The sequence below is a fragment of the Lactuca serriola genome, chromosome 7 (genome assembly GCF_051521515.1).
Source record: "Lactuca serriola cultivar US96UC23 chromosome 7, Lser_US96UC23_V15, whole genome shotgun sequence".
Taxonomy (NCBI): Eukaryota; Viridiplantae; Streptophyta; class Magnoliopsida; order Asterales; family Asteraceae; genus Lactuca; species Lactuca serriola.
In genome coordinates this window covers 159,479,303-159,551,391 of record NC_136414.1, presented here as the reverse complement: position 1 = coordinate 159,551,391, position 72,089 = coordinate 159,479,303, and the positions used below count along the sequence as shown (strand labels likewise).

Sequence of the window (72,089 nt, the reverse complement as noted above, 5' to 3'; positions counted from 1 at the left end):
GGATTATTAATGAATATTATTCGAAAATTCGACTGAAACCCTATTGATCGAAGGGTAGCATATGTTTCAAGAATCATCCTTCGCAAAAATTGAGATCGGTTCCTTCTCATGTTAGACTAAAACTAGATGGGAACTGGAGTACTAAGACAAAGAATTCGAATTGCTTCCTATTTGGCAATAATTTACAGAAACAAAGGGATTACAATTGAGAGGTATAATGAAAAGTAGGAGCCGTTTTAAGAAACAAAAACGTAGATGAACAGAAAGAAAACGCACCTTGTTAAGAAATACAGAATTGGGGAAATCAACCGTAGGGATTACAGAAATTGATCGATGGAGATGAGTATATGACGATGGAATTGGCTCGGAACACCAGAAATTTTGAGCGACGTAGAAGTTTGAATGCTTTGTTGCCTGGTTCTACTACACCTAGGTCATTCAATCGGACCGAAGGAACTCCGAACTCCACCCACGATAAAACGGGTCCTGTTTCGGATAAATGCCGGAAATAGTTTTGTTAAAAGGAATATTGTTGTCATAAAAAGATTAATTTTTTAGAAAAATACGATTTTATTTTTTTTGGGTATGTTAAAATCAGAATTTTATAAGTTTTTTTATTATTATTATTATTGTTATTTGTTATCATAGGCTTTATCCTAATATTATTTTTGGGTATGTTAAAATAGAATTTAATAAGTTTTTTTTATCATTGTTATTTGTTATGATAGGTTTTCAGATTAACATAAAATAAAATTCGTTAAAAACCTTTAATTTTATAAACCTCTTATGTTTTACTTTAAGTATATTGTCGAATACATCATTTAAACACATCATTTCTGTTAATTAAATTTTAATCAATATATATTTTATCTGTTTTTTTTAAATAATATTGGAAACTTATAACAAAATAAAATGTTCACAATGAATTTGAATTAATTATTAATTTATTAAAAAAATAAGATTATATTTATAAGTATTATACATGCATTTTCTAGAAATATTATTCATGCATGTGAAAAAAGTACTAAATATTTATATGTTCGAATAAAATTTTCATAAATGATCAACTAACGTATTTCGTATGCTGAAGTGAACTTCTTTATTTCTAATATGTTTATATCGACCTAGAAATTATTGAAATTGACGGTCTTAATTCGTCACCGTTTCGACCTCTATCGGTGACACTTCATTTGACACTTCAATTGGTGCATCTGATAGGTTTTATAGGTTACAAAAACTATGGGGGTGTTTGACTTAGCTTTTCACAGCCAAAAGTCATTTTTGTAAAAGAAAAAAAACAAAAAGATGTTTGGCAAACTAGTAACTTTTGGAGTTTTAATATAAGGAAAAGCAACTTTTTGGAAAAGTCAGGAAATCCTGACTTTTTGTAACTTTTTGGAAAAGAACTTTTGAGCTTTTAAAAGCTAAGCCAAACACGCCCTATGTGTTTGCGGAATTTAACTTAACACTAAAAGGCACATGCAACCTAAAGGATCTATGTCTTAATAGTTTGAATGTAACATACAATGAACAAAAAAATTATCATGAACCTTAATTGAAACCCTAGTATAATCAAAATACAAGAATTAGAGTTACATACATTTGATTTGTTGTGGTAAGCAAACTTCAATCCCTTGTGATTATTGATCTTGGAAAGCTAGCACCAATAGGATGATGTCTTTAATGGCTCACTTCCAAAACCAAAAACCATAGAATGAGGAGGGGAGAGGATATATGAGGGAAATTTCTTTCATAAGCATATAGGTAATCTTATAAACGAAATTTGCAAGTCAAAAGGTTCTATTTATAGTTTAGGTAACTTGCAAGCAAAACAAGATTTAAATTGATTAGATAATAGATTTAATCATAATTCAAATCATTTCTTTTTATGCAACTAAGAGGCTTCCAGAAACCTAAAAGAGCTCCCAAAAGCGTCCATGCTTGGATGGTTCTAGAATTGTTTTTTTTTTCAACTATTGAACAATTACAATTCACCCCTCGTTCCATTAATTAATTTCAATTAACCCCGAATTCATTTCAGATTAATTCTAATTAAAAATTAATCAATTCTAACTGATTTCATATTAATTTATTAATCATATAAATTAACAAATCACTTATTTAACAATTGGTCTTACATTAATTTATTAATCACAAATAAATCAACAAATCAGTTGTCTATTTCCAATTAATATATTAATCACATAATATATTAACAAATTATTTATTACAATTTATTAATCATATAATAAACTAATAAATTTATCCTCTCTCTACAAATGTCATTCTAACCAAGTTCTAGTTATAAAGGCAACCCAAAAAGGACTTTGCTTCTAATTAGAAGTTTATACCAATTTAGTTATAATCTTAGACACCTTAATCCAATAGTCTCCCACTTGGATAAGTCTATAATTATAATTGCAAGTATAAACTTGAACTAAACAGCAAAGAGTGCCTTTCGAAGCTATTTCCGAACTCTTATTCAAATAAAATGTTGGCCATAAGATAAGTGATCAACTATTCCTTATTTCTACAAGATATCATATGAACAGAGTCATGGATTAAATGATTGACCTCGTGTTCTGTTTCCAAATTTCCCGATTTGTGATCAAATTCAGACTACAAAATTAAACACATCAATTCAGTTTGGACTAGGCATTGTTCTTAAAGATCAACTCAAATCATCGAGGGGCCCAAAAATATTTGTTTTTTCTGTTAAGACAAAAGGAACGAATAAACTTTGACTATATAATCATACATTTTATTCACCAAATCATGCACAGAATTACACTTTATAACACCCAGTTACGAGATGCCTTGGAGTAAACAGATGCACAACTGATTTGCAAAATATGACTTATATCTCTATTTGAAGAATAAAAGATATTATCATCTTAGAATTACCTTTGATAAAATCCATGAAGTAATCTCAAAGCGTGAGTTTATCCAATCCTTAAAGTCCCTATTTTCAAAGTACTCATAAATATTGTAGCAATCTCATGCAATGTTCAATCCTTATGGAAAATCTACAATCGATACATAAGAGTCTTAATTCACTACTTACTTCAAAGAGTATGAACGACTGTGAAATTTTGAATAATAATTAAATTACTCAGGAAATTAAACATGCAAAGTGAAACACAATGATAAATTAATTAACTATGGTTTCATAAATAAAAATAAATCTTTATTATTTAATTACCATAACAGTTACGAATTTATTTATTGTATACTTTTTCAAGTAATCAACTAACCACTTAATTTAAATAAAATCAGTCATGTCATGTTATAAACATTCATACCATGCCTCTTGACGGTCCATCCTTTGCGAACAGATCGACTGGACACTACACTAACGATGCTCTAGGGTCGGTGATGAGGGTGTGCCAGATGGGCACATGAATAGGGTCCATCTTCTTTAGGGGCCCGATTTTTTTAACACAATATTTAGTTTTGGCCCAAAGTCAATGAAAAATAGTTTAGAATCTTATTCTGTCACGTACGGGAGAAGGGCACAATGGAGAATCGTAGCAGAAGGAGAAGGCAACGTTTAAGGCCTCGTAGAGATCAGTCGATCACATTGAATGCAACTCAACGAAAATGACAGCCACTCCTGCTAATCTAATAGTAATCATGTAAATGATTCTAAATTAGTTTTACAACTTATCATTACCAGTTTTAATAGTTTTATCGGATTGAGTTTTATCAGTTTTATCATTAATTATCCGTTTTATTTGAAATCTTGAATGTTGAATGAATGTTGTCATGTAATCATGTTGAACGAATCTTTATCAGTTTTAGTGTTTTATAGTTTACCACTAGTTCAGTATTTCAGGTTATTAGATTAATATAATAGTTAATGAGTTTTGAGTTAATGAGTTATGACATAAACCCTATAAATGATATACTTAATTTGAAGAAGAAGATACACAGACATACCTTCAAGTAGATATCAATGGCTCTACGCATTCCATCATCTATATCTTAGCTTGTTCAGGAATATGTTTAGCGAAATTCATAAATTTTGAGTAATAAATTCCTATCAAAAGATATTTCGACAAGATAACTTTGCATAAAGTGTCCAGCTTTTTCCATGTCATTTTGTTGATTATATTTGGTTTCTAATTCGTATTCAAGGTAGGAGGCTTACTATTTCTTCTAGAACTATCATTTTTTCTTGTTCTTTCTGTGTAATAAATTCCTATCAAAAGTTATCAAAAGTTGACCGACATTATGTTTCTTTCTCTTGGTAGGAACCTAGGAGGCTTACTATTGTTTCTAGAACTATCCTCTTTTCTTGTATTCTTGTTTTGAGACAAAAAAAAAATTCTTGTTTTCTTTTTTTGAGATAATTTTTTTCTTGTTCTTTCCATGTGTCTCCTGTTTGATGTTAAATTCTACATATGAATAAATGAAAATTTATATTATTCTTATGGGATTTCTATTGCAAAATTCCCATTCAAGAATGAAGTGATTCATGTAGAAAGGGTATTGGAACTTCGGTTAAAAATAATGAATTTGGTAACAAGTAATGAGCTTTAGGGTTAAGTGCAGGGAAAAGCAACGCTTTAATTTATTACTATAAAGTTTATTGTCGTTTTAAAAAAAAATAGTTTATGTAATTTAATTCGTTACACCTTAAAGATTAAGGGCCTTTTTGTTCCGAATCGTCCCGAGTATTTAAATCCTCAGGACCGACTCTGCGATGCTCATTCCAAATTCTTATCGTTATCTAAGATGTAGTAGAATTTCATATTTACATGCATTCACCTTTCGTGATGTCGAGGTTCTAAAGTCATAGAGACTAAGCCTTCAATATTACTAAATGTTCTACTGGAACTTGTTACACGAAACAATTCCATGGTTATGAATTCTCAAATTCAAAGTACGCTCCTTGAACACTTTTCTTGTATTAAAGTTTCCAAATCACGTGTGGATTATACAAACATCTCCTATTATGGAAACATTACCATATTCTCATATGATTATCAATTCTGACTAAGATTCATCTCAATCCAAAGAATATGGTCCATCCTAACAATATCATACTCACAACTGTTGACGTACCCCACTGGGAATCTGTCAAATCCAACGGAGCCGTCAGTCTGACAAACGAATTCGAAGGACGACCAGATAACGCCAGGTCCTCACGCTCGCTCCAGACCTCGTGTTCTCGTGCTAATTCCTTAGCGCCCAAGCATCAAGGCCAGAGTCGAGACAAAACAGTACCAAACTACTTGTAGGGTGACAAGTGTGGTCCCTAGAACATCACACCTGGTGAACCTACGCCAATGGTAGGAAACCACTTGCGGAACACGGTTCACCAATCAGAGTTCACCTGGCTCTGGTGGAACCTAAAAATGCAGAAAGTATTGTCGGGGATCTGTCCCCCTTTGCCACAAGTATAAAAGGCACCCTTCTCCCCCAAAAGGAGAGGCGAAGATAAAAACCCTTTAACACTCTCTTTACTCTTTTTACCTTCTCTCTCAAACCCACACTGACTTTATTATCGGAGCCTCATTCCGGGGTAACCTCCCGAACGACAACTGGCGGTCTTTTCTTCTTTGTTATGACCCTCGGGTTCTTCACTTCCACCAGAGACGGAGTTAAGCCGATGACATGTCACACCCCGGACACTGGCGGAAACACCGGGTGGTGTAACGTCATTCTTCATATCACAGTTATCTAATGTACATTGAACAGTACTAGAGAAAATACAAACCTTTATTGATGATTGAAAGTTACATTATTGTTTTCCTAGTACTTATTACATAATATCCGACTATGGCATACTTCTTAATGAACAGAAAGGGTAATAGTAAAACTTCTTCTGTTCGAATAACATAACAATTTTATCAAGTTCCTGAAAACACATGCATTTTAAAATACAACATAAAGTTGGTGAGTCCACGGGTTTTGACTCCATTAATGACTTATAAAGAAATGGTGTGCGTTCTCATGGATTAGCATACAATTCATACTTTTCCTAAAGTAACTAGAGTGTGATTTTGAAAGAATGTTCTAGTACTTTATAGATTATACTTCTAATATTTTATGTCCTATTGAACCCATTCGGCCAATAACCCTCCACCACACAAAGGAGCGGTGGGTGAAAATGACACCCATTTAACAATCATTATATAGGCCAATTTCCTTATACCCCTCTTGTAACATGGTTTCGTGAATGAGGCATATTATTGATTCGACTTACTTTTCTTATGCATATAGTATTAAACGTTTTAATATATATATATATATATATATATATATATATATATATATATATATATATATATATATATAAGGATGTATTTTAAAACCTTTTTAAACACAAAGGTTAAATATTACTTATCTAAATTAATCATATAATTAACTACTCAATTTAAATGTATCATGAATTTATAATTATCTTTTAATTAGACTTATAATTAAATTAATATCAAAGGGCTTCTAGCACAGTGGTATCTGATGTTGTCTTCCCTCCTTGAGGTTGAGGGTTCAAGTCCCGTCATAGACATAAGTGAATTTAAGGAGTAGTTTAGGAGTAGGTTAAATTTGTTGTTTAAAAAAATTAAATTAAACTAAATTAATTATTAAATCCATAAGGATGAATCAATTTAACTAATCTCATAATTAAATATTATCGATTCAAAATTGTCTCATAATATTTAGGGTTTTATTTTTAATTATCTAAGATATGAAAAATTCGGATTTTAGCCAAATTCAAATTACATAATTACCAAAACTTAACCATACAAATCAAATTAGGTAGAAAATCTCGAATTTCCAGTTTTGAGTTGAGGTCGTGTTATGACAGAGACTCTGTCACGTCGTGAGAACATGTTTTGAAAAAAAATCAATTTAATTTATGTACAAACAAAATTAGACACACAAAGACTCTGATACCATTGATGAGTTTTATATGTTACAAAAACTATGTGCTTACGAAATTTCACTTAACACTTAAGGTCACATGCAACCTAAATGATCTATGCCTTAACACTTTGAATGTAACATACAGTGAACAAAAAACTATCATGAGCCCTAATTGAAACCCTAGTATAATCAAAATATAAAAATTAAGGTTACATACATTTGATTTGTTGTAGTAAAAAAATCACTTCAATCCCTTGTGATTGTTGGTCTCGGAAAGCTAACACCAAAAGGATGATGCCTCTAATGGCTCACACCCAAGACCAGATACCCTAGAATGAGGAAGAGAGAGGAGATATGAGGGAGACTTCTTTTATATGCTTATAGCTAATCTCATGAACGAAAGGTTGCAAGCCGAGGGGTCCTTTTTATAGTTTAGATAACTTGCAGGCAAAACAAGATTTGAATTGATTCAATAACAAATTTAATTCTCATTCAAATCCTTTCCTTTTATGTGACAAGAAGGCTTCCAAAAACAGTAAAAGAGCTCCCAAAACTTTCTATGCTTGGATGGTTCTAGAATTGCCTCTTTTGTTCAACTATTGAACAATTACATTTCACCCCTTGCACCTTTAATTAAATCAAATTAATCCCGATTTAATTCCCGATTAATTATGTTTATAACTAATCAATTATAATTGATTTGACATTAATTTATTTGTCATATAAATTAACATATCAATTATTTAACAATTAATCTCACTTTAATTTATTAATCATATAATAAATCCACAAATCAATTATCTGTTTTCAATTAATATATTAATCGCATAACATATTAACAAATCATTTATTATACTTTATTAATCATGTAATAAACTAATAAATTTATCATTTCTCTATAAATGTCATTCTAACCAAGTTCTGGTTATGATGACAACCCAAAAACAATTTTACTTATAATTACAAGTTTATATCAATTTAGTTATGAGCTTAGACACATTAATCTAGTAGCAGCAAGATCGTGTTCATCCTAGATTATCATATTATGTAAAATAATTCATGTAGTACTATATGTTTTATTAGAACATGTTATCGTGTTTAGAAGATATATTTCAAATATAAGCTTTTATAAAGCATGTTAAAGTGTTTTAGTTTTTAGTATTTATTAATTTTTATATGAATCTGATACATAAATATTAAACTTTACATTTATGGTTACTTAATATAATTTAATGTATAACATGATATTAAAAATATTAAATAATACATTTAAATTGTAGTTAGTAGATAAAACCAAAATAGAAATGCATAAAAAAAGACTAAAATCGACTACTGAAACTTTAACTCTATATTTGGAGAAATAAATAGTGTTACTCCATATTTAGAATAAAGTTATTCATATATCAAGAAATGAGAATATAAATGGAGTATGGTTGGAGGAGAAAGGGTAAAATGAGGAAAAAAAGATTTGTGGTGAATTGAAGATGCTCTTAGAAGTATAGATACATCATTAAAAGTGTATATATATATATATATATATATATATATATATATATATATATATATATATAAGTATAAATAGTTAAATACATGTTTTAGAAGTATTAATATGTTTTATTGAAATATAAATACATATTTACATTATTAGAAAAATAGATACATTATTACAAGCAAAAACATGTGTTCTTATTTTTATTTTTTATTTTTTTGAAAGTATACCTATGTATTTTTATGTTTTTGAAGTATGAATATATTTTTAGAAGTATGAATATATATATATATATATATATATATATATATATATATATATATATATATATATAAGTATGATTATATTATTAGAAGTATAAATATATTTGTTAGAAGTATATATACATATTTTTATATATTTTTCTAGAAAGAATACATTACATGGATAACTATATACATTTAAAGCAAGACTTGTTATAAAAGTATTTTCACATACTCAAGTCATTCACTATGGTCCTCATCATACTCATGACATTGACTATGATCAAACATTTTTCACAAGTAGCTACGATTAGATCAACAAAGATATCATTTACTATAAATCATATTCTTAATATGAGATATAGCAAATAAATTTCAAGAAAGACCATCTTTCTTAATAGACATATACTTCAAGATATCTACATAGATTAGCCTAGAGGTTTTCTAAATCCATGTTATCCTAGCAAAATGTGTAAAGCTTGAGATCCACTTTTGATATAGAGAAAGCATCTTAAGGTTGCATTTATCATTTTAATATAAAATCACAAGGCATGCTTTTATATCAAAATGAATCGAACATGTGTGTTTACTAAAAAATAGTGGGATCATAGTGACATTCCTAATCTGGCATGAATGAGACATACTTAATCATAAGAAATTACATTCTGACCATACTAGTCTTTTCACCTTGACTTGGAATGTATTTCTAAGATGAAAGACTTAGGAAGGATAAGATACATTTTTAGAACGTAAAATCTATATAGATAGATAAAATGAATGTTAAAAGTTTTATATCCTTATGCATATATTGACGATATATATTGTGACATCCCGGATATTAGGTAAAAGACCGTGAACGGTCAAGTTCATAGTAAATCTCTTTGAAATTTGATTCATTGAGTTTTAGTGCATCTAATGTAAAATAAAGGATTTCATTTCAACTATTATAAAATACTAGATGGTATCTTACTTTCAATTATGGAAAATCTCAAATGATCAATCAACTCGAACTGCAACCTTAGTTAATGTGTCTAAAAAATTGAAATTATGTATTAAGCAATTGTGAGCAAAACAAACTTCTAGTCTCGTAGTACATGTCCCCTTTGTGTTAAGAAAATATAAAGAACATTCAAAACAGAGTTCATATACAAATGATACGACCATTTTAACAAACCACACCAGCATAATACTGATTTTCTTAAAACCGCTAAAAGCGTTTCTATCCATTGAGGGACTTGCACACCTCAAATGGAAATTTTGAGAGTGTGTTTGGAAATCAGGCTATAGTCTAGTATTTAATTTCACACTTAAAGTATTTTAGTAAAAATATTTATAAAAGTTAAAAAAAACAAAATAAGACGTTTTGGAATCAGTTAATCGCGAAACCTTAAACTATTGATTTCGACATTTAAAAGCCTTAACCCTAACCACCCACTCTAATCTCACCACCCAAATTCGAGATACTCAACTGGAAGCACTCAAACCCGAAAATATTGTGGAAGAAAACCTATGAGGAATGGACAAACTGTTTGACCTCAAGGAAGACGGAACACGATATTTCATGAACCAGATTTGGACCCCAAAGATTGGTGAAGTCAAGATTCTAGTCTTAAATGAAGCTCATAAGTTGATATGTCGATACATCTCGGATCGGATAAGATGTATCTCAATCTTAAGAAGCTTTATTGGTGGCCCAACATAAAGGCATAGATTGCCACCCACATTAGTAAATGCTTGACTTGGTCCAACGTTAAAGTAGAGTACCAGAAGCCATCATGTAACATTCATAAAAATCATGAAAATTTTGAACATTTAAAAAACCAACCCAGAGTCACAAATTGTTTACAACATAGTTTTCAAAACATGTTCTATACCATAGGTTCCCAAAATCGTAAGTCTAAGACATGAGGATGTGTATGGTCACGTCTTCGCCTTCCCGCGATCCTCTAAAGTACCTGAAACATAACCCAAAACTATAAGCCAACGCTTAGTGAGTTTCCTCTAAAGTACCAACACAACACATAATCATAATAACAACAACAAACAACACGCATACGCCTTCATTTTGACTGGAATGCCCCACCATCCTACAATCTATCTGGTACGCTCAAAGAACCTTTAGCATGACTGGTACGCCTCACCGAGCGTTCAACCTATCCAGAACGTTCTTCGGGCCTTCGGCCTGACTAGTACGCCTCTCGGGTCTGCATTCTATCCGGGACACCCTGGGTCTCTCGGCCTTCGACACAAAGCAGGACAATCTCAACCCAACATACCATCACATATCAATATATACCATATCAAACCCTAGCTAGCATATATACAGACAGTCATACAGACCTAACATATCACTAACCATAGCATTCCTATATACTAGGAGTCTAGGATAACAATCCAAAGGGACGGCCTTGGTGCCTTCGACCCGAAAGTACAGTGAGGAAAACTCACCTCACAAACTGAACAAAACTGATAACTTACGACTCCGAATATCATCTCTCTAACCGATACCTATTTCCACCAAGTGACCAATTCCATCAAAATCCCAAAATACCCTCAAGGTCAAACATGGTCAAAGTCAACTAAGTCAACCCAGTCGAGTCAACTCAACAAGGCTGACCCAGTACGAGTACATGGGGCGTACTACGGAGGTATGCATGGAGTACACGAAGCCTTGCAGTTGACCATCAATCGAGGTGGTTAACCGAGTACGCGGGGCGTACTCCCTATGTACGTGGGGCATATCCTCGCAGCCTCCAAACTCCATTAAGTTCTTAATGGCTTAAGCACTTACGTCCATGTTTCAGATCTAAGGTCCAAATACACTCTAGAGTCATAAAGTTTCTAACTTTATGGCTTTACAAGTCCAAAAAGTGCATAACACAAGGTCTTAATCCATTAAGACCTTCTACAAGATGCATGAAGCAAATCTAACAAATGTGACCACATTTTTATGGCTTAGGACCCTTCCTAGGGTCTAAAAGGACAGCTCAAATCGAGAAGAACAAACCATGCACAAGATGAGACTTTTGGGACCAAAAAGTAACATAAAACACCCAAAAATGCGATCTTTCAAACAAGTCATCAAGGTATGAACTTTATACCTTCTAATGATGGACAAGAATGCATAACTCCTAGATCCAGGAGTTCTTCAAGCTTTCAAGCTTCACCACCACCTCCCTCTTCCTTTGGAACAAACAAAAACTCACACTAAACCTTCCAAGAGCTCAAATAAGGCTAGGGTTTGTAAGAGAACACGAATATGTTGATGGAGGCTGAAAATGAGGAGAGACATGAGACTTAATGTTGCTTAAATACCACCCAAACCCTAAAAATTAGGGTTTCCTTCTTTAGCTAGTATGCCCCATGTATATAAGTGTACGCCCAACGTACTAGGGCGCGTACTAGTATGCGTAACGTACACACATATATGCATGGCGTACTTCTCCTGCCAGAATTATGAAACTACCACTAGGGCTTCAAGGCACTTTCTCTTGGGACTTAGGGACCAAAATGTCATAAATAAATTATATGGATGAATTTAGAAGTACATTAACATTAGGATGTTACAATTCTCCCCCACTTGAACTAGACTTCATCCTCGAAGTCCGCTGCGGTGAAAAACTCAGGATAATGCTCTTGCATCTCAGCCTCCAGCTCCCAGATCTACTCGGAGCCTCTCCAATGTTTCCATTGTACCATTACCAAAGGTATCTCCTTGTTGCGCAAGACCTTCATTTTCCTTTCCAGAATAGCTACCGACTGCTCAACATAGTTCAGGCGCTCATCGACCTAAATATCATCCAAGGAAACCACTGCATCCTCATCTAATATGCACTTTCACAGCTGTGAAAACATGGAAAGTGTTGTGAACCTGACTAAGCTCCTTAGGTAGCTCTAACATGTAAGCAACGTTGCCAACCCTGGAAATCACCCGAAAAGGCCTAATATACCGGGGACCCAACTTTCCCCTATTCTTGAAGCGTATCACACATTTCCAAGGTGAGACCTTCAATAATACCATATCACTGATTTGAAAGTCCAACTCGGATCGGTGTCGGTTGCCATAGCTCTTCTGTTGGATTAGTGTCTAAGTCCGTAACTATATTTGGTATGTACTTGACCCGGTTGTGCATGGTCCTTTTGGGTTGCCTTCACCAAAGCAACTTGAAAATGTTATTTAAGAAAGTGAGAGGATATTATGGTTTATTGATATATTATAAGAATAATATATTAAATGATAAATCATATTTATTTAATTAGTATTAGTCATAAATTAATTAGGAATTAATTTAGTGACTAGAAGAGATTAATTAAATAAAGGGGCATAAACTGTCAAATTTGTGATAGTTGATTTTTGGACTAGGAAACCTAATGGACTAAGGAGGAACGAAATTATGATGAAGGATCATCATATTTTCGTCCAAGGGCCTTATTTTAGAAGGTTCCTTGGGCTGCTTGGTGGCTAAGTTGTCAATTAGGGTTTAGACTGAAACCCTAGCTGCCTACACTATAAATAGAGGCCCTTGGATGCAATTTTTGGATACTTGCTTCTAAGAAAACCCTAGGGCCGATTTTTAGTGTTCTTCCTCCTCTCTCTTAATAGCCTTCTTTCTTGGGGTGTTTGTGAACCATTAGAGGATTTACAATTGTGACTTTAAGCTCAAGATCAAGAAGATTCAAAGGGTTCCAAGCAAATTGAAAGAGGTAAACACTTAGATCTGTTCTTATGATGTTAATTTCAAATTATACATGTTAGATTTAGGGTTGCAAGTCTTGGATTCATTGCATGTACAATAGAGAAACCTAGATCCAAGCATTAGGGATTGTATGAGCACATAGGATTGTTCTTATGCATAAAACCCATCATCTTCTGCCGACTCTGAGCGGTCTGCAGTCTTTGCCTGATCTACTGAATGAGCTATGTGGTCTGAAGGACTACTTCAGTCCGTCCCATAAGCATGTGAGCAGCCTCGCCCCAACAAATCGGGGTATGACATCTCTGATGGGTTTTGAGCATTATAACAATCCTATGTTGTACATGCAACCCTAGAAACCTTGAATCTATGTTTGACTAAGATACATGAAAATAATTATTTTTCCAAGGTTCTTATCCTATCTAGCATGGCATGGGGAACTTGAATCAAATAAAGCTAGTAGAATTACTTACCTTGTAGTTGTAGTTGATTGCTTGGAGTTTTAGAGCCTAGCACCAATAGTGTGGATGCCTCAAATGGAAATCACAAATCACCACAAACTTTGGAACCTTGAGAGAATAGTCACAACTATCTTGAAATCGGCCCTCTTACTTTACTCACCACAACTAGTGTGATTTCAAGAACCAAAGCCTCCTTTATATAGTGTGGTGGATTAGGGTTACATCCATATAAACCCTAATACCCATGTCTCTTCATTTCCATGAGATCCATGGGTTAAAGCTCCATGGAGTATCCATGGACTTTCCAAGCAAGCCTATCCCATTCCAAATAAGCATTAGCCACACACTATATAAATATAAGAGCCCATATTTAATTAGTAATACTTTTGTTCTCTAAATTAATCCTAGATTCATTATAGATCAATACTAATTAAATAATATGATTTTATATTAATATATTAGAACTTATAATATATTAATAAATCTTAACTTATACTATTCTCAAAAGATTATCCATAAAATTTTCGGGTGAAGTGCAACCCAAATGGACCATGCCGGGTTGGGTCAAGTACATACCAAATATAGTTATGGACTTAGACACTATATCCAACAGTCTCCCACTTGGATAAGTCTAATAAATATAGTTGCAAGTATAACTTCAGGAGCCGATCAGCAATCGTAGCTCTTTAAACTCTATTGAACTAGAACGCGCCATTTTAGATAAGTGATCATATAATCCTCTGTTCTAGATATCAGCTGGACAAATACATGGAACATGGTCTTGCTTATTGTCCAGCATTTGTTTCCCGATTTCCAATTTGTTTGACATAGAACTTAACTGAACACATCAATTTAGTTCTGACCGGGCTCGGTACATGGGTCAAAACAAAATCATCGAGGGGCCCAGATATCGCTTCTAATCCTAGAAGGAACAGATAAACTTTGACTCATATGTTTGCTCTACTACTTGTTGAATTACACACAAAGGTACGTTTTATAACATCGAGTTACCAATGCGTTTTCGTACAATCAATGCATAACCAACTCATAGGTAACAAATCATATCTCTAGGTTTGAAGACATATATGATATTACCGTCTCACAATCACTCGAGATAAATTCCATGAAGTGATTCCAGTGAGCGTGAGTTGAGTCCAATGCTTAGAACTTATGAGCACTCATGATTGTTGTAGCCATGTCCAACATCTTAGACCTCTGCAACCAATCATGACAGTCTTGATTCATACCTACTTCCGACATATGACCGAATGTGGAGGTTCGAATAATATGATATACCAAACATAATTATTCTGGAAGTCAAAACATGCAAAAGAAATATAGTAAACGATTGACAAGTGATAGCAACACTTTACTCATAAATAACAGCTTTTGTTTATCATCAAATGTCAATTACATTTTACAAATTTCAAGATTATCTAACTACTAAAACTAATATCATCCTTTAGCCCTATGCTCCGAGCATGCTGGAGATGCTTAGCCCGAGTCAGTCCCTTCGTGAGGGGATCTGCTGGGTTCTCATCCGATGATACCCTCTTTGCCACGAGGATTCCTTCTTCTATTTGATGTCTGATGAAGTGATATTTTCTGTCAATGTGTCTGGATCTCACATGATCTATTGGTTCCTTGGGTAAGGCAACCGCACTATTGCTGTCACAGAAAATCTCCATTGGCTCCTTTATAGCTGGTACAACTCCAAGGTCTCTGATGAAGTTCTTTAGCCATATAGCCTCCTTTGATGCCTCGCTTGCTGCTATATACTTTGATTCACAAGTGGAAATTAGCCACTGTCTCCTGCTTGGAACTTTTCCAAGTAATTTCCCCTCCGTTTAGGGTAAAGACCTAGCCCAACTGAGAGAGGAAATTATCCATGTCAGTCTGAAAGCTAGCATCACTGTACCCTATAACTCTCAAGTCATTACTCCCACCAAGGGTAAGGACCCAGTACTTAGTCCTTCGCATGTACTTGAGGATATTCTTTACCGCAGTCCGATGTGCCTTGCCAGGGTTCCCCTGATACCTGCTAACCATGCTTAAAGCAAAGGCTACATCAGGTCGAGTACAAGTCATAGCATACATGATCGATCCTACAGCTGAAGCATAAGGTATTCGACTCATTTCTGCTATCTCAGCCTCTATACTAGGGCTTTGTGTCTTACTCAATCTGGCGTTACTCTGAATGGGTAACTCACCTTTCTTGGAGTTATGCATGTTGAATATTTTCAACACTTTGTCCACATAGGTTCTTTGACTAAGTCCAATTAGTCTTTTACTCCTGTTTCTCAAAATCCTTATCCCTAGGATATAGGCAGCTTCACCAAGGTCCTTCATAGCGAAACACTTCCCAAGCCAGGACTTTACTTCCTGCAGGGTTGGGATGTCATTTCCTATGAGTAGTATGTCATCCACACACAGTACCAAAAAGCTGACTATGCTCCCACTAGCCTTGATATAGACACAAGATTCATCTTCACTCCTCAAAAAGCCAAATTCTTTGACTTTCTCATAAAAGCAAAGATTCCATCTGCGAGGTGCCTGTTTCAATCCATAAATGGATTTCTCGAGTTTACACACTCTATTAGGGTACTCTGAACTGACAAAACCCTCTGGCTGAACCATGTAAACATCTTCAGCCAACTTTCCATTAAGGAAAGCAGTTTTGACATCCATTTGCCATATTTCATAGTCATGGAATGCAGCAATGGCTAACAAAACCCTAATAGACTTAATCTTGACTACTGGTGAAAAGGTCTCATCAGAATCAACTCCCGGAGTTTGAGAATAACCCTTTGCAACCAGTCGTGCCTTATAAGTGTGTACATTACCGTCCATGTCGGTCTTCTTCTTGAAGATCCATTTGCACCTAACTATCTTACGATCAGGTACATTGTCAACCAAGTTCCAAACTTGATTGTCAAACATGGACTGTATCTCGCTATCCATAGCCTCTTTCCATTTAGCAGCCTCAGGACCTGCCATGGCTTCCGTGTAGCTATTAGGCTCATCCAGATTTACCAGTGTGTTATCACTGATAAGTGTCTCACCTTCTGCAGTAATATGAAAACCATAATAATGCTCAGGTGCATTCCTAACTCTGGTGGAACGCCTCAGAGGTATAGATTCTTCAGTTGGCTCAACAATAGTTTCCTCCTCAAGTTGAGGGCTAGGGTTTGAGGTTCCTTCACCACTTGACTCTTGAATTTCCTCAAGGTCAATTTGCCTCCCACTGTCTCCTTGGCTCATGAATTCTCTCTCTCTCGGAAGAATCCTCTTCTTGCTACAAAGACCGCATTATCACTGGGTCTGTAGAAGATGTAGCCAAAGGATTTCTGTGGATAGCCGATGAAAATACACCTTTCGCTTTGGGTTTCGAGCTTATCGTGAGTCTCGCGTCTCACGAAAGCCTCGCAACCCCAAATCTTGATGTGGTCTAGATCGGGAAATTTTTCCGTCCACATCTCGTGAGGTGTTTTGGCAACCTTCTTTGTAGGGACTAGATTAAGTATATGGGCGGCAGTCTCCAAGTCATACTGTAACGCCCGCAGATCCGGGCTAGTCAATTTAGAGGCAATAGGGGTCGAAAATGACTTTTTGACAAAAAGATTATTTAGAGTAAATAATCTTAACCAAGTTGTAGAATATGTCACAAGGTTTCCGTACATATAAAGAACGCCGAAATCCGAGTTATAACGAAGAAGTTATGACCCGTCGAAGTTTCGCGTCGAAACCGGCACGACATCGGGAAGAGTAAATAGTAAATTTATGATAGAGCGAGATTTAGCCTTAGCGCTCTAAACGAAAGTCGTAGAATATGTTAAACTAAGAACATCGATAAAAAGAACGCCCAAATCTGACTTCGTAAAAAGAAGTTATGATTTTTCGAAGTTTCGGATTAGCGGTGTACAGCCCGAAATTTGAATTTTAGATCGATTGATTTTTAGCCGACACAACCTAAACGAGAATCGAAGATCTCGTTATTAGTAGCGTAACGATAAAAAGACAGACAAAAATGGACATCGGATGAAGAAGCTATGAGATTTTAACGGACGAATCCTGTCCCGGCCTGTTAAAAATATAACTTTAAAAATAAATTCAAAATTAGCTGACGGAGTCTAAATGAAAGTTGTAGGGTACGTTCCCGCCTACGCGTGGATATAAAGAACGTCAAAAACGGAGTTCGTATGAACGAGTTATAAAATATAATAGCATATTTACGTATTAAAATAAAGTATAAATCATGTATACGTACACACACACACACATATATATATATATATATATACATATGTATATATCATTAGAAAGGTATCGACAATGCGGTCATTATAAGACTAATGTTGAGTTCTTTCGACATTAGTTTAGTACAAATATCATTAAATCCATTTAAAATAGTATTATAGAGGGGTATTTAGTTGTTTATATAACTAAAATGTCATTAAGTAATTATGGAGGGTAGTTTTTGAAAATTCAATTAGTATAAATAAGAGCCTTGGGCTCTCATATTTCTTACACCATTCTCTTGATTCAAGAGTCTTTCTCTCCTTATCCCCCGAGCATTTCGGTCTCTCGTGATTCGACTTCTCTTTCTGTAGTTTAGTATAGTAAGGTGAGCGCTGAAGCGCTGCACGAATCTTTCTTAGAAAGATTCAGCGACGAAGTTCTGCCCCTGCAGAGCCCGACTCCTAGCTAAAACCCCCTTGTAAGTAAGTTATGCTTACCTTATTTTAATATAGCTTATATTTAAAATTAGTATTGTTATTATGAACTTATAATAAATATTTGAGCTATTATTATAACTTATATAAGTGTCGTTATAATATTTTTTTTAACTACCCGCGGTATGGGGAATCTGGTTTAAAGGGCCGCATAGGGTTGTTGGATTTCAGAAGTGCTATATGCCAAAATGGTCCTGTCCTCCGGTGTTTTATGTCTGGCCCCTGTCTGTACATAGTGGTTGGAAAATATTGTTTAACGCTTATATAATAATAATAATACTAAGACTAATAGTTGGTCACGGTAAATATTAGACTAAAATTTAGCGATAATAATGCTAGGTTTCGTCGAAGGAAAATAGAATCGTTCGAAGCAAGTGCTGCCCGACTTTGGAATCATCACTTTAACAAGTGAGTGCATAGTTACTTTCAGCTTACACATAGATATGAAGTATTTTATATAAATTACGTGCTATGTGTGCATATTATCTGAATACTTGCTATCTATGCTGGATGAACGTTTTATACATGTTTTCAATGATTTAAAATGTATATGTATTTTATATCTACAAAATGTGTTAGGTAAAACATGGGTAGATGTAATAGTTGCTGTGTGACAAGATAAAACGATGAGAGGCCTCGTTATAGATGTTATTGATGATCCAGTCATCTAGCAGAGTATAGATGACGACCACGAACTATTCTAGACAGTCCAGTGGAACACTAGCAGGCTCGCAACCTGTAGGTGTTTATTCGAACTGTGTGTTTATTTGAACTGTGTGCTCACCAGATGTACTCCATCCCCCACATGGTTGCCTTAAGGACATTTATTGCTAAGGAATCCCCTTAGCAGTAGTGTCCGTCCTGATGATAATCCTTAGGATAGGTCCCTTATGATAGATGCTTAGGGACGTAATGTGAGGATAACGTGAACGGGTAATCGGGTTTGTTTAATTTAATGAAGTTAATAAACTTATTTATTGTGGGTTGAAAACCCTATGTGCTCACCAGGCTCCCAAGCCTGACCCACTCAGTTTTATGTATTATAGGTAGTGGCGCTTGAGCATAGTTATGATATTTGGACGAGGGATTACGGATATAGGCTTATAGATATGAAATAATGTAGTAAGGCTTATATTGTACTGTTTATGCTTTTGATCTGTACGAACATGACATCCCAAGTCTTTTAATGAAATACATTTCTATGGAAATGCTTTTGATAAATCTTTATCATATTTTCTTTTGGGACAAATTCCGCAACACTTTTATTTAAAATGTTACTCTGATTTTTAAACAAAGCATAAACAAACCGGTCTTTTCTGGCCGTGATTTTGGGGATGTCACACATACCCCCAAAATGAGATTGGTAGCAAAGCTCGACTCATCATGGAATGAACCATGTCCAACAAGGTCCGATTGCGCCTCTCAGCTACACCATTCAACTGTGGTGTCCTAGGAGGTGTCAATTGTGAGATAATCCCACATTCCTTAAGATAGTCAAGGAACTCAGTACTAAGATACTCGCCACCACGATCAGATCGAAGCATCTTAATGTTCCTGCCCAACTGATTCTCCACTTCTTGCTTAAACTCTTTGAATTTCTCAAAGGTTTCTGACTTATGCTTGATTAGGTAGACATATTCATATCTACTAAAATCATCTGTAAAAGTCACATAGAAGCGATTAGCATCTCTTGTGGCGGTTCTGAAGGGTCCACACACATCCGTGTGTATGAGATCCAACAAACCTTCACCCTTAGCACAAGTGCCAGTAAAAGGTGACTTTGTCATTTTACCAAGAAAACAAGATTCACAACTATCATCTGACTTTAGGTCAAATGACTCCAAGACTCCATCCTTTTGGAGTTGGCCTATGCGTTTCTTGCTTACATGTCCAAGACGACAATGCCATAAAGATGCTTTATCTAAGCTAGTGGAAGAGTCAAGATACAATACATTATTTCATAGATTATCTACAACAGATACAGTTTCATACACGCCATCACAAGGTAATGCTTTAAAATAAAAAACATTATTAAAGAAAGCATCAGTACGACCATTATTATTATCAAAATAAAAGGTAAAACCTTGTTTATACAATGCATGAAAGGAAATAACATTTCTTGCCATTTCTGGCGAATAATAACATTTATTCAAATCTAATGTAAACCCACTATTTAGAACTAAGGAATAAACTTCTATCTTGGTGACAGGTGAAGCTTTCCTATTTCCCATGATCAAGTTTATCTTTCCTTGCTCCACATTCTCACTTTTTCTTAGTCCCTGCAAATCAGAACATATGTGAATACCACAACTTGTATCAAGGACCCAAGACTTAGAATGAGGTGAGTTATTAGACAATATAGTGTATATACCTGCATGGTTGGGTTATACTTTTCCATCCTTCTAATCTTGTTGGTACTTTGGACAGTTTCGCTTCCATTGCGACTTTTCATGGCAATAGAAGCATTCAGCCTCATTAGGGTTAGTAGAAGGAGTGACATAACCTTTCTTGGTTTTGCTTGAAGAGGAGCCTTCAAGGGTCTTACCCTTTGTACCCTTAGAAGGGTTCTTTCTCTTCTTCCTTTTTTCATGCCCGATTGCTAAGACATTGGCCGCAGTTGGAATAGGAGTAGGAGTAGTAACAACCGACTTACCCTTTAGACCACTTTCGGCGGTCTTGAAGAGTCCTTGAAGTTTGCTTAGGGTGACTTCTTCCTTGTTCATGTGATATGTCATGTGGAATTGATCATAACACGATGGTAAGGAGTGCAAAAGGATGTTTATTGCTAACTCCTCTGGGAAGTTCACATTCAGCTTCAGTAAACGGTCCACATACCTTTGCATTTTCTGCATGTGGCCCATGATGGGTTCATTATCCTTCATTCGGGTTGTTATCATGGAGGAGATTATTTCATATCGCTCTTGAAGAGCACTTTGATGGTAGCGGTCCATCAAGTCCTAGTGCATCTCAAAAGGATAATATTCCTCATAGGACTTTTGGAGCTTGGCTGTCATGGTGGCCATCATGATGCATGCCACTTTTGTAGCATCTCTTTCATGTACCTCATATTCAGCAAGCTCTTCAGGAGTAGCAGTTGGCTCGGGTACCTTTAGCTCCTTGTCGAGAACATATTCTTTGTTCTCATACCGAATGACCATCCTGATGTTTCTGATCCAATCAGTAAAGTTGGATCCATCAAAGATGACTCTCCCACAAAGATTCGTGAGAGAGAAAGAGCTAGTAGGGTTAGAGCCAGAAGCATTGTTATTGGAAGACATCTGAAAAGAAAAGGGAATATATTAGATTAGATTTAGAGATAGTCCTTAATAAAACACCCAAATGTAGTATTAAGGCTAGGACCCAACACAATATTTTATAACTTAGAAGAGGGATGCCGTAATCTAAGCTATAAGATATTTGAAGGTAGGTGAATGACGATTCACCAATTTCCACCATTAAAAACGAAATTTTTAATTAGGTTTTAATTGGTTTAGAAACTCCTATATTCTTTGAGATTCATTGAACTTTCTTCAATGGCATGTTTCAATCTCGAGTGTGCCCTTCAAGTTTTGTGACTGGGATGTCGAGGATCACCAAACAAGGTGTGAAGTAACCATGCAAATTACTTGGTACCCTCAATGTATTACCCCTCAATCGATGTGCCGGTTAACCACACACGCTCCATAGATACTATGATAAACATTAAGTCACCCTTTACCTACCTTGTTAAGTTCAAGTTAGTGTGCCGATTAACCACACACGCTCCACTAACGACTTAAACAAAGTGTAAAGTGTAATTTCATGGATTAGCACCTTATTCACATTTTCCTAAAATAACTAAGATTGGGAATTCAATAAAGTTTAGTTACTTTAGTATTATCATTATACTTTTAATGAGAATTTATAAGTCCTTGTCCTACCCGTTCGGCTAACGACCCTCCACCGATCAAGGAAGCGGTTGGTAAGAGTGGACACCCATTAAGTTGCCATTTTATAGGCAACAACCTTATACCCCCCTTATAGACCGACTTCGTGAATGAGGCGTACTAGCGGTAAGACGACTTGATCTTATATATATATATATATATATATATATATATATATATAATTATTAACTTATAATATTATAAAGTATAAGGGTTGAATTTTAATTTTTAAAATTCTAAGGGTTGGAACTAAAGTTTTAATCATGACTTTACTTGTTCCAAAACTTGAGGGCAAGTTTAGTAAACTTTCAAAAAAATTCATTTCTTATAACTTATGAAGTTAATTGAGTATTAAAATGAAGACTTTTCATTTTTCTAACTCTTGTGTTCTTTTAATGGTTTTAATTCAAGTGTGACTCTTGGTTTTCCATAACTTGAGGACAGTTATGGACTCCATTAAAACACATTATGATTAAGAATAAAACTACCAAGTAGGTTACAAACAATTCCTATGATCATCTAATCTTCATAAGTTCAAGAACATGAATATGGACATTTCAAGAATCATAAATTACTCATAAAACTTGTAATTTTTTATTATAGCCATTGTAAACGGATTAGCATAAACATTACACCATCTAAAACAGTTTTATAACACCAAAACAGTTTAGGGTAATGTTTCTAGTCCATTTCCAGCAACAAAAGTCGAAAATCTGCATTCTGAGGCTCCTACTCGTCGAGTGCACGAACCTACTCGGCGAGTAGGATGAAGTTACACATGAACTCGGCGAGTCCCCCCATGGACTCGGCGAGTTTAGCAGGAAGACAGCAAAAAATCGACTTTTTCCAATATTTTGCATCAAGTATCAAAACAAACAAACCTGGCTCTGATACCACTGATGGGTTTTGAGCATTATAACACTCTTATGGTGTACATGCAACCCTAGAAACCTTGGATCTATGTTTGACTAAGATACATGCAAATAATTATTTTTCCAAGGTTCTTATCCTATCTAGCATGGCATGGGGAACTTGAATAAAATAAGCTAGTAGAATTACTTACCTTGTAGTTGTAATTGATTGCTTGGAGTTTTAGAGCCTAGCACCAATAATGTGGATGCCTCAAATGGAAATCACAAATCACTACAAACTTTGGTACGCTCATAGAACCTACAGCATGACATGTATGCCACCTCGGGCCTTCAGCCTATCTGGAACGTTCTCCGAGCCTTTGGCCTGACTGGTATGCCCCACTAGCCTTTAGTCTATATGGGACGCCCTGGGTGTGTTGGCCTTCAGCACAAAGCAGGACCGCCTCAACCCAACCACACATAGCATGTTGACATATACATTACATATAATCATATAACCAGGCAGCAGAAAAGCTGGCAGATGTTACAGATCACTAAGCATAACAACATTCTATCTACTAGGATACCAATCTAACAGATCATAACAACATAGCAACATCCTATCTACCAGGATACCGATCTAACAGATAATAACATCATGGCAACATCCTATCTACTAGGATACTGATCTAACAGTTCACAATAATACTCGGCCATGAAATAATCAGGATAACAATCCAAAAGGGTCGGCCTTGGTGCCTTCGACCCAACAAGTACAGTAAGGAACACTCACCTCTCAAGTAGTGCGGAACTGAGAAGCTCTGACTCCGAATCTCAGCTCCCGACTGAAATGCCTACAACCACCATGTGGCCGATTCCATCAAAACCCAATATATACCCAAAATGCCCTTAGAAGTCAAACCTGGTCAAAGTCAAAGTCAACGATCAAGGTCAACAGTCCATGTTGACCCAACTCGTCGAGTGCACCAATAAACTCTTCGAGTTCCTACTGTAATCAGAAGTTCGGGAAAATCCCATCTAGCACGCCGAGTTGGCTTGCAAACTCACCGAATTTGCCCGAGCTTAATACATTTAGCTGATCCTATGATTCCAGGGACTCCAAGACTCAGATCTAACCTCAAATGCTATTAAAAAGGATAAAGTTTCCAACTTTATCCTTTAGGGCTACTCCAAGTGCTCAAAAACCCATCCACAAGGCTTGAAGATTCAAGGGCTTAACTAATAAGCACAAAATCCTTGAAATCTGGACCCCAACCTTTTTATAAGAGATTCTAGCCTGAAAATCGACCCACAGTTTGATGCTTTATAGAAATGCATGTCTAATGCATGGCTTGAACCCAAATGGGCCAAAAAGGGGAAAGTATGACCTAAACCCCATGCATGGCATCAAAACTTGTCTAAAGACCAGTTCCAAACCAATACAAGGTCACCTTGGCTTAGAGATTCATAAAGTTGCAAACTTTATGAGATCCACCCATTGCAACATCCAAGTATAAGGAGAAAAAGGGACAAAACTCAAGATCTAACAACATAGAGGAATAAAAATCAGATCTTGGACACTTACAAAGGTCCAGAAGAGTGCCAAGCTGAAGATGAGACCTTTGCTTGCTAGATCCTTGCTTCTTTCTTCCAACTTTCTTCTTCTTTTGCTCCAAAATACCACACTAGATCACAATATGAGAAGGAAGGTTGTTTAGGGTTCACAAGGGTCGATATGAGGGTTTGGAGGCTGATAAAAGATAAGCCCTATGGACTTAAGGGGATTATATAAGGTATAAAACCTTAAAATTTAGGGTTTCTCATCCAGCTACCAACACGTCGAGTTCCCCCTCCCCAACTTGCCTTGTTGGTCCATGAAAATACACGTCCCAAATGTCCTTCAACACCTCGTGTTGAGGCTTCCAACTCGTCGTGTTCTAATGGAAAAACATGCTTAAAGAATTAAATCTCATACATGGGAATCAGGATGTTACAACTCTCCCCCACTTGGACTAGATTTCGTCCTCAAAATAATTCCTTACCATTCCTATGATCGCCAGACAGCATGAACAACACACAACCACAATATCGTTCAAACAACGGCCTTCCCAAGGTTATCGAACCCAACTATAACAAACTCTCCAAAACCAAAGAAGACGATTCCCTAATCTCTTGCAAACAATTAACTCTACATTACCTGAAACCTAAAGTCTCAAATTCTCAAATGGGTCTGACTCCCTGACAGACCGCCCATACTGAATCATTACCATATCGAATCCTTATTGAATACCATGATAAACCTAAACAATTCCAATCCTGATTATTTTATGCCTCCAAAGAGAGCAAAATCACTTACCATAAACAGCTGCAGAACACTTATACTTGACAGAAGGCTCAAATAATCCTTCGAGTAGAAGATTCATCCCTGCAATGGTTAGACTCAGACGAGAGCTGCGCAACAGGGTCAAATCAATCATTCTTAGATTATTTAATCCACTATAAGCGACTTAACAAATGCCCTGAATAACAAGCGACCCCACTCACGAATCCCCAAATCATTGAAACCAATCGGACTCATCTCGCGGACCTCTAGCTGCTTTCAAAAGTAGTTGGGACCTCGATGGTACCAATTTGTCTGACAACTACCTGAAACACTGGACTCCTGCCCGATTGTTACGTCAAAGGACGCACATATACAGTCGCCCCACGCGACTCCAGAGAGAAAATTTATCTGGAAAAAATATTGCCTAAGCCACCTTGCCATCAAATCCAATGCTAAAAGAATGTTGCTTGACCAATCGCAGTCTCATATCATACCAAATCCCCAACGACCTACCAATTTCTGATGCTAACATGTTGTGGCCCTATCATAAGCTTACGAACTGACCCACCCAGGTCTAAACCATTTGAAGAAATATGTGGCCAATGGAGTAATAGATCTAGATTGCCACTGAGCCCACAACATGAGTCTGGAATGCCCCCACTATCACGCCGATCTTGTCGATATACATATTCCACCTGGCACTCCCGACCCACATCACGGGCCACATGCTTTCAACCTCTTTCCACTACCTTGCAGGGACCTAAACATCGTCCTCTTCAACGCTAACCTATCATAACAATGCCATACTATACCACACCCAATTCCTCCAGAGAACAAGTTGCTACCAATGCAAAACCCAATGCAATCATGGTCATCCACGACCCGGGAATAGGATAACGGTTGCACCATTGATCCAAATCAAAGGCTATCATCCAAAAGAACCATGAGAATAATTCGATCTAAGCCCCAAGGCTATCCTGCCCAACCCTTATACACAAAATGAATCACCACCATGAACAGTGTGACAACCCGATATTTCGAGACAATGTAATGTAAAACCAATCAAATTTAGGTCAAAATATAACTTTCCTAAAATCTTATTTGGGTTAAATAAAGTAGTAGGAATCGTATCAAGGTTTTCGTACATATAAAGAACCCTAGAATCCGAGTTATAACGAAGAAGTTATGACCAACCAAAGATTCTCGGCAAAACCGGCAACACCGATTAAACGAAAAACGCGAAGTTTCAATACAATATTTAAAAGCCTTAAGTATCTAAATAAAAGTTATAGATAACATCAAACCGTGAGCGTACATAAAAAGAACGTCCAAATCTGACTTCGAATGAAGAAGTTATGATTTTTCCAAGGTTCGGGTATAGCAGTAGACAGCTAAAAACTCGAAATAGAGCTTGAGATACTTTTGACCAAAACAACCTAAATGAGAATCGAAGGTCTCAACATTAGTAGCGCAACGGCGAAAAGTCTGACGAAAACGGACATCGGATGAAGAAGTTATGGAATTTTAACGGACTTTTCGTGTCCCGGCCCGTTAAAAATAAATAATTAAAAATAAAGTCAAAATTTGCCGATGAAGTCTAAACGAGAGTTGTAGATCATATTTTTAGCTACGCGTGCATATAAAGAACGTCGAAAATGGAGCTCGTATGCGAAAGTTATGGATTTTACAAGTTCGGGGTCCAAAATCCGATGCTGTCAGAGACCACGACGTGGCAAGCAGTGCCACAACGTGGCAAATCTCCTGACACCTCCGGGAGGCCCCCAGATGCAACTTGGGATGACGCATGCAGTGACGACCAAGCCCACGACGTGGAAAAAGGTTGCCACGACGTGGCACACCCCAAAAATGCCCCTATAAATAGATTTCAAGGGCTCCGAGTTCCATTGCTCAGTTCCCTTCTTTCTCGCGCCGAAACTCTGCGTTTAAGCCCCCGAGACCCTCCCAAAGCCCCGGTTTTCACCTTCAAGTCCCGAAGGAAGGTTTTGTGTTCTCGAGATTCCCGAGATTTTCCCGCGTTTTCAACTCTTCCTATCGAAGTTCTGCTCGATTCTTCTCTAGACTATTTCAAATCAACCACTTCAATCAAGTGAGTTCATACCCCTTAAATAATGTTTTAAACTACTTTTAAATGCTTTATGGGGGGGGATACAAGTAGAATCATGCTAGTATTACATTAATCACATGTGATTAATATACAACATTCAAAAGATTTGGCTACTCATTAGCCGTTTTACCAAACAGTTTCCTTCAAATGATTTTTATAAACATTTTATATGTTTTAAACTCCTTATTACACTGTACCTCTTACTCTATTTATCATATTTCAAACTCATTTACAACTGTGTTTCAAACAAATGTTCCTTATACTTATATTGTTTTATCAAACTTATGCCTTCAAATTGTTTTATAGATTGACATCAAGTCGATCTTTCCTTAAACTAATATTTATATTTCAAATGTTTTACCAAACTTATTTATGCTTTTATATTATAAATTGCATGCCTCTATATGTATAGTTATATAAGAAATGTTTAAAAGACTTAGGAAGGCTATCCACCCTATTTCCTTTTCGCGCCTTGAGATGTGGTCTGGTGGGATATTGGATACTCGTCCGAAGGTCGTTTAAATATTAGTTATATATCATGTGTACATATAAAGTCATAAAAGGTCCTTCCAGTTCATCCTATGCCCTTGGGTAACACGGGTATACATCCACGTCCATACATACCACTTAGATTACTAGTAAGCTACCATATGGGTAGTTCAGGAAGATACCAGAACCATTACTAGAATGCGATATCATAAAATGAGTCAGTTCATTCATGAGTCAATACTTTCTAAAACATCACTATACATTACATGTACAAACTATACTAGGACGAGAACATATACATCTATACTAGAACGTTTATATTACTATACTTGCTAGATAGAGAGAACACACATTACAGCTAGCAGCACGTAGAACCTTACCGTACTACTATAATATTTACATTACTATACTTATAGGAGTACTTGTCCATAGATACATCAGTAGGAGTCCTATTACATTTTATATGTATCGACTCCGTTATTAAATCCGTGTTCTTACCTTTTCCTTGTGATAAGATCACATAATCGACGAGATAGAATAGGTTATTATCCTAGTACCAGAGGATGCGAGTTGGGGATTGACCATTCCTAGAATCTCTGTTAGCTACAGAGGTAAAAGTACATCTACGGATGTCAAACGGTTGGTACCTTTTCAGGTGCACGATTAAGGGATTAACTATTCCTATACCCAGCTGTTAGCAACAGAGGTAAAGAGTACGTCTACGGATGGCTTAAAGTTAACGTTTACAGTACCAAAGGGTATCATTCCGGTTAGTTATATTATTACCCATAATTGTGACTCATTCACATAACCAATGAGGTAAAATTATATTTAGGTATCCTTGTACCAAAGGATAAAATTTCTTATAATGATAATAATAGTAACACAATTAGGTCTTGGTAGAAGACTACAAAGAGCACAGTTAAGTCTTGGTAGAAGACTCCTTTTGTTACTAATAGGAATCATAGGGATTCTAGGGCTTCAAACATTTACAGCTGATCTACAAACCTTTTCATACTTTTATGAGCTTTCTTTCAAAACAATGTCAAGTCTTAAAAGATTATAAGTTTTTACAAATTAAGACACATTAAAACTTATGATCTCACCAGCTTTATAGCTGATACTCGCTTTCAAAATTACTTGTATCCTCAGGTCATCTTAGATAGGTACCGATGCAAGAAGAAAGGAAGATGGAGCTTATTCAAGACTTATCTTTCATTTTGATTTATGCTTTAGTGTTTATCAAAATTTGACAGAATACAATTGTATAATAATTATTTTATTAATGCAATGGATGATGTTGTTTCTTGTTTACTACTTTACATTGTTGTTGATATTATACATGACGTCCTCCGCCCCCAAACGTTTCCGCCGTTCTGGTTTGGGGGTGTGACAAACAGTCTTAAGGAACCCATAACCTCATTTAGAAAAGTAGAAATGCCAAAGTTTTATCGAACGACGAACCTCAATCATTAACGAAATACATTCTCATGACCAATTAGAAGCAAGATCCCATACTTGCTTGAGATTGAATAGATTCCTCCAATTTCCAGACAACTCGAGAAGACTTCTAAAGTGATCCTGAATGTCACCAAACCCAAGCCTGATATGAACTAAAACTCCACACCATCCTTGAGGGAAAGCCTACCTAGAGACCAAAGGAACATAAAACATGCTAAATTAGACGATAAGCTGACACATCCATGGAACTTCAACTGTCACACAAAATCCTTCAAATCCTTTGTTGCACGACAAAATGATGCGACCAACAATCGTGAACACATGAGCTTAAGTCACCAAAACACTTTTTGATGAGAGAAAACCCAGGAATCTCCTGACCCATACATCTGATTGCCACATACTATATTCCCTTACCTTAACCGAATCCAAAACCGAGATTCCATATATTCGTACTGCAAATCCCTATGATTCATCCTTCCAGTACCACAAACTCGAATAGATTGATGATCTTCCAAACATAATACCCAGTTTTCCCCCACTTAGTGTTTGAACTACCACCTATTGGTGTTGAAACAAACCTATAACTCAACCGGCTCAACCAGGTACAACCACCCCTGACCTTGGAAGAATAACACGCGCATGATGATCTTCCATATGAGGATCAAACAAATTCCAAGAGAATCCTAAATTTCAGTTAAAGACCTCTGAAATTTCCTAATCATGACCACTTAACATTAAGGATCCCTTACAGGAACATAAACCAATACCGACTTATGATCCCAAAATATACACTCCTAGCCTGCACTTCCAACCGCCAGACCGGTGCCTGTCCTGCGATAACCAAAGAACACGGACCCTTAATCACATCACAAAGCATCCATAATACATCCAACCATCTGCACACTATTACGCTGACATCATGTCTCCAAACACCGTGATCAACTGACCCCAAGTTGGGCTTATCTCCCAACCATGAAGGTCACAAGCCTACTCACTTCTTCCATGAACTCGGAAACTGAAAGGGCAAGGTCCCCACCATAGATAGCAACATACCAACCAACAATCAACCACTCTACTTTCCACTGCAATCCCCAAACCGATCATAACGACTGATCCATCATTGAGCCCCGCGACTCAAATGCATGGTCTTGAGCAGAACCCTTGAGACCTCAAAGCCAACAAGCTCAACAATGCCTCCACCAATCAATCTGAGCCAACATCGCTGTTGGAGCCAAACCATTACCAGACCCAACCTCATATCTGAGCAACCACGACCAAGATCGACAAATACCAAGCTACTGTAACAGATCATGGTATCCAACCATGCTAATCTCTCCTGACCGGTCTTTAGAATCCCCAAAACTCTCCTCGATTCGAGTATGGATCCTGTGCTTTTAGTAGTACGAGACCAATACTACCTTCCACACCTATCCATACTTTCCTCATGAATCATCTCGGATCCTCTAAGACCGCCTCATGATAATACCCCTAATACCCGCTCAACTGCAAAACAATCGCACTAAAATACTTCCCATATGCTAAATCATACTAGCATGCTAGCATAAACATACACTCTATCCACACTTCCTAGAGGAAGACGAAACATAAAATCACTAGTTGGCTGACCCCAAATAACTCATCCTACCACCAACTGCTACACGACCTTCCATTGGTGCCATATAACTATTGCATGAACACTATCACATACTACACAACTTAAAAAATCTTAGGCTAAAGGACTCAATCCTACAACGGTTGGAATCAGACAAGAGCTGCGCAGAAGGACCAAATCCCCCACCTAAGACCATGTAACCCATGCAATATGTGATGTAGCGTATTCACTCGATAGTTAGTTCACACACAAAAGAGACATACAACAATCAATAGGGTACTCTACAAGAGATAAGGCATCAAATATCAGGCAATTCAATCATAAGATTCATGAAGATCCCTATTCTATCACTAGCATGTTGTTCTAATCGTAACATAACATAATACCAAATAATTATGTGGTAATTTGGGGTCTACTTACAATCTCTGACTGGTCATACACATCGCATCCTCCTTGATAATTTTGAAAACCATTTGAAAATTGTTTGAAAAATCTTTTTCCTTAGTTTAAGACTGGATTCACACGTGTGTTCCTCCAATTCACTCAATGGTCAAAGTCAACAGTCCATGTTGACCCAACTCGTCGAGTGCACGAATAAAATCATCGAGTTCCTACCGTAATCAGAAGGTCGGGAAAATCCTAGCCAACACGCCGAGTTGGCTTGCAAACTCGCTGAGTTTGCCCAAGCTTAATACATTCGGTTGATCCTATGATTCTAGGGACTCCAAGACTCAGATCTAACCTCAAATGCTATCAAAAAGGATAAAGTTTCCAACTTTATCCTTTGGGGATACTCCAAGTGCTTAAAAACCCATCCACTAGGCTTGAAGATTCAAGGGCTTAACCAATAAGCACAAAATTCTTGAAATCTGGACCCCAACCTTTCCAGAAGAGATTCTAGCCTCAAAATCGACCCAAAGGTTGGTGATTTATAGACATGCATGTCTTGAACCCAAAATGGGTAAAAAAAGGGGAATATATGACCCCATGCATGGCATCAAAACTTGGCTTAAGACCAGATCCAAACCACTTCAAGGTTACCTTGACCTGGAGATTCATAAAGTTGCAAACTATATGAGATCTACCCATTACAACATCCAAGAATAAGGTGAAAAGGGACAAAACTCAATATCTAACAACATATAGGAATAAAAATTAGATCTTGGACACTTAGAAAGGTCCAGAAGAGTGCCAAGCTGAAGATGAGATCTTTGCTTGCTAGATCCTTGCTTCCTTCTTCCAACTTTCTTCTTCTTTTGCTCCAAAATACCACACTAGATCACAATATGAGAGGGAAGGTTGTTTAGGGTTCACAAGGGCCGATATGAGGGTTTGGAGGATGATAAAAGATCATTCCTAGGGACTTAAGGGGATTATATAGGGTGCAAAACCCTAAAATTTAGGGTTTCTCATCCATCCACCAACACGTCGAGTTCCCCCTCACCAACTCGTCGTGTTTGTCCATGAATAAAGTCCTTCTTCTGAGCTAAGTATGAACGGTCACACTTCAGTTGTAAGAATTTATTTTTCTGGAAATGGGAGTTTGGTTTAGATTTTGTATTTTGATATTGGAACATTGTGACAATAATTATTCTAAAATGTTTTGATATACCAAGATATGATCATAACATCAATACTTGTTATGTTCTATATTAACATGTTTAATCCATGAAGAATTTTGTTGTTCTAAAAGTTAATAGTCGATTAATATTATGGAAACAATTATAAAGTAAGACTAATATGAACTGGATTGGTTGACTTTCATCATATGAAAGTAGGCAAGTGGTTGTAACTAAGTTTCATAGGTACTTGTCACAGAACTAGTATTGAACTGACTCGTATAAAGATCACATCATAGATTGCTATCATGAGTGACACTTGATTAAAAGGTACTATATTTGTATCTTTAACACCTGAGATACATAGTGGTACTTAAGTGTAGGGAGTGATGTGATTTAATATGGTCAAATATTGATCCTTAACCGGACAGTTATAAAAACCATTTTCAGGTATAGTGTGAACTATGCAAGAAAATTATATAGTCAAGATGGGATTTATCCGTCTATATGTTGAGAGTTGGACATCTAACGCACCTTAAAAAAAGTTGAACACTAGATGAGATTGACGACGGTCCGTATCTCATGTTCAACATGATGTTTGTGACCAAGGTATAAAAGATAAACTTACCTTATACACCAACTATAGCTTTGAGTTTCTAGGAATTCGGCGTTGATAGAATGACACAAAGTCGTATGTTGATTGGTGCAATGAAATGTTGTTAGACATTAACCACTATCTATATCAGTCTAATACGAGTCTTATGCAAGTGGGAGATTGAAAGATATAGTATGCTTAAAAGTCGTATTAAAGTGATATTACTAATTAATATATGATCCTAAGGGTCATACTAACAACAACTTGATACAATTAATTATTTATTAGAAATTGATTTAATAAATATTCAATAAAGTCTTTTAATTAATTGGAAAATATTTATTTATTGGAAATAATAATTTTCATTAGCAAGTTACATAATATATATCATATGGTATGATTTATTAAGTCATGTGTAAAATTTTGGACTAGAAAGGAACTTTTGTCATTTACCAAAAAGTTAAGGTTTATATTTTATATAAAAGTTCATAAAATTTACAAATATTTGACTTCTCTTTATGCTCAACATCATAGCTTCCTCTTGCTAGACAAGGGATGATGTTTTGATTATTTTAAAGGAAAGTAAATCATGGCTTGAGTGCATCGGGAACAAGATGGTCTTGTGTCATAAAGTGCTTAATAGGATAAGGACTCTTGAATATTCATTCAAGTTTTAAGACCACTTTAGTGGCTTCCATTATCACTAGTTCTTTTAGAGAGCTAAAACCATATCCCCTTTCTTCTTGCTCATTCTCTCATGTTTTGCATTTAAGACTTGAAGATTACTTACATTTTAACTCTCTTGAAGTTCATACTTTGGTTATGAACTTCAAGCTCAAGAGTATAAGTGTTTATAGACTAGAATCTACATCAAGTTGGTAACTTGTTTGTGTCTCAAAGGTTCCACATTCTCTATTGACTTCTAAGCTTCCTAATATGGCCCAAAGAAATATAAATGTTTTTATTTCTTCATCTTCTTCCTTGGTGTTTGTTTTATGTCCGAAATTTGCAAGAAGATCTATGGTTGGTTATAAACTTGTGTTATGTTGTTCAAAAATCAAAGTCTTCCGTTGCTAGATCTCTTGTTTGTGAAACTAATTTTTGAATAAAAACCCAACATATTCTATTAAAGGCGTGTTCGACACGGAGAATTTGGGAGCTTCTAGGTTCTAGCATTTTACAAAACGCTCCATTTGGAACAAAAAACCTCATTTGGCAATACACACTTTTACCATTTAATTAAAACAAAACGCTCCAAATCTAAAAGCTACCTCACGTAACGTTTAACAAAATGCTACCAGCTACCACTACAAGAATAGAGAGTGTTAGTGGCAACAGGCATCACTGCTAAAAGTATGGGTTGTCTCCGTTAAAAGGTCGTCGTTGATGTCTCGCCGCAAATACTCCCAAAGTCGTCACTAATGCTATCCGTCGTTGCTACAGGTCTGTCACCGCTAAAGGGTTGTTGCCACTAATACACGAGCGTCGCCACAAAAGGCTTCGCTGATAATTGTATTTTCCATTTTTCTATATATAACATTAAAATTAGAAAAACTGTTTAAAAGTATAAAAAAAAACTGTTATGATACTAATCTAACCCAAAATATTAAAATTTAAAATATATAGGGAAAAAACGATATCCTTCCAAAATACTCATCTAAATATAATGCAAAATTAATATCCAAAATACTAGTCTAAAATACTAACACAAATAAAACATTACATAAATCCTAAAACTAGCTACTCGTCATCATCACTCTCCTCGTTTCCTCTGGTTTCATTTCGTTGTGGCAACGAACGAAACCATTCTTAAAGTGTGACACTACATACCTAGTCTTTTAATATTGTGTGAAGCATGTCCAACTACAACAAAAAACAACATAGTATTATTAGTTAAACCAACAACTTAGGAAAATACAAGCGATGTACAAACAACAGACATTATACAAATATTGCATATACATTATAGCATTGTACCTTTTTTTTCATTTTTCCATTATAGCACTGTACTATAACTAAACTTACGAAAATATAAGCAAAGTACAAAATATATTACCATCATATCATTATAACATTCTACTTTACAAACTAAGGTCATGATGATTATAACATCCTGCTTTTTTTTCCTTTTTCCATTATAACATTGTACTTTCCAAATACATTTAAACATGCATCCTACACATATTGCGTTACATTATAGCATTGTACTTTTTTTCATTTTTCCATTATAACATCTTCCTCTTCCTATTCTAACAAATGAATAGGTTTATTCTCATATAGACAAGTGTCATACTATTAGAACTCATCATTAATATTATATGTCACCTATCATCTCACTTGTCAACTTATTAATTATCAATTTCAAATTTCAAATTTTAAATTTCTCACTCTAATTACATTAAATTAATAATTGATTCTTCATTTTTGAATTTCAAAATTCAAAATTTTTCGCTCTAACTATATTAAATTAATAACATTAGATTAAAAATAAAATTAAATTAATACAGATTATAAGGTGATATAGTTTCACGCATTTATTTAAATCAACAATTATAGTTTTATATAACTAAAAAATATCTCTTAAGTAATAATTTATTTAAAATAATTGATTAATAATTTTGAGTTTTTAATATAAAAGTTTAATTAAGTTTATAACTGAGGTACTCACGGGTTATAAACTAGTTTACTTTTATAAAACTAACAATAACCTAACTATAAAATACAAATATATCAAACTATAATCAAATTACAAAATACTAATATATCAAAAAATAACCAGACTAACAATTACCAATATATAAACTATTGTCAAACTAACAATTACCAATATTTGAAACTATTACCAAACCAACAATTACGAACATATCAAAGTATTACCAAACTAACAATTAATTACCAAAACATAGCCAAACTAAAAATTACCAAAATATAATCAAACTAACAATTACCAAACTACAAAAGCATTCATATCAAACTATAACCAAAGTATATATATATATATATATATATATATATATATATATATATATATATATATGAGATTTTGAAATTAAATAGTCTTGTTACCTGTGATTGTCGCGGTGGGCGGTGGCTGTGTTAGTGGTTGTTTCTGATCGTATATTGACACAACCGTAGAAGATTTAAGTTTGATGCCTATGATATGGCTGCGTTGAGCACCCAAAAATCTTTCAAAACAATTTTTTATATCCTCTGATGTTAGACCGTTTGCTTCAAAAGAAACTTAAGTTTCTTGATTGATCTCTTTGAGTAAAGCATTCTATATTTTGAAAATTTGATTAACATTTTACTTTCCAAATAATCCCATAAAAGTTAGATGATCATATATATACATACAAATACACTTAAACATATACATACATTATACACATAAATTCCAAATCTCATCAAATAAACATATACATACAAATCAACATATTAAAATACACATATACAAATCAACATAATACACATCTATACATACAAATCAGCATATTAAAATACACTTATACATACATTAGAATCACAAATGGCAAACAAATACACATATATAAACATATACCCTTATACATACAAATACAAATACACATATGACAAACAAATAAACATATATAAACATACATAATTTTTATGTTTTCACTGTAAATACATGCATTTATACATACACATAATATAAATACACACACACACACACACACATATATATATATATACACACACACACACACACACACACACACAAATACACAAATTATAAAGGAACCTGGTGGTGTAATCCAGCGGAGAAGGGATGTGGTGGTGGTATTGCGACAACTTTTCGGCCAATAGGATCTTTTCCGGCCAAATTCCAACAGAAAACAAGAAACGCCAACAAGTCTAGTAATTCCGGCAGAGGGATGCAATAATCCGACTCATAAGTCACTAAGAGAAGAAAATGAAAACGAAATCAACAAAGAAGGAAAATAAAATGCACTTGTGGTCGACGATTCTGCCTTGTCGCCAGTGATACGCTTCCTCATTGCCGGTGATGGGAACCTTTGACGGAATGGTAGTAAAAGCCGACGAAATCGACAAAATGACTTGGTTTTCGCCGATGGAATCGACAGAGAAAATGAAGGCAGAATAGGAAAAAGAATCAACTGCGACCGATGTGTATATCTCGTCAAGCCATTAGCAACAATTAGCGACGACACGATTAAATTAGCATCGATGCATTTTAGAGGGAATATATCGTGGTCTTTTTTTTAGCATCAGCGGCGACAATCGTCGCTATTGCGATGTACGACGGGTATTGTCAACTGTTAGATTATGAACAATATCAACGACTGGGGTTTAATATAAGGAATTTACACATATCGGGGTTAACCACCATTAGAGTTGGCGACCACCTAGCAACGACATATAACGTGAATGTTGTAGCCTTGTAGGTCGCCGCTAATGGTGGTTTTTCTTGTAGTGTACCCCATACTTGCTATCCTCTATCCGTTACCGGTTAGTTTTACATAACACATCTATGTAATATACATTGATTAGTAATAAATAATATTAATGTTGATTTTGACACGATTCAATGTGAATTTAGTGTGTCCATTTTGAACATCGTCGTGAATATTAGACATCGGACACAACAGGAATTCCGAAACAACACAAACATTCATTGTATTACATTAATTAGTTGATATGTGCTTCACGGTCTTGACTCATTGAATTCATACCAATATGAAAATATAAAAAGGTAAAATTTTTAATATGAAGCTTCCATAGTTGATCTTTTTAACGTGGACGAAGTAAAACATAATGTTCCAAAAGTAAGTAAAGTAATTTCTAACTTGAATTGTGTAATATGATATAAGTTGTAGCATAAAACTAGATTATAATTTAATAGTGAAATCTGAATTTTATTAGATAGGTTTCAAAAATTTAGTAATTAAACCATTTAGATAAAACATATCTAGATTAGTTAGATTTTAATTAAGAATACATAAGAAGATAGAGATAAGATAAATAATTTGAAATTTGAAATTCGAAATATTTGTATATAATCCCTTATTTTTCTCATTTGTTCCTATTTAATCTACTAGGGTTTTCAAATGCATGTTCTGCTAAAGCAATATCATGGAGGCCACACCAGCTACTTCCCGCCTTGAAATCGATCCATCTGCTAGGGGTTTCAAATGTTCTTCTAAAGCTATATCAATGGAGGCAACACAAGCTACTTCCCGCCTTGAAATCGATCCATCTGCTATGGCTTTCAAACGCTCTTCTAAAGCAATATCAATGGAGGCAACACAAGCTACTTCCCGCCTTGAAATCGATCCATCTGCTAGGGCTTTCAAACGTTCTTCTAAAGCAATATCAATGGAGGCAACACAAACTACTTCTCACCTTGAAATCGACCCACTAAACTACACTATTTCACTGCCGCTGCCGGTAGTTCCACCAGCCGCCGCACCCCGCACCCGTAGAAATGGAAGACAAGCTCCACGTCATGGTAAATCACCAACTATCCCGCCGCCGTTCCCATGGGCAACCAACCACCGTGCCACTGTCCACAGCATCAAACACCTGACGGACGCCGGCATCAACGTCATCTCCGGCGACATGCACTGCAAGCGATGTGACAGGCAGTACAAGATCGAATACGATTTGAAACAAAAGTTTCATGACATTGCATGTTATGTTGCGGAGAACAAATACAAGTTCCGTGAAAGAGCTCCGGCGACATGGATGAATCCGGTTCTACCAAAGTGCAATCACTGTGGTCAAGATAATGTTATGAAGCCGGTGATGGCGGAAAAGAAGAAAGAGATTAACTGGCTGTTCTTGCTTCTTGGACAGATGCTTGGGTGTTGTACTTTGGAGCAGTTGAAGTACTTTTGTAAGCATACTAAGAATCATCGAACCGGAGCCAAAGATAGGGTTCTGTTCTTGACGTATTTAGGGTTGTGTAAGCAAGTCGACCCCAATGGACCCTTTGAGCGTGAATGATCACATTGATCAATCTTGATTAATTACTAAAGTATTTACTTTGATTCATGAGAGTGTTATATATATTTAACTCACAAACCTTATGTTAGTGAGTACTTCTATCATATGTATTATATTGTTTTAGTATGAATCTTATCATAGCTCGTGTTTAGGATTCAGTTTTTTATTGTTGTTTCTAGCTGGTTTTATTAGCTTACTTATTCATATAATATCGATGTAAAACGTCTTTTATATATGAATGTGAAAATAGTATGTTTGTGTCATTCGTTTTGTTTACTAATGTAAAAATGTTTCTATGCTCAGTTATTTAAATCGTGTTAATAGGTTTGTTAACTAAGAGTGTGTTAGATTTCATTTTAAAGTTAAAAAGCATTTTTATAAACATGGGAAAATGATTTTTTTTAAAATGTGTTTATTCACTTATGAATATAGAAAAAAAAAATTAATGTTTGGATTAGTTTTTATAGTTATAAAAGTTAAAAGTTCATTCAGTTATAAAGTGTTTTGTTTAATTTTGTCTTTTATCTATTTGTAAACATAATAAGTCCAAGTTGTTTTGAAAGGTTAAAAATTCTGACTTCTTGAAATCATTTTTCAAAGATTAAACAAAAAATTGTTTTAAAATGTCTTTTTCTATATCCATATATTTTTATTTTTATTTTTTGTTTAGATGAACATTCAAACACTCTCTAAGATAAAACTTATACATCGATTAGAACTAGATTATACTACTATATTTTAATAAATTTAGAGAAGTGAAAACGTGTTTTTCATTATTCAACAATCGATTTACAAAGGAGATTATATAGGATCTGAACACTAAACTGAAATCCTAGAATCCAATAAACATTTAAACAGGATAACTATAAGATAAATAAAGATAACTATAGAAAAGATAAAGATAATAATTATCCTTAATCTTAATACTCCCTCTCAAGTTGGAGTGTGTAAGTCACGAACACCCAACTTGCCACGTAGAAATTTGAACTGATCTGCACCAAGAGCCTTAGTGAAAATATTTGCAACCTGAAAATCAGAACATACAACAAAAGTTTTAATCTCCCCACTGTTTACTCTTTCTCGCACAAAATAACAGTCAATCTCAACGTGTTTTGTTTGTTCGTGATAAACTGGATTAGTTGTAATGTGTCTAGCTGCTTCATTGTCACACATAAGAGGAGTTGAGCCACTTTGCACAGCATCCAAATCTTGAAGAAGCCACCTGAGCCATAAAACTTCACATATAGTACTTGTCATCGACCTATATTCTGCTTCCGCTGAAGATCTAGACACTAGTGTTTGTTTTTTCGTTCTCTAGGAAATTGGTGATCCTCCAAGAGTAATGAAATATCCCGTGCATGACCTTCTAGTAGTTAGACAGCTTAACCAACTAGCATCACAATAGGCCACAAGATCTAAAGAACCAGCTGAAGGAAGATATACACCTTGACCTGGTGTACCTTTCAAATACCGTAGAACTCTGTGAGCAGCATCCATATGTGATTTTCTAGGGTTGCTCAAGAATTGACTTAGTTGGTTCACTGCAAATGTTATATCAAGTCGAGTAAATGTGAGGTAAAGTAGACGTCCCACTAATCTTCTATAACGTGAGACATCAACTTCTGGGCTTTCATCATCTTTTCTTAGCTTAACATTTTGTTCCATCGTAAAATTACTAGGCTTGCTTGCAGAAACACCACAATCTTCTAGAATGTCAAGGGTGTATTTTCTTTGACTTATCACAAATCCTTCATTTGACCGAGCAACTTCAATACCAAGAAAATATTTGAGAGGACCTAAATCTTTAATGCTAAACCTGTTATGCAAATGTTTTTTCACCTCATTTATTTTATTGATGTCATTTCCCATTAACAGGATGTCATCAACATAAATGAGGGCAACAATGTGAACAGAACACATCCTAAATATGAACATAGAATGGTCTGCGTTGCTTTGTAGAAAGCCTATTTCCACAAGAACTTTGGTAAACTTTTGGTACCAATTCCTTGAAGCTTGACGAAGACCATAGATAGACTTGTGTAATTTACATACCCGATTTTCAACCTTTTCACGAAAACCTTGAGGCACCTTCATGTAAACATCTTTTTTCTAGATCACCATGCAAGAAGGCATTATTTACGTCCATCTGGTGTACTTCCCATTCTTTCTTTGCAGCAACAGCCAAAGCACATCTAATAGTCACGAGCTTAGCTACTGGGGAAAAAGTTTCATGAAAATCGATACCTTCTATTTGAGTGTATCCTTTTGCTACCAATCGAGCTTTGAACCTTTCTACTTCTCCATTAGGTTTATATTTAATCTTATAAACCCATTTTGAGTCAATGGCTTTCTTTCCCTTTGGAAGTTCCATTAAGGACCAAATACCATTTTTTTCAAGTGCAGTAATCTCCTTTTTCATTGCCTCTATCCATCTTGGATCTTTCATGGCTTGAGAGAAATCTCTTGGTTCATTGTTTGAAGTTATTGTTGCTAAGAACGCTCGATGTGTTTTTGAAAATTTATCATAAGAAATAAATTGAGAGAGAGGATATACCAGATTGTTAGCAGATGCTGAAGAACCTAAAGAGGAGATGAGTGTAGAGCTATCAAGTGATGGTGGTAACTCGATCACGAAGTCTTCCAAATGTTTGGGCTTTGACCGTATGTGAGTGCCATGTCTGATTCCCGTTTCTTGGTCTGTTTGCACTTTTGTGTTATTATTGCTAGTGGTGGTAGGTGTAGTGGAATTTAATGGTTGTGGTTCAGCGATTTGAGGGTTATCACTGTCACTTATCTCATTGTTCCCGTCTAATTTTTCAACTGGAACTTCAACATCTTCTTATATATTATCCAACGCATCAACCAGGTGATTATTTGCTATCACCATATGTCCTTCATAGTTTTCTCCAAAAGGAAACCTACTCTCAATGAAAGTGACACTACGAGTAACATGTATTCTTTGATCTTTCAAGTCATAGAATTTGTACCCTTTTTGACCCATTTGATACCCTATGAAAATGCAAGGTCTCCCTCTGTCACCAAATTTATCGTATTTTCCCAATGCGTTATGTGCGTAAGCTAAGCAGCCAAAGACCCGTAGGTGTTCATATGTGGGCGATTTCCCAAGAATTATTTCATGTGGAGTTTTATTTTCTAGGACTGGAGTGGGAAACTTGTTTATTATATATGTTGCAGTTAGTATACAATCACCCCAAAATTCTATTGGAAGTGAGGCTTGGAATCGCAATACTCTTCCCATTTCTGATAAATGTCTGTGCTTTCTCTCTACAACGCCATTTTGTTGTGGCGTGTATGGACATGAGGTTTCTAGTAGTATGCCTTTGTCCTTGTAAAACTCAAGCATGAAACTAGACTTAAATTCTGATCCATTATCCGTTCTTATTCTTTTGATGTTCTTGTTAAATTGTGTTACTATCAACTTATAAAACATGACTAGTAGCTGAGCAGCATCAGACTTATTTTTCATCAAATACACCCACACTCCACGACTATAATCATCGACTATTGATAAAAAAAAAAAATAATGTGCACCATCAAGAGAAGCATGTTTATATCTACCCCATATATCAACATGTATTAAATCAAAACATTCTTTTGTTTTTGAAAAACTTATTGGAAAAGGAATTCTAGTTTGCTTTGCTCGTATACAAGAATCACAAAATTGACTGCAAGTACCTACATCTCCTATTTGTTGTATCTTACGAAGTACTCCCTCTGAATTATGACCAATTCTTCTATGCCAAACATCATATTTTCTTAGAACCGCCATTGCAACTTTCTTCTTTTCCATCGACTCTAAGTAGTAAAGCCCATCACGCTCCTTACCCATCCCAATCAGGTTCTTCGAATGTAAGTCCTGTATGTAACATAGGTCGGGCAAAAACGTTAATGAGAAACCTAAATCACGAGTTATTTTGCTAACTGAAAGTAAATTGCAGTTGAAATTTGGTACATTCAACACATTTTTTTAATTTGAGATCTGGTGATATTTGTATACCACCAATCCCTTTGACTGTTACTAGCTTTCCATTAGGTATGGAAACAGAAGAGTTGTTTCTCTTATTATTCATGGTTTTTTACCACTTTGTAAGATGAGTTATATGGTCGCTGGCACCCAAATCAATGATCCAATTGTCTAGCCTTTTGACCTTACCAATCATGTTGGCTGTGGGATTAATCTTTTGCTCACTTAGTTTTGTTGTTTTTAGAAGTTGAAGAAGCTTTTCATAGTCTTCTTTAGCAAGAACCGACAATTGTTGTGAGGTTTCTCCAGTAACAATAGCAGCTCGTGGTTGTTGTTGTCGATTCTTATCTGATTGATTCTTGCATGTTGTGGACTTGGCGAACCACCAATCAGGATAACCTATTAATTCAAAACATCCATCAAGTGTGTGTCCAGTTTTATGGCAATGTGAACACCATTTATCCTCATTCTTTCCATTCTTGCTTCTTTCTTCCTTCTTGTTCAGATTACTTGAAGAGTTTCCTTTGACCCCAAATTTTGGAGCTGTTTTGTTGGTGTAGAAAGCAGCAACTTCTCCCATTACACTTCGAGAAGCGCCAATCTTTTTTTGTTGTTCATCCTGACTCGGTAGATGGTATGCATTGTTTAGTGTTGGTAGAGGATCAATACTCAGAATTTGTGTCCTTAGGCCACCATATTCTTCATTGAGTCCCATCAAAAAGTCATACAAGCACTCCTTTTCCCTTGATCTTGCAATCTCTTTTGTGAATTCACACTTGCAACCTTGGCAGGTGCATGCTGGTAACGGGTTAACTGATTGTACTTCATCCCAAATTCCTCTCAGCTTTGTGTAATACCCTGATACCGTCATATTTTCTTGGCGGATTGTGGTTATCGTCCTTCTTAGTTCATATGCTCTTGGAGCATTCTCTCTTCCAAATCTTTCTTCAAGGTCCAACCAAATATCACGAGCAGTAGCAGCGTATTTTACATTGCTCTTAATCTCCTTTTCTATAGCGCTAACAAGCCAACCTCTTACTATGGCATTACATCTTTTCCAATTCATCAAATATGCAGATCCTTCTTCTGGCATGGGAAGGGAGTTGTTAATGAATTCAACCTTGTTCTTGGCAAACAAGGCATTCATCATCTCATTCTTCCAATCACTGTAGTTACCGTCTTGGAGAAGATTCTCTCCAACAAAGTTTAATCCAGGGTGATCAGCAGAAGTGAGAAAATAAGGTCATGATACATCGATTGTCTTCCCTGTTGGTGGTGGTGGTGTCGATCCTTCACCAACAGCCATCGTTCAAACAAAGCTAGGTTTGAGTTCCCAGACTTTTCCCTGATACCATAATAAATTTAGAGAAGTGAAAATGTGTTTTTCATTATTCAACAATCGATTTATAAAGGAGATTACATAGGATCTGAACACTAAACTGAAATCGTAGAATCCAGTAAACATTTAAACAAGATAACTATAAGATAAATAAAGATAACTATAGAAAAGATAAAGATAATAAGGGGCTGTTTGGCAGGATCTGAACTTTTAAGCTCTGAATTTTTAAGAGGTCTGAATTTCTAAGAGGGTCTGAATTTTTAAGATCTGAATTTTTAATAAGTTGTTTGGTTGGAACCTCTGAATTGCTATGCTGAATTACAAAAATGACCATTTTACCCTTTGTATTTTTTTTGTTGAATTTAATGTTTATGTTTATAAAATACAATTCTCTAATAGGAAAAGGTGAAATTAATGATTCTATAATAGAGAAATCAATAAAAATACATTGTTATTTCTTATATTTAACACCATACAAAATCCAAATTAAACATAAATCCAAAATACAACATAAATTCTTTCAAATCCATGAAAACATACAAAATACCTTGGTGTGATCAGCAAATCTATTAGAAAAAGAAAAGTGATTATGAAAAACAACAAATGTTCAAGCTAAACAAAATTATTCATACTCTTTCTCCATCATTACATGAAACATGCCCTTTGATAGCCTCTCAATTTTCTTTCCAACATTTCAACCTGCAATTGATAATTCAACAACAAAACAAATAAGCTCAATGGAAATATATACAATCATTAATGGAAGTATTTTCATCGATATCAAAACTGAATTGATCATTATAAAACAAAAGGGATTAGAAAAAGAAATCCCTGAACTTTGTATAAGTCCAGTTAATTCACATTCCAAAAGTGACACCAACATCTTTACAATTGAAGTACATAAATGAAACACCCACATTCAAAACCTATGCACAACTCCAGAAAAAACCCCTCTAAACTCGATCAATCAACCAAAAACCCGGAGAAATCTGAAGGAAGAACACAACTTCAGAAAAAACATCTCCAGATTTAAAAATCGAGTTTTAGGGCTTCTGATTTCAGGAAAAAAAAAAACTAAATAACAACCATCTATGAATAGATAATCGATTTTTAGGGCAAGAAAGAAAAAACCTTACCTAGAACCGGTGGGAGGGTGAAGGGGCGGTGGTATCGGAGTCGCTGTCGGGGCTGTCGACGTCAGCGTCGGCGCCGGCGTCTCTGGCGGGGCTGGTGTCGGCGGCGGAGGGAGACCGACGGAAGGTTGCAGATTGGAGATGGAGCGGGAGGGAGAAGGGGTGGTGTCGTTGATGGAGTAGAGAGAAATGAAGATGGTTCCTGAAATGTTATAAGGGGCAAAAAGGAATACACGTCGTTTTTTTTAATTCAGACATGGTTTTACATCTGAAAAATTAAGAGGATTTTTATAAATTAAGAAGGTTTTATTCAGATGCTACCAAACACACTGAATCTGAAAAATTAAGAGATTGCCTCTTAATTTTCCAATTAAGAGGCAAACAAACAACCCCTAACTATCCTTAATCTTAATATATTTTAGTTAAATCATGAATTAACCATAATGAAATTAGTTATAGGATTGGTTGGTTTATGATCACTACAAGAAAAGAGTTTATAAGCAGCGAAAAAAATTGCCACTAAAAGTTAGCTTAGTCATCAGATAGGGTTTACCATATCATCTTAAGGCGGATCGTGGTTTAAAGACATTAGCGACGATAACCATTATTAGCGGTGCCTATTGTTAGAGTCGCCGCTAATGTCTTTAATTCTTGTAGTGGGTATATGCGAACCCATCGAATAAAGATCATACCATTTTCACCTATTGTGATTAGAATCTCTATTATGATTAAATTATTTTCTAGATCTATGTGGTTGACTAGAAACACTTCAAGAAAATACCTTTGTGCCGACGACACAAGTCATCAGTAAAAGCCAGACTATACTGACGACATATCATTGGCATAGGGTTGACCAAGTGTCATTGACTTCACCTTTTCTAGCGACGACATGTTGCCAGGGTAGGTAGCACTTGGAAATAATAATAAAAAATATCAGGTTTGTGAAAATTTATACTGACAACACGTCGTCGGTATAGATTTTATAAAAATAATTACTATTTTTTATTTGTAGTGTTGCAAATAAAAGTGAAACAAAGTCGTTTTTTTCAACCACTATCTAGACGACTTGTCATCGGTACCCGTTTATTAATATTTTTTAGATTAAACAGGAAAAAAACCAAATAACGTCGTATTCATTAACCCTGTGTCGACGACATGTCATCAGCATATGGTTTCATCTTCTTCAGCTACCCTAATCGATACCATTCATAGACGCCACATTAATCCATATGATCTCTCGACAAACTTTCGACTCCAACGCATTCCATCGTTTTTTAACCGGTCACTTCTTCATTCCTTCATGTTTTCTTGATTTATAATGTTTTAGGAAGATTTTTGTTGTTTTTGAGGATTTTGGGTTTAATTTTGCAAAAAAAATTCGGTAACCGCTCTGGCCACTCCCCTTCATCGGTGACGATCAGGTATGTTTATTGGTCCTTCTTTTCTTCTTTGTTTCTGATTTCACCTATTTTCTTCTTTGTTTCTGATTTCACATTTGGGGTTTTTCTGAACCATTCATCATCACCGGACCAACCATCACCGACCACCATCGTCTATCCCTACACCGAAGGTAAGTTCAATGATTTCCAATCCCGATTTTTGTTTTTTTTTTTTTCTAATTTTGGTTAGAAATCTATTTTTGGTGATGTTTAGATGCTTTGTATGTTTGTATGAAACCAATTCTGTGTATAATTTTATGAAACTGATTTTGCTCATGTTTTCTGATTAAGGTTCGTTGATTTCGGGTATTATAGCTTGAACAAGGACTAAGTCCGCCACATATTGAGGGTTGGAGACATATGTGCTTCAAGGAAGGTCGGAGCTGGTGTACATCGTAAGCAAAAAAAGATTGGGTAAGTAATAAACAAAGTTAATATGTTGTTAAATATGTTGTTGTTTTTATAGTTTTTTAAGGTATATTATTTTTATTTTAGTGTTTAAGTTTAGTTATTTGTATTAATTAATGTATGTATATTGTTTTCTGTATTTTACGAAAAGATTCAAGCAAAGTATACAAAGATGCAAGAAGAGGTCGGGAGGGCGAGCATGTAAATGAGTCTCATTGTCTTACTCGTGCCCTTAGTGAGAGACATAGACATACTCGTGAAGTTGGAAGGAAACCAAAAACCAACAATCATTTAATTTCAAATCAACCTCCTTCCAAATCTTTTAAATGTCAATCTCAAAATATGGATAATATCCAATTTGTTGCATTAACCTAATAAATGCAACAATACTTGCAACAAATGCAACAATGGTATAATAACCCATTCAGGACCGTAATTCCTAACTTTCAAAATTCCACAATTTCAATTCAATCCCAATATGTTCCATAAAATACCCCCGAACCAACCAACAAAGCCGAGGAGATGGATGAAAATTGTGGTGATTAATCTTTCATATTATTTTGAACAATGTTTGTTGAAGACTTGTATTTTTATTTTATTTTTTTGTTATTTTGGTATGTAGTAGACATTAAGTCTTGAATTTGAATTATGATGGTTTGTTATACTTATTTAGTGTTTGACATTATGCTACATATTGTCTGGATTTGTTTAAAAAAAATAGGTTGTGTATATATAACAAAATCTATATAATTTTTTTTTAAAAAAATAGGATATACCGACGAAATGTCATTGGCATAAGTCCTAACTACATATAAAAAACGGTTTTGACCTATACCGACGACAAGTCATCGCTATACCTCAAATGGAAAAATTGTTACATACTTATCCCGACGACATGTTATCACAATAGGTCAATGTGTCCCGTCGACATGTTGTCAGTATAAATTGCTTCTATACTGACGACAAGTCGTCTGTAAAGTAAATAATAATTTTTTCCTCGGAAATCATTTCCGACGACCCTTTTCTGACAACTTGTCGTCGGTAATGGGGGGCCTATCTTGACGACTTTTTCCACTTCCACCGACGACTTGTCGTCATTATAGGCTTTCCCGACAACATGTCGTCAGCATATGGGTAGTAAATGTCGTTGGCATAAGGGTCTTTTGTTGTAGGGAAACATGTTATTGTCTTTTTCACGTGACTTATATTTAATCTTTAAGAAAAATAAATAATATCGGAGTATGATTTTTCTATTGCATTTGATATTATTATATTATTATAATTAAGTATTCAGTTCTAGAACTTAGGCCTGGCAATCGTGTCGTGTTCGGGTTGGCGTGTCGCGGGTTGGAGGGTCAAAATATGCCAACCCAAACACGACCTATTTAAATATACAGGTCACGAGTTGGCGGGTCACGGGTTAGCGGGTTTGGAACATAAACCCATATATGACCCACCAACCCATTTATTTATACGGGTTCACAAGTTGGCGGGTTCGTGGGTCCGAATTTTAGATATTTAAGTCTTAAACATCCAAATGAAAATTAAAAAGATTCATAGAAACATGTTACAGACTTAGCCTTATAGGTTACGGCTTATGACCTTAGACCATCCACCACGAATCATAATGTCAAAACAGTCAAATGGTCTATGAATAAATGATATATATTATATAATACTAATTAAATATGAATACTTGATACATAAATACATTTAAAAATAAAATAATTTTTTTATTAAGAATATAAACGGGTTGGCGGGTCAACCCGTTTATTTTTTGAGAAACTCATATATGACCTGTTTAATAAACGGCTTGGTGAGTTGGCGGGTTGAAAAACTCAACTCAAACCCATTTATTTCGTGTTGTGTCGCGGGTTGTGTCGCGTGTCGTGTTGAAAATTGTCAGCCCTACTAAAACTTTTTTTGGAGGGTATAAAGTAGGTTTTTAACTCACCTTTTAATATTTGTTACCTAAATCAACGGATAGAAGATGTTACATGTACATAGTCAACAAAATATTCAAAATTAAAAATCAAAATTAAGATTTACCTTTTGACAATTATTATGGATACTCCCTTTGACAATTAAGATTTAAATGTAAAAATACAGATTATATGTCAAAATATGTATATATAAAAACATATTTATTTGTAAAAAATACTAGATTTATATGTAAATATATGTTTATTCTTTGAATACGTAAATATATATATACTTGGAAATAATATCTTTGAACAAATTATGTAATAATTATTGTAAAATGTGCATGAAAAAAAATTGAGGTTAAATTATATATATATATATATATATATATATATATATATATATATATATATATATATATATATATATATTAAAATTGTCTGTTGTTAGCTACAGTATATTTTCTTTATTTTTTGACAAATCTTCCCCTTCTATTATCTTGTTGTTGTCTTTCTTTATTTAAAAAGTTGTCTTGTTTGCTACACAATATTTGCTTCGTTTTTTATTTGTTTTTTATTTTTCATCCGCCGGTTGCTGACGAATCATTGTAGATTATACGTGTCTTTTTCCCTGCCCTTCATTTTCCACGTGGTACTCTCTCTTTCTTCCGCGTTCTTTGTTCGTTATTTTCTTCCCCAAGTAATTTCTCTACGTTAGGCTTCTATATTTTCTTTATGTTTTTTTTTACATTATCGTTTCTGTTTGATGCACCTGTTTCTTATGGCTGTTCCGGCCAAGCGGGCATCTGCAACTGCATTCCCCATCCCGTTGTTCATTCCGATCGCAACAAAGTCTCACAAACCCTAATTTTTTTCAATCACCATCTATTTGAACATTCAATCGTTTACAAGATGGAACAATTCCTACAGACCATCTCTCACCCGATCACAAAGTCTCCAATACTACCTCTCGCGGTCCAACAACACTTACAATCGACTGATTGAGGGGCGAAAAGCAGAGCAGATCAAAAAGAGGCAGATCGTCCCTAATCGCTCAAAGCTGTGCCGGTACAGGTTGAGAAGAAAACCTCAAAATTCCCGACTGACGAACCCACAAAATCATCTATTGCTACCACCAAACGAATTTTTCCTGCTTCAAGCTAATCGTTCATTTTTCTGGAAACGAGATGAAGCCGCTTAATTCCTACTTCTGGAATTGGTGAAGCTCACTTCTTTTTTCGATCGACTTCCCTGTCTCACTTCCAAACCCTAGGTGGGTTATCTTTTTCTGTTATCCATATCAACCACCGATCTTTCTGCTTCTTCTTTGACTAAGAATTTAGATACCCTCAAACATTTGTTGCCGCCGTTACTGTCCTTCATGTTCCAGGTTGTCAGATTTTAATTTGAGGTCGGGGTTCCAATTTGGTGATTTTCAACATTTTCAAGAAGTCGATTCATTTTATTTATTTTACCTGTTTTTTTAATCCTCCTGGCTAGATGCTTATTGTCTCAATTCATTGAATTTGAAGCATTCTAATACAACTTTTTTTGTCGGTGGGTTCCTCTGCAAGTTCTGATCAAATTCATCGATCATAATTCAACCGCACTCTTCAGACTTACGCTATTGACATCGTCGGTATGTATTTGATATGTATTTTGGAGTTATGTATCTGATTTATGTTGAAGTCATTGATTTATGATTTATGCTCTATTGACCTAGATTCTTATTATATCGGTATAATTATTTCAGGATTTTATGATGTCAACATGTTGATTTTTATGTTTTCATTTTCTTTTTGCAGCTTGCAGAGCTATTCCCTATTAAAAATTGACCCCCCATCTCCCTCAAACAGTCTTTTGAAAGCAAGAAGCAAGAAATATTTTATAGATGTATGCTTTTTTTCTCAGGTATTTGTGTCAGGTTTTCTAAAATTTTAACAAGTTTGTTATGTTATCCTTAAAAGGTTTGTTTTTAGCAGCCAATTTGTTCTCTGGCATGTTGGATGAGAAAACTGTTGTCTAATATTTGGGTGTCAAGATTGCTGCTGTGCTAATTTTCTTAGATTTAGAAGCCGTTTCAACGGAAGGGAGGGTTTGCTCATTCCATTGAAATCATATAAACATGTTCATTAATCCCAGGAATGCTCCATTCCTTCCTTTCAGTTTATTAATTCTCATTTCTTCCAACATGAAATGGAAGGAAAAAGTGCAATGTAACGTATTTTTATAATGAAAATTTCAATGACACGTACCCTTAGAATTTCTTTTACTATTTTAATTAAGTTACTATTTTGTTTATTAAAAATAACTTACTCATGAATTTTAGAATAAATTACAAATTTGGTCCTTATGCTTAATTAAAATTTCCAATTCCTTCCAAATTATAAAATTGTCTCGATGTCATCCTTAAATGTGGGCTGAACTTGCAATTTTAACTGTAGTATAGCCATAGGTACCAAATTTGTAGCTCACTCTTATTTTTGTTATACCTTATTTGGGTTAGTAAGCTTATATTATCTTTAACTTTAAAATATATATATATATATATATATATATATATATATATATATATATATATATATATATTAAGTAAGTTTATTCCATTTCTACCAAAGCAACCTTGCTTATTCCATTCCATCCAAGTATATAGACTCTAATTCCATTTCTATTCCATTATTTTGAATCATGGCGCGTGTTCTTTATCCTTTTAAAACAAATTTATTTTCTACTAACAACTTTTAGGATTGACCAAAATTGCACGGGATATAGGTTTTGTCCCCAAGGTATGTTGGTGAAGAGTGAAAACATTTCAGGTAGGTATGATTTTTGGTACTCAAAAGAAAGGAGTGTAGCAATGCATGAGAATATGAATATTGCCATTTTCAAGGTGGATGAAAGGTTATATTTGTAAAGATGAGAAAGTACATTTTGCATCCTTAATTAAATGAAAAAAAATACTTGCAATCATTGTTAATCAAATAATGTTGATTTCTTTCTATTTTTACCCCTTAGGTGAAAATAGTAAAAAGCTTGCAGGGAACTTGGTACCGGTGATGAAGGTTTGTACCAAATTCATTACTCCATCATCAGAATATCTTGGGAAAACTCCAAGTATTTCAGAGTTATAATTTTACATTTGTAGTAACATTGTGATGTGGTTTTCAATTTATCAATTGTCTTACATTAACAGAAAAACTTCATCTTCAAAAACATGAATTATATAAATAAAGAAAAAAAAAACATTTGCAGCTCTAAAACACATCCATCCCATGCGTAGCATGGGTTACATTTCTAGTTTGTATAAAAAATATTATTGATTAAATTTGTACAAAAGAAAAAATTTAGAGATTCAATGTATATATAAATATACATATAGAAACCTATAATGTTCCAGACATGACTTCGATAAAGAAAATGAGATGAATTTAAAATTAACATAGTATGCTAACATGTCATGTGAATTGGAAGAGAGTGATAGAAACTGGTGGTAAGAACTTTGATTAAGAAAATGAGATGACTTTAAAGTTAACATAGTATGCTAATATGTCATGTGAATCGGAGGAGTGTGATAGAAACTATAGTTGTAAGATACAAAAAAATCGCTGGGAGCATAATTGTAAATTGTTGCTTACTTTTTCTCTTCCGATTCAACTTGAAAAACCTATAAAACATTTATTTTCATTTTTATTCTTTTGAACTTAGAAACACAAAAATATGTTATACAAATGATGATATGCCAGTCGTAAGATGCATAGGATGGTCTGAACATGAAGAAGTGACGTTGGCCACGAAAATAATCAAGTTATTCAATATAATTGTCATATTTTTGGCAAATAGTTATTGATCATTTTCAGCAATAACTTGGTGGGTTCAGATCGCTCTAACACATCAAATTGCTATTAAATGGAAAGATATGCAGCTAAAAAGTGAAAAAGTTTAATAATATTTCACCTACAAGACGAATACGCAGGAGGCCGGAGTGTCTAACAAAAAAACACAACAAAAATGAGTATCACAAACGTCATAACATGAATTCAAAAGAAACACGAACACAAGAAATCACAACATCAACAATTCTTATTCATTAAGAACCAGAAGGTTTTCAAGAATACTTACAACCCAAAACCTCACTACATAAACTCTCTCCACTCTACAAAATAACCTCGCTACAAAATCATTCACCTAATCTACACTCTTTGTGAATCAATGATCAAGAACAAAAGGTTAAACATAAGAACAAGAACCCTAATGACTAGAGAAAGAAGAAGTTATCAGTAAGAAGATGAAAACGCATATATCCTCCAACTCTCACATAATCACTAATTTGTACATCTGACTAGTCAACGAGGCCACTGATCAACAATATGGATCGGATATGACCCACGTGTTTCATAACTTCACCACATCATTATATCAGTCCAATACTTCTGCAAACTATACAAGATATACCCTGTGTTTCATAACTTCACCACATCATTATATCAGTCCAATACTTCTGCAAACTATACAAGATATACCCTTCTGCACCAAATCATAACAAACACAAGCAATATATACATAGAATAAATAAACTAAAAAATATGTAAAAGGATACTCAAAATGATATAATGAATTGTAAGTTTGTAACATTAAACTCTTATAATTTTAACATGAATGATTTTCATACAATGCCTGATGAAATATTTAAAAAAAACATTATTCTTTTTTAGTGATTGTAGTTGGATTTCATTTGTCGGTTTTCCTTTTAGTTTATGGTTTGTAGTATTTCAAGTAATTATTTTCATTTTAATTGTTGCTTTAGAATTTAATTTAATGTTTTATTGTAGTGTATTTTTTAATTAAATGTTATTTTTATTTTATAAGTATTTTGTCTTAAATTAGTTAGAGTTTAACTTTTTTTTTAAAATGAATGGGTCGAGAGAGATGTGATCGACAAGTTTTTATGTGTTGTGAGATGGGAAAGATGGAAGAGATGAAAGAGGAAAAAACTTATGTGTATATGATGTGACAAGTGGGTTGATAGGGGTGGATACCCTCCATCCTACGGGAACCAAATCTCAATTTTTACATCTAAAAGATGTAAATGTTTCTCAAAACTCACTCCATTTCTTACATTAATTTATTGTAAATAATATTATAACCGGTGTTATAGTATTCGTTACCAAAATAATATCAAAGTTCATGTGTTACTTTTAGTCCTTCAAGTTTCATTTTTATTTATTTTTAGTTTATTAAATATGATTAGATATATTTTAGACAAAACTGCAAAAATAGTTCATGTGATGGGTATTTTTTCCGGATTTGGTCCAAACCACAATTTCTTTAGATTGATAGTCATTTTGATCATGTTTGTATGTTTTTTGGTCCTTCGAAAAACTGAAAAGACTAAAATTCCCCTATGATATATTTTTTATGTTTTTCTATTTCATTTATTGTTTTATTAATAACAAATATGGGGCCCATTCGTCTCTCTCTCTCTCTCTCTCTCTCTCTCTCTCTCTTTCTCTCTATCTCTCTCTATCTATCTATCTCCCCCCCCCCTTCAAACGCCAGTTTCCCAGTTGGACCACCAAATATAAAATCAAACCCATAACACCACCACCATATCTTCTGCTATACCTGGCTTCACCGACAATTAAGGGAAGAATAAGGGATTTTGAATATAGAAAAAAACACCACCACCATGATTTCCATCAACACATTCGATTTTCTGGGTTTGCTCTTTAATACACACACAAACAAACAAACAATTGATTTTTTAGGTTTGCTCTTCAAGAACAATTGAATTTTATGTTTGTTTGTAGAACTAAAAATCATTTCTGAATCTAAAAAAATCTTATGGGTTTATAAAATCGATTATGTATATTGTATTTTCATATCATTTCTAGGTTAAGGGTTAATGAAATCAAAGTAAATGATGACATTGAATCAAATCGAAGTTGAAACCATCCCACAACTCGATTGGGCCACCAGAATCGGAGCTAAAATCAGGGTTGAATCAAATAGAAAGTGTGTGTATGTGTGTTGTGCTCTTGGTTCATTCGAGTCATCCTAATGACTAACATTTTGAGGATCAAAAGAATTTAAACAGACCAGACAACAAGAAATAACGATTTCCAATTTAAGGTCCTTCTTGCAACTCATCTGCTCATTCAATCGGGTGGCAAAAGTTTAATTCTTCTACATATCAACAAAAGAGTTCAAATTACATCAGTGATATGACAATTTTGTTGCAACAGAAACTGGAATGGTCTAGATTTGTAATGAACATGAGGTTAGTCTGGGAAGAATCTGAGTTCAAACCTTAGTGGATCAAGGATTTAAAGGAAGTTGATGTAATTGAAAATCCTCTTTGATTTGTATGGATAGTCTTTTGAGAATAGTTTGTCTATGGTTTATTAGATGTCTAAGCCCATAACTATTATTGGTATGTACTCGACCCGAGAGTAGCATTGTCCATTTGGTTTGCACTTCACCGGAACAATTTGTATGGATAGTCTTTTGAGAATAGTATGTCTATGGTTTATTAGTATATTCTAATTTATAATATATTAATATGAAATCATATTATTTAATTAGTATTGATCAATTAGACTTAATTTAGTGATCAAAAGAAACTAATCAAATATGGACTCTTATATATATATATATATATATATATATATATATATATATATATATAATGGACCAAGTTCATTTACGATGGGCTAAGCTTGCATGGATAGTGTCACACCCCGAAAACCAAAGGCGGAAACATTTTCGGGGTTGACTCCACGTTGAGTATCAAATCCAATGCACATAGTAATCAAAGTAAACAACCATTACATTACATATATTTGAAAGTTTACATTTGTTTCAAAAGTAAATTGTACAAGTATGATACATATATATATATATATATATATATATATATATATATATATATGAACAAAATGAGACGAGTCTTCTACACACTCCGTCTTCACCAAAAGAGATCTTCGGGTACCTGTCTAATGCGGACCTGAGAATACAAGCAGTTTGAAAATCAGCATAAAGCTGGTGAGTTCATAAGATGTTTGTTTTCTGAAAAATGTACCAGTTTCCTTTAGTTTTCTGAAAAGATTTGTTATCCAAGAAAATCTCATATTTTCTTATGTAAAACAGTTTAGTTATCTTTCATTACAGTTCAATTACGCGTTATATGTTACCCCAGGAAAATCCCATATTTTCCTAAATGCAAGACCGATTGAATATCACAGAGTATAGTTTAATACACAAAACTATATATTGAGAATCATGGGATTACTATCCCGAATTAGATATAAAATACTATAATATACGTGAACCGTAGATGGAAAGTAGTTTGAAAACCTTGGGACTAACATCCCGTATTACATATAAGATAGTTTGATATACATGAAAATATAGATGGAATACCATGGGACTATCATCCCGGACTAGATACAAGATAGTTTGATATACATGAAAATATAGATGGAGTACCATGGGACTATCATCCCGGACTAGATACAAGATAGTTTTATATACATGAAAATATAGACTGAAAACCATGGGACTACCATCCTGGACTAAATACAAGATAGTTTGATAAAACCATGGGATTACTATCTCGAACTAGATATAAGATAGTTTGATAAAACCATGGGATTACTATCCCGAACTAGATATAAGATAGTTTGATAAAACCATGGGATTACTATCCCGAACTAGATATAAGATATTTAGATAGAAGATTGATATAAAATCAAATCCAAAACCAAAGCCGTGAATAAACTTATATTAATACGTATTGTGAGCCGGGTAACCATGCTGATACAACAACGAGACCTCCTTGATGCTTGTCAGACGTCGGACGATATCCAGAATTTGTCACCCCAGGCGTGCCCGCCTAACTGTAGCTAGCAGTTAAGGTGTGGGATTGTCAGTCCCGAATAGATCTATTCACAAATTCCACGCTCTCCCTCCAGGAGACTCTGGTTACACTTCCAGGGAGGATTTACTAATAACCCAAAAGGGTAATGGCAAATATCACAAACTAGTACTAAGTATTCACGGAATTCTAAAACGATATCAAACATTCTAAACGATATGAAACATAATTCAGTGAAAACAGTTATATATACAATGAAACTATCTAGCAATACATTCAAATGAAACGGAGATCAACTGAATCATACATAGTTTATCTAGTAACTTTATATACATATCAATACGTGATGAAACAAGAACTAAAGAACCCCAAATTATTCCCATAATAATTTGATTAGTTTCGTTATTTCCTTAACTGAAATTCATATAGTTGTAGTTGATAAATCATCCTTTATGCTCAGCATAATACATAAGGGGTAATAATATTTATAAGTTTTCCAGATATTTATTGAAATACATTAATGTTAAGTTTTGAAAACATTTGTAGTTTACTTGTATCCCCCCCCCCTTGTCACACCCCCAAACCAAGGATGGCGGAAACGTCCGGGGGTGGAGGACTTCATGTAAAGTATCACAACAACGAGTATAATAGTGCTCAAAGTAAATACAACCATCATAAATATAACTGAAAAAGTTTCACCAAAGAATATGTCTACATGATTCAAATCATTTACATTATGATACAAAGTGAACTGTTCGACGATTTATCGTCCCATCCTCAAAACGTTGTTGGTTTCCTGTTTTCACTGAATTCCTGAGAATACAAGTAGTTTTGAAAAGTGTCAACACAAAGGTTGGTGAGTTCATAAGCTTTTGACAGTAAGAGTTTGAAAATCGATCTTTGTAAAGAGATGTATGATACCAAGAAAAATCCAATATTTTCCTTACAAAAGTTATGTAGTCCTAAATACCAGGACCGAAAATGAACAACAATATGTCATACTTAAAGATATAAAAGTGATTTTAAATCGGCATAAAACCTTTTTTTTTATATGAAGGCGTACAAGTATTTTTCTATACTTAAAGTAATTTCAGTAAGCTAAATAGCCATAACTCGCTAATTTAAAGTTAGAACCCGTAAATCTTATGATTGTTAATATCACATGTGAGCTATCATAACCATACTATGACCTAGATGGCCTGAAAACGACGTTCTTCAGGCGTCGTAGAACTGAAATGACACTTGTCACCCGTAGACCTGCAGGTCCAACTGTAGCTAGCAGCAAGGTGTGGGGTGTCAAACCCAATATAGATCTATATACAACTATCACGCTCTCCCTCCTGGAGACTCTGGTTACAATACAGGACTTATAAATTGGTTACTTTGGAAGTAACCCGAAGGGAATGACTCACAAATTTATTCATTAACAGATTTACGTGAACTAAACGGAAAACCTTTGATAAATAAGTTTAAGAGGTAATGGTACATAAACTATACCTATTATAGTTTATCCAAAACGTTTGTAATATGTAAAAATTCTTCTATGAATGCTTTAATGTTATAAATTCATAAACTATGCACATTATGGTTTAATGTACTTGTTCCAAATAAATGAATAATCTTATCATATATGCCTATACTTCAGTATGATGATATACTAACAAGGTAACACATTCAATATTTAGAACTTGACATTATACACTTTGCTCAACATAATACAAAGTGTTATAAAAATTACAAGCTGTTAACAAATTTTCAGCCTTTCTACACTGTTTTTGAAAATTCATAGAAAAATCATACGAAGTCGAAAACTAAATCCGTAAATTCTGGGAGTTCCCAAAATGTGTCTAGTTTACTCATAATTTTTATCATGATTTTTAATGACCTGTAACTTAGGTGAAAAAGTCCATAATCACAGACTGGTCCGGATTGGTGTTTGAAATGATAGGCAGTTTTGTAAAAATCACCATAAATTGTAGAAAAATCGTATGGAGATGTGCAAGTAGTCATTTTAAAGATAAGAAGTGGAACTATATGCACCTAAAACAGTTTTGAAAACAAAAATGTTTAAGATGTCCAAAACAGTCCGTGAATGGAGTTGAACTTTTCTGATGAAAGCTGTTAGAAAGATGTAGTTATGTTCTTAATGTTTTAACTTGTATTCCCCCCCTAAAAACTTGAGAAAACATGAAAATGTAGGGGTATGAACTCACCTTGTGTGATTTCAGTAGATAAGTGTTGAAGAAGAGAAGTGTTCAACCCAAGAACACTTGAAGAATCGCTTGAAGATTCGAAGCTCTAACACAAATTTAATGGAGTTTGTGTAAGATACTCATGATTTGAGTGGAAATAATCGAGATAATCTTAAAGGAAATGGATTATGCTTACCAAAGGTGGAGGAAACTCTCAAGATCAGCCCTTGAATCTCGGATTTCTAGAGAGAGAGAGTGAGAGAGAAAGGAGTTTGATCTTCTTGTGAAATGAGAACAAATGAGAGAAAAATGAGGAGAGAGGATGAATATCCAGCTCTCAAAGCATGGAGATGGCTTGTGAGGGAGGTAAAAAGTACAAGGTATGGGGGAGAGGAGTGTGGGTTGTCATGGAGTGGGTGTGGGGGTTGCTTGCGTCATAACTAAGGTAAGGTCAACACTCTTCTTTTTGTACTTTACCAACTCCTTTTTAAATATGATTTTATCCTTAAAATGTGATTAAATCATTAATTTAGGGGTCTTATAATTAAAAATAAAGTTTTGGGTGAAAATCCTATGTTAAAATAATTAAAAATGGGTTTAAAACGCGAAAATATGCAAAAATGGGCGAAAAATGTAATTTCCAGCGAGTTTCTTCGGACCTAGGCCGAAGCTCGGTCCCTAGGCCGAAGTCCGGTCAGGCGGAGCTTGGTTCGGACGCGGGTGGCTGGTCTCGGAAGCGAAGGCGCGAGCCAGAAGAAGGGGCGAGGCGAGGGTCTGGTCCGAGGCTCGGTCCGAAAGGAGGCAGTCCGACGCGAAGGCAAGGTTCGGTCCGAGGTCAAGCTAGAACCGAAGGTACTGTTGTGAACAGTAATGAACAGTACTTTCGGTTCGGATTTTTCCTTCTATGCTGGTTCGGTTCGGACCTTCCTTCAGTGCTGGGTTCGATTCGGATGAACAGTAACTTCGGTTCAGCTCATGAACAGTACTTTCGGTTCAGCTCATGAACAGTACTTTCGGTTCGGACCCTCATGAACAGTGCTTTCGGTTCGGTTCATGAATAGTACTTTCGGTTCGGAGGGTTCGTTTCCTTAAGTCCGTTTTTCGCGTAGACTTCCGTTCTTGGGCTATTTTTCGCCAAATTCGAGGGTCGGGATGCCCCGAGTGATTATAGAAAGTCGGGGAGAGATTTCGAGAGAGATTTGAGAGAGATTCCACATACTCAGAGAGATTTGGGAGAGATCCGACATACTTGGGGAGATTTCACATACAGAGAGATATTTGGGAGAGATTTCACATACAGGGAGATATTTGGGAGAGATTTCACATACTTGGAGAGATTTCACATTCAGAGAGATATTTGGGAGAGATTTCACATACAGAGAGATATTTGGGAGAGATTTCACATACTTAGGGAGATTTGGGAGAGGTTTCACATACTTAGAGATATGTGGGAGAGGTTTCACATACTTAGAGATATGTGGGAGAGGTTTCACATACAGAGAGATATTTGGGAGAGATTTCACATACTTGGAGAGATTTCACATTCAGAGAGATTTCACATACAGAGAGATATTTGGGAGAGATTTCATATTCTTGGAGAGATTTCTCATACAAAGAGATATGTGGGAGAGATTTCACATACTTAGAGAGATTTGGGAGAGATTTGACATTCTTGGAGAGATTTCTCATACAAAGAGATATGTGGGAGAGATTTCACATACTTAGAGAGATTTGGGAGAGATTTGACATTCTTGGAGAGATTTCTCATACAAAGAGATATGTGGGAGAGATTTCACATACTTAGAGAGATTTGGGAGAGATTTGACATTCTTGGAGAGATTTCACATACAGAGAGATATGTGGGAGAGATTTCTCATACTTAGAGATATGTGGGAGAGGTTTCACATACTTAGAGATATGTGGAAGAGATTTCACTGGTGACCTTTTTGAGTGTCCGGCTACGCACTGCAAGGTCCTTAAACCCCGTTAAGCCTTGATTTGGGATCTTGCATACTCCCGATGAGTATGTAACATTGTTGTATCGGTTTGGCTTTCTACGTACCACCGTTTTAGGTTAAGGAGATTTAGGTAAACGCACTTTTCGATTTATGATCTCTCATTAGAATAGAGAGTTGTTTAGAAGTTATATAACGTAAACTCTAGTACTCACGGCGAATTGGGTTGACCGGTTTGACTTGTTGACTTTAGTTGACTTTGACTTGATCGAAAATTGACGGTTGTCACATCATCCCCCCGTTAAAGGGAATTTCGTCCCAAAATTTGAATTTAGGCAAGGAGTTTGTAAATGACTAGGGTCGGCTCTACATTATTTTGATTCTGACTAAGAGATGAGTTATTATACACGAAAACTTAGCTTATACACATTATGATATAACCAATACTGGGCGGATAGTGAAATGTGTGATTCTACTTCAGTTTCACATCCCAACGAGGAAAAGAAACTAAGTTAGAATTCTCACATTCTATTATCTACCAGGTATTCGTTATATATAACTGGGGAATGTATAAGTGAGGAAATCATAACAAATAACTTAGTAATCCTTCTTACTACGAGGGTAGATAAGCAAGTCACTTACAACGACAACGATGAACTGATCCTAGTAAGAATGGCACATCCTATGAATACTGCGAACGGGTTAGTCCTATCCGAGGGGTATCACTACGGACTTGCAGCGTCCGCATCGAATTTGGAGGGTTGTCCTCGGACATCCTTTTTCCAATACTCGCGACTGGTGATATTCAGATCTCAGGTTCGATTCCTAAAGGGGTACCTCGTTCCTTGTGGTTGGCCGGCCTATTCGTTTATGTGAGGCAGATAGTAAAGGTTTCTACTGGAGATATTGTCAGGGTCTCTGAGGTTAATGGAACTATGAGCAATTTGTCTTTCTATTTGAAGAATAAGAACAGAGCCTTCCAGGGTGAAAAGCTTGGTTCTTCAATTTTATTGTTGAGTAGATCGACAGGTTTGACCTAAGAGTTCTTGCAGCTCGGTAGAAAGCCTGTGGGTTTGGTTTATACGATTAGGCCTTCTTAGATGGTAGGACATTTACTCGCCCTCCTGGGCTACCTTGGCTCGAAGTTCATGGCAGAACTCATACCATATCTTTCCCAAACTTCTGTGCTTGGACCTTGTCTGCTACATGCGTGACATTCCCAAGGGTCTCCTGTAAGTACTTGTGATAAGGTTTCGGAAGCATAACACTCCTCTGATTTGCGTGTTTTGGGGTTCCGTAGCAAAAGATAATTCGTAGGTTTGAGCTGGATGTTTATGAGAGACGAAGGTTTCGATGTTTGGGAGGGGTTAGGTGAAAGGTCCTTTTATAGATGTTAAGTTGGGAAGATGAGGGCTACATCAATGAAGATTGAATGACGACAGCAATATCTTTTTAGATAAAACTAGCTAAGCTGTATTCGCACGAAGAGATTACTGGAGTGATAAAGTATCTTGTGTTTCTTTTTAGGGTGGTAAACTTTGATTGATGTTATCATTATCGTAGATGATTTACACCACAGTGCCTAGCACTGGCGGCAGGTGTGTTTCGAGAATTAGTACTAATATTTGACATCATGACCCCTGACAGGTCTCCCTATGACCGAACGGTATAAGAACGTCGTATGTAAGTTGACGTTTGGGAATCGTCGAGTGGGTGGCCCCACTCGGTTCTTACTATTAGACACGGAATAGGAGTCGGGATGAAATTATTTGTTCCAAAACTTCAGTATTTCGATTATGATTAACCCCGATGTATGTACAAAGTCATCACATCTTAGAGGTAATGATCTTTAGATCATATATGAATGTATTTGGTTCGATTTGAACGAGAGAGTATTTTAACTACTTTTAGAAAGACGGTGACTTTTAGCAAGCATAACAATTTCATTACAAACATATAGTACTTAAACGTTTTTATCGTTGGGAAACATTACAAAAGTCCTAATATGGTTTCCTACTGATCCTGCCGGTTCGTTTGTTACATTCCTCCAGCTCCTCCGTCATTCTTCTTGGTTGGACACTTTCTCTTGAAGTGTCCCATTTCACCGCATGAGTAGCATACTGGGCCCGCCCTGGTGCTGGTGATTGAAGGGAGATACTGGGTCGGGACCTTACAGAAACGGGTGGTATGTCCTTTCCTGTTGCAGTTATCACATTTTAAGATTCGGCAAGCTTCTGTGTGATGGAAACTGCACTTGGCACACTTTGGGAGAGATCCCTCATATGGTCTGGCCGACGTTTGGGTGGTAGATCCTGTGGCTAGTATTGGGGCATGCGTCGTGACTGCTGTTGTGATGGTGGGGGTGGCCATAGGTTGTTGTCTTTTAATGGATTTTTGAGATTGGTGGCGCTCTTTCATGTTCCAAAACTTTCTCTTCTTGTTCGTAGGTTTGAGACCTGAGGTATTTTTGCTGGCGGACACCCGCTGGTGTTCCTGAATATTACCATTATCTGCATTGTCAGTACCGCTTCCATTTCTGCTGGCGTTGTTAGCATTGAATTGTGCCATGACGGCTGCCACGGCTGCCGTGACTGCAGCCTGAAAAGTAGCAGCGTCTATCTGCAGAGTTGGCACCTTGCTAGCTGGTTGGTTCCCTCTTGGTGAAGACATAGTTCTGTTTCACGATGAAAAACATCTTCGTTAGTGGAAATGGTTATCTTAAGTGCATCCTTACAATTTATATTAATGCATATAAATTTTTGCACATTACTGTACTACTCCTAGTGTTTCCGCTAACATTCTTGAAATAGGGTTACAGCAGTGGGTAGGGGTAGGTTTCATACGGGCGTCAAGCTTTACCCATCTTAGAATCATGTGTGTCCAAACACACTTGGCTGGGGATTTCTGATGGGATCCGGTGCACTAGTGTTGGTATGATTCGCGCCCAAGAGTCTATGATGAAGGAATTTCTCAACAAAATGATTAAGGGTGAGGTGATAGTGAGTTTTTAGAATGGCTACACGTCGTGAGTTTCTAACTAAGCTTTATCTTACATTGATTTGTAACGTAATTTGGTCGTTAAGGGCGTTCTGAAAACAATTCATAACGGGAGTCTTTACATGGTAACCCATGAATTTTTTAGTAGTTCTGCACCCAAGTGGTGCCTTATAGCTGACCCAGGCTGGGCCCTTATCATGACCAAATGGGAGCATGTTCTCGAAGATTTGACTTGCATCCCTATGATGCAATCCTAATACAGAGTAGAAGTATGTTTAGGTAATGATCTTTTGATGTTGGTTGTTTAAAACCGGGCTCCATTGGTTGGTGAATGACATGATCCAACCTTGGAGAGAAGATCAGGAACGATTCCGGAGCTAGATTACTCTAGTTTTACAACTTGAATAGAGTGGGTTGTAGGCAGGCTCCTATCGCAGCATGATGGGAGTGTTTGAACAAAAGGGTGACACAGAACTCGGCTGATTGATACGTCATTGATGTTTAAGATGAAACAAATTAGGGAAGATTGACCTTGTAGAGGGTCTTATATCATATCAAAGCAGGGGTGTCTTGGCCGCCTAAAGGCCTCACTAGAGGTACCTACAGTACAAGATAGTTTCATAGGAAATAACACATAGGGCATAGATAGGGATAACGATTCCTTTTTAACATGAAATGAAATAAGGCGTTTACTACTGGCGGCGGTCGTTTTTCTTGTGATCTCTCAGTTCAGCTAGCTGCCGCTCCATATCAGGCATGTGCCTTTCGTACACCCTCTGGCGTACTCGGAGTTTCATGACATCGGTTTGTGATTCAGCCAGTGTTTGCAGCAGGGTTTCATAGTCTTTCGCAGACTTTTCACGAGTGCTCAAGGCGATTGGTGCGGATTGTATGTATTCTTGCATTTGCATCAACCTCTGCGATACTATGGAGAGTTGTTCTACCCCGAATTCTCGTCTCAGGCAACTCTACAGACCAGGATTGGAAAAATTCTATCTGCTGGGGTTCCTTCGTTTATGTTGCAGAAGTTTCGATCTCCATCGACTGACATAGGTTGGTCTTGCTCTTCGCTCCAGATTTCCAAGCACTCTACCCAAGGAGGCATCGGGCCTTGAAAAGCCGGTCGAGGATTGGGATTGGGAACACGGGTCATCGAGGATAGGTTCACCATTTCAGGTTCGGAGTCGAAACCGTCAGCAAGGCCTTCAACTTGGTGACCATCCACAGGGATTGGGTGATCATTCACTGGCTCCTCTCCGAGCCATTCAGTATTGTTGGGGTTAGGGTAGTACGGGTCGTCGTGGGGATGAAATCCAGCCATGATATCTTCGCGAGAAATGGGGATATAAGAAATAACTAAGTAGATGTACTAATTAGATAATTATAAGATGATCTTTATCAGGTACTTCAATACATTGTTTAGTGCATACTAGTCATATGTATTTGGGACAGGATAGACCTTCGAATAAGCGATCCTAACTCTAAATCCCCAATCCAACGAGAACAGGAAGTAAAGCAAAGATCCACAGATTCTAAGTCTATGACGTCCTGGATACATATAATTTTAATGAATCCACTAAGCAATTATTGACCTATTGATAAAAATCTATTTAGTTCTCAGATAAGTAATTATAATAACACCAAATACCCCTATGGTATTTCATTGTGGTAGTGTTGGTAAGTTTTTAGACTTGTTGCCATATTACAACCATTCTTGGGCATGTGCTAATCACTCCTCGGACGGGCATAGTTGATCAGGCTATGCCATTCCCAAGACTGACTATACATCCCTGAGCTTGCCTGTGATATCCAACAATCATTACTTTTGTTTTGTTTTAGAACGATGTTGACCCTAGTATGTATGCATGCATGTATACTTTTAATAAGAAACTACTTATTTCTAAAAGTATAGTTGTTTTGAAAACATAAAATCAGAGACTCTAGTCCCAATGCATTTATAGTTTGTATATCTTATGTGGTTCGATATACTGAGTTCACTATAAACAATGCTCTGACACCAATCTGTCACACCCCCAAACCAAGGATGGCGGAAACGTCCGGGGGTGGAGGACTTCATGTAAAGTATCACAACAACGAGTATAATAGTGCTCAAAGTAAATACAACCATCATAAATATAACTGAAAAAGTTTCACCAAAGAATATGTCTACATGATTCAAATCATTTACATTATGATACAAAGTGAACTGTTCGACGATTTATCGTCCCATCCTCAAAACGTTGTTGGTTTCCTGTTTTCACTGAATTCCTGAGAATACAAGTAGTTTTGAAAAGTGTCAACACAAAGGTTGGTGAGTTCATAAGCTTTTGACAGTAAGAGTTTGAAAATCGATCTTTGTAAAGAGATGTATGATACCAAGAAAAATCCAATATTTTCCTTACAAAAGTTATGTAGTCCTAAATACCAGGACCGAAAATGAACAACAATATGTCATACTTAAAGATATAAAAGTGATTTTAAATCGGCATAAAACTTTTTTTTTTATATGAAGGCGTACAAGTATTTTTCTATACTTAAAGTAATTTCAGTGAGCTAAATAGCCATAACTCGCTAATTTAAAGTTAGAACCCGTAAATCTTATGATTGTTAATATCACATGTGAGCTATCATAACCATACTATGACCTAGATGGCCTGAAAACGACGTTCTTCAGGCGTCGTAGAACTGAAATGACACTTGTCACCCGTAGACCTGCAGGTCCAACTGTAGCTAGCAGCAAGGTGTGGGGTGTCAAACCCAATATAGATCTATATACAACTATCACGCTCTCCCTCCTGGAGACTCTGGTTACAATACAGGACTTATAAATTGGTTACTTTGGAAGTAACCCGAAGGGAATGACTCACAAATTTATTCATTAACAGATTTACGTGAACTAAACGGAAAACCTTTGATAAATAAGTTTAAGAGGTAATGGTACATAAACTATACCTATTATAGTTTATCCAAAACGTTTGTAATATGTAAAAATTCTTCTATGAATGCTTTAATGTTATAAATTCATAAACTATGCACATTATGGTTTAATGTACTTGTTCCAAATAAATGAATAATCTTATCATATATGCCTATACTTCAGTATGATGATATACTAACAAGGTAACACATTCAATATTTAGAACTTGACATTATACACTTTGCTCAACATAATACAAAGTGTTATAAAAATTACAAGCTGTTAACAAATTTTCAGCCTTTCTACACTGTTTTTGAAAATTCATAGAAAAATCATACGAAGTCGAAAACTAAATCCGTAAATTCTGGGAGTTCCCAAAATTTGTCTAGTTTACTCATAATTTTTATCATGATTTTTAATGACCTGTAACTTAGGTGAAAAAGTCCATAATCACAGACTGGTCCGGATTGGTGTTTGAAATGATAGGCAGTTTTGTAAAAATCACCATAAATTGTAGAAAAATCGTATGGAGATGTGCAAGTAGTCATTTTAAAGATAAGAAGTGGAACTATGTGCACCTAAAACAGTTTTGAAAACAAAAATGTTTAAGATGTCCAAAACAGTCCGTGAATGGAGTTGAACTTTTCTGATGAAAGCTGTTAGAAAGATGTAGTTATGTTCTTAATGTTTTAACTTGTATTCCCCCCCTAAAAACTTGAGAAAACATGAAAAATGTAGGGGTATGAACTCACCTTGTGTGATTTCAGTAGATAAGTGTTGAAGAAGAGAAGTGTTCAACCCAAGAACACTTGAAGAATCGCTTGAAGATTCGAAGCTCTAACACAAATTTAATGGAGTTTGTGTAAGATACTCATGATTTGAGTGGAAATAATCGAGATAATCTTAAAGGAAATGGATTATGCTTACCAAAGGTGGAGGAAACTCTCAAGATCAGCCCTTGAATCTCGGATTTCTAGAGAGAGAGAGTGAGAGAGAAAGGAGTTTGATCTTCTTGTGAAATGAGAACAAATGAGAGAAAAATGAGGAGAGAGGATGAATATCCAGCTCTCAAAGCATGGAGATGGCTTGTGAGGGAGGTAAAAAGTACAAGGTATGGGGGAGAGGAGTGTGGGTTGTCATGGAGTGGGTGTGGGGGTTGCTTGCGTCATAACTAAGGTAAGGTCAACACTCTTCTTTTTGTACTTTACCAACTCCTTTTTAAATATGATTTTATCCTTAAAATGTGATTAAATCATTAATTTAGGGGTCTTATAATTAAAAATAAAGTTTTGGGTGAAAATCCTATGTTAAAATAATTAAAAATGGGTTTAAAACGCGAAAATATGCAAAAATGGGCGAAAAATGTAATTTCCAGCGAGTTTCTTCGGACCTAGGCCGAAGCTCGGTCCCTAGGCCGAAGTCCGGTCAGGCGGAGCTTGGTTCGGACGCGGGTGGCTGGTCTCGGAAGCGAAGGCGCGAGCCAGAAGAAGGGGCGAGGCGAGGGTCTGGTCCGAGGCTCGGTCCGAAAGGAGGCAGTCCGACGCGAAGGCAAGGTTCGGTCCGAGGTCAAGCTAGAACCGAAGGTACTGTTGTGAACAGTAATGAACAGTACTTTCGGTTCGGATTTTTCCTTCTATGCTGGTTCGGTTCGGACCTTCCTTCAGTGCTGGGTTCGATTCGGATGAACAGTAACTTCGGTTCAGCTCATGAACAGTACTTTCGGTTCAGCTCATGAACAGTACTTTCGGTTCGGACCCTCATGAACAGTGCTTTCGGTTCGGTTCATGAATAGTACTTTCGGTTCGGAGGGTTCGTTTCCTTAAGTCCGTTTTTCGCGTAGACTTCCGTTCTTGGGCTATTTTTCGCCAAATTCGAGGGTCGGGATGCCCCGAGTGATTATAGAAAGTCGGGGAGAGATTTCGAGAGAGATTTGAGAGAGATTCCACATACTCAGAGAGATTTGGGAGAGATCCGACATACTTGGGGAGATTTCACATACAGAGAGATATTTGGGAGAGATTTCACATACAGGGAGATATTTGGGAGAGATTTCACATACTTGGAGAGATTTCACATTCAGAGAGATATTTGGGAGAGATTTCACATACAGAGAGATATTTGGGAGAGATTTCACATACTTAGGGAGATTTGGGAGAGGTTTCACATACTTAGAGATATGTGGGAGAGGTTTCACATACTTAGAGATATGTGGGAGAGGTTTCACATACAGAGAGATATTTGGGAGAGATTTCACATACTTGGAGAGATTTCACATTCAGAGAGATATTTGGGAGAGATTTCATATACAGAGAGATATTTGGGAGAGATTTCACATTCTTGGAGAGATTTCTCATACAAAGAGATATGTGGGAGAGATTTCACATACTTAGAGAGATTTAGGAGAGATTTGACATTCTTGGAGAGATTTCTCATACAAAGAGATATGTGGGAGAGATTTCACATACTTAGAGAGATTTGGGAGAGATTTGACATTCTTGGAGAGATTTCTCATACAAAGAGATATGTGGGAGAGATTTCACATACTTAGAGAGATTTGGGAGAGATTTGACATTCTTGGAGAGATTTCACATACAGAGAGATATGTGGGAGAGATTTCTCATACTTAGAGATATGTGGGAGAGGTTTCACATACTTCGAGATATGTGGAAGAGATTTCACTGGTGACCTTTTTGAGTGTCCGGCTACGCACTGCAAGGTCCTTAAACCCCGTTAAGCCTTGATTTGGGATCTTGCATACTCCCGATGAGTATGTAACATTGTTGTATCGGTTTGGCTTTCTACGTACCACCGTTTTAGGTTAAGGAGATTTAGGTAAACGCACTTTTCGATTTATGATCTCTCATTAGAATAGAGAGTTGTTTAGAAGTTATATAACGTAAACTCTAGTACTCACGGCGAATTGGGTTGACCGGTTTGACTTGTTGACTTTAGTTGACTTTGACTTGATCGAAAATTGACGGTTGTCACACCCCCCCACCTGAAAACATTGAAAAAATCATTGAAAAAGGGTAGGAGTATGAACTCACCGGACGAGGAACGTGTCTGATTGGATCCTAAACGTCAGTCCTGGGTTTGCAAACGTACGAGGTTCCTATGAATTATGAAGAGATACATATTTGTATCTAATTAGGACTTAGATTATTTATTTGGTAGAGAAAAACACTTCTAGTTGCGGAAACACTCCCTTACAAGTGTTTGGAAGGACCCAGGTGGCGTTTGAAGTCACATAAGGCTTGGATATGGAGTTTACTCTTCAAGAGTAAACTCACACAAGATATTTCGGCCCTAATGACCCCCTCCCCATGAGTTTACGGCCGTAAACTCATGGTGGGGTGTTTTAGGATGCAAAATGGTCTTATATCACTTGGGAAAATTTGCTAGGATCAAATCTAGAGCCTTGGAATGGATTAAACATAATTATGGACCATTTGATGGAGTTTACGGCAGTAAACATGGAGTTTACGGCCGTAAACTCCCTCCTCATACCAAATCCTTAATGTTTTGGTCCTTAAACAATCACATGTGATTCCAATGATTTTTCCCAAGCCTTGTTTGGATTTTTAGGGGACTTTTTGCATGGATTTAGGAGTTTACGGCCCATGAACCACTTCATGGCCGTGAACTCCTTATATGGGGGGATTTAATATGTTATAAGTTCCAAATCTTGTTTGTGGTCACTTCTAGAATTTATCCCAAGGCTTATGGTGTGTGTAAATGGCATTTTAACACACTAAAAGGAGTTTACTCCCCATGTTAATGAGTTTACGGCCCAAGCATGTTATTGGGCAGTAAACTCATGTTTACTCCTCTAAATTAATGTTCAAGGTGTTCCAAGGCCAAATCCAATATTCTACAATTCATATCTAAGCTTCAATGGAGTTTTGGAAGGGTTTAAGGGCATAAAAACCCCATTTATATGATTTTACAGCCCAAGCATGCTCTTGGGCAGTAAACTCATGTTTAATCTTCAAAATCCATGCTTAAGGCATTCTAAGTCCATTCCATTAAGCCATTAAGCCATATCTAAGCTTCAAAGGTCGATTGGAAGGGTTTTTGGGAGCTAAAACCCAATTTATGTGAGTTCACGGACTACGACTGTTCTAGGGCCGTAAACTCATGAATATGGTCCTATTCCATGATTTGAACTCGAATTTGAAGGCCTAAGATGTTATACTAGGAGTTAGGGTAGTTACCTTGGTTATTTGGAGCTTAAATTTGATGATTTTGGACCCTTAAACTTGGTTTGAGGAGAGAGGTTAGAGAGAGTAGAGAGAGGAAGCAAAAGCTTCAAATGAAAGTTTGAACACGTTTAAATAGGTCTCAAAACTTGGACACTGTGGAATTCTACCCGATACCGGCATTAGACGGGGCTTTTGGTCGCACCTGATTATGTTTCCGTAACCCGGTGGGGACGTTTCTATAATTTCTGAAATAAACATTTTGGGCTAATTTCATGAGTTCCTAAGGGGTTTGGACACTCATTAGAT

General features: G+C 35.7%; 3 protein-coding genes and 1 long non-coding RNA gene across 4 annotated transcripts in view; 2 read left to right on the top strand and 2 right to left on the bottom strand.

Annotated features, from left to right (window-relative positions):
* MED32 (mediator of RNA polymerase II transcription subunit-like protein) overlaps positions 1 to 491 on the bottom strand; it is a 1,230-nt gene extending 739 nt beyond the window's left edge. Inside the window, exon 1 of the mRNA XM_079012169.1 lies at positions 277 to 491. The gene's annotated coding sequence lies outside the window, so the exon portion shown is untranslated. The remainder of the gene's footprint in view (positions 1 to 276) is intronic.
* A 38,057-nt stretch (positions 492 to 38,548) lies between these two features.
* On the top strand, positions 38,549 to 39,421 carry LOC145064494 (uncharacterized). The gene has a single exon (XM_079011935.1). It carries the CDS (start codon positions 38,549 to 38,551, stop codon positions 39,419 to 39,421), a length of 873 nt encoding a protein of 290 aa, XP_078868061.1.
* A 4,097-nt stretch (positions 39,422 to 43,518) lies between these two features.
* LOC145064493 (uncharacterized) lies at positions 43,519 to 44,556 on the bottom strand. Its single transcript, XM_079011934.1, has one exon. The coding sequence runs from the start codon at positions 44,554 to 44,556 to the stop codon at positions 43,519 to 43,521; it is 1,038 nt and encodes a 345-aa protein (XP_078868060.1).
* A 5,773-nt stretch (positions 44,557 to 50,329) lies between these two features.
* Positions 50,330 to 51,922, top strand: LOC145064812 (uncharacterized). The gene is made up of 2 exons (XR_013688093.1): positions 50,330 to 51,286; positions 51,453 to 51,922. It is a non-coding gene; the product is annotated as an uncharacterized LOC145064812 (long non-coding RNA).
* The last annotated feature ends 20,167 nt before the right edge of the window (positions 51,923 to 72,089 follow it).

What these genes read in the sequence shown, in the direction of transcription:
- LOC145064494 (XM_079011935.1), top strand. Translation starts at nt 38,549, where the DNA reads ATGGAGGCCACACCAGCTACTTCCCGCCTTGAAATCGATCCATCTGCT.
- LOC145064493 (XM_079011934.1), bottom strand. Translation starts at nt 44,556, where the DNA reads ATGATGAATGCCTTGTTTGCCAAGAACAAGGTTGAATTCATTAACAAC.